The 72,089-nt window shown below is 31.8% G+C and overlaps 3 protein-coding genes across 9 annotated transcripts; 2 read left to right on the top strand and 1 right to left on the bottom strand.

Moving 5' to 3' along the window:
• Positions 1 to 13,521: 13,521 nt before the first annotated feature.
• On the top strand, positions 13,522 to 19,100 carry LOC111892041 (probable serine/threonine-protein kinase SIS8). 7 transcript variants are annotated; one of them, XM_023888104.3, is made up of 17 exons: positions 13,522 to 13,752; positions 14,204 to 14,501; positions 14,593 to 14,796; positions 14,980 to 15,168; positions 15,304 to 15,560; positions 15,845 to 15,919; positions 16,056 to 16,151; positions 16,229 to 16,318; positions 16,414 to 16,507; positions 16,593 to 16,851; positions 16,931 to 17,054; positions 17,146 to 17,165; positions 17,266 to 17,422; positions 18,064 to 18,352; positions 18,445 to 18,517; positions 18,636 to 18,726; positions 18,819 to 19,100. In XM_023888104.3, exons 2-16 carry the CDS (start codon positions 14,292 to 14,294, stop codon positions 18,713 to 18,715), a joined length of 2,217 nt encoding a protein of 738 aa, XP_023743872.1. In that variant the 5' UTR covers positions 13,522 to 13,752; positions 14,204 to 14,291; the 3' UTR covers positions 18,716 to 18,726; positions 18,819 to 19,100. The 7 variants fall into 7 exon arrangements, with proteins under 7 accessions (XP_023743872.1, XP_023743871.1, XP_023743870.1 ...); XM_023888103.3 differs by having other exon boundaries at positions 14,194 to 14,501; XM_023888102.3 differs by having other exon boundaries at positions 14,144 to 14,501.
• A 3,325-nt stretch (positions 19,101 to 22,425) lies between these two features.
• On the top strand, positions 22,426 to 23,672 carry LOC111892042 (peroxisome biogenesis protein 7). The gene has a single exon (XM_023888105.3). The coding sequence runs from the start codon at positions 22,512 to 22,514 to the stop codon at positions 23,460 to 23,462; it is 951 nt and encodes a 316-aa protein (XP_023743873.1). The 5' UTR covers positions 22,426 to 22,511; the 3' UTR covers positions 23,463 to 23,672.
• Positions 23,673 to 33,087: 9,415 nt separating this feature from the next.
• LOC111892022 (protein LIGHT-DEPENDENT SHORT HYPOCOTYLS 10) lies at positions 33,088 to 51,243 on the bottom strand. The gene is made up of 2 exons (XM_023888081.3): positions 50,483 to 51,243; positions 33,088 to 33,394 (listed from the first exon to the last, which is right to left on the bottom strand). Exon 1 carries the CDS (start codon positions 51,048 to 51,050, stop codon positions 50,517 to 50,519), a length of 534 nt encoding a protein of 177 aa, XP_023743849.1. The 5' UTR covers positions 51,051 to 51,243; the 3' UTR covers positions 33,088 to 33,394; positions 50,483 to 50,516.
• Between the last annotated feature and the right edge of the window lie 20,846 nt (positions 51,244 to 72,089).

The following is a 72,089-nucleotide window of genomic DNA, read 5'->3' as shown; positions in this document are numbered from 1 at the left end:
GGCACACATAGAATAATCCAAAGCACAATGTGAGTGTTATTTCCTTGAGAAGTGGGAAGAGTTATGAAGACCCAAGAACATCTAAACCAAAAAAAGAGGATGAAGAAGGATCTGAAGAAGTTTTGGGTGATAAAGAAGTTGACAAAGATAAAGGAATAGGAACTCCAAAACTAGTGAAGTCGAATCTAAAGGAGTACAAGCTCTTACCTCCATTCCCATCAAGACTGAAGAGTATGAAGCGCAAGCGAGAGGATGAGGATATAATGGAAATCTTTCGTAAGGTTGTGGTAAATATTCAACTTTTAGATATTATAAAACACATTCCTGTCATGCCAAATTTTTAAAGGAATTATGTGTTTCAAAGAAATTTTTTAAAACTAACAAAACATTAAAAGCTGGTGAAAACATTTCAGCTATTTTGCAAAGGGTTTACCTCTAAAGTGTAAGGATCCAGGAGTTTTCTCGATTCCTTGTAAATTGGGTGACCTTAATTTTCGAAAAGTCATGCTTGACTTAAGAGCTTCAGTCAATGTCCTTTCCTTTTCTGTTTTTGAAAAATTAAAATTGGGAACTTTAAAAAAGACCGGGAATCTAGTTGGTTGACCACTCGACTGTACACCCAAAAGGTGCACTGGAGGATGTTTTTGTCCAATTGAATGATTTGATCTTTCTCCCTGATTTTTATATTTTAGGCATGGGTAATTTAGACATATCAGATGCAAACTCTATTATTTTAGGTCGACCATTCATGAAAACTGTAAAAACGAAAATAGATGTTTTAATGGCACAATTTCAATGGAGTTTGACGAGGAAGTGATTAATTTTAAAATAAGTGTGATGATTTTCCAACTGATAATATTTTTGTTAATTTTTTGGATATCAGCAGTCCTTTGTCTAAGGACCGCTGGAGTTTTCTAATGTTTTTGTGCAAGAAAAATTTGTAGACAAAAAAATTATCTGACACATCAGAGAAGGATCTGGAACAAAATAATTGGGGAAGAAGAGGAGAAGCTGATGTTTCCTGAAGAGAAATTAGAGAAAAACACTAAAACGAAAAATGCTTTCGGAAAAAGAAAATGTAGGAAAGGTGATTTCTGATACGAATCTGAATAGAAGAAAACTCTTAAGAGAATGATGGGCTTGTGGGAAAAAGGAGGATTAGAAAAATAAAAAAAAAATTAAAAATTAGAAGACAAATTTATCTGATAAAAATCTAAAGTCTTTCCATCTTGTCGCATAAGTTCCAGATCCACCAATCTTGCCATATTTGAAGGGATCTAGAGTGACAAAGAAAAAGATTGAGTTGAAAGGAAGTCCCAACCAAATCAGTTAATATATCTAGTTAGCCAAAGTCGAGCCAACGAATTTTAAAAAAAGGGCGTCTTTCGCGAGGCAACCGATGAGTAGTTTTTAGTTTTTATGCTTTCAATAAAGATATGGTCGCAGTTCCAAGAAAGCTTGGGGAAAATTAGAGGATCTTAAAAGATGCTGAAATTCAAATTTTTAGCCATATCTTCGTCAAAATCAGAATTTCTGCAAACTTATTAGGTACATTCATTCCTAGCTGCACCCTTTTGTTTTTGTATGCCTTATTGAGTTGTTCATTCATCTCTGAACATTGAGGACAATGCATTATTTTAAACTTGGGGATGGAATTAGTGTAAAATTTTGTATTTTTATTTAATTTTTTAAAAAAAATTTTCAATTAAAATTTTTAAATTTTATTTTCTGCATTGCACCTGCATTTAAAAAATTTAAAAACCCAAAAAAAATATTTTGTGTTTTTATTTTTTTGCATCATTATAAAAGAAAAAAAACCCAAAACGATTTTTATTTTCAGCAATTATAAAAAATTGAAGAAAAAAAAGAAAAAAGTTATATGATATGATGATAATCTTTAATTCGATAGCTTTGTATAAATGGAAAATGAAAGTCTGACGCGATCAGATTGATAGTGGTAAGTTCAGTAATAGTTCCCATAACTAGGAGTCGCAAAACACCGTGATCTGAGATGCCGACTGTAAAAATAAACAAAATGTCGTACCGAAACACTCTTTGGGCAGTAATAACAGTTCAAAATGATTTGCTTATGAACGTCTAAAAAGAATCTTTATCAACAAGTCTGAGCCTACAGAACATGGTCCTATTTGTTGACACGTGTTACCCTTGCGGTAATAGAGAGCCTTATATCAGATCCACACAGTCAAAAAGAAAGAAGGGTACTAATTGTCATATCTGATACCCAAGTTAAAGTTCAAGCACTTATTCGAAGAAATCTCAAGAAATTCAAAAGTTGATTGAAGAACTCAAGCTAAAGTCAAAGATTCAAAAGTCAAGTTCAAACAAATTAGAAGCCATTTCAAAGTTAAATCTGGCACGAATGAAGAACTGTGTGATATGATATTTACTGCTCTCAAAAAAGTGAAAGCATAATAGTTGGGCCCCTACGGGTTGGCCTACTGCTTCCGCGAAGGCTGATTTGGCTGTGCCGGGTTCTTAAGGATACGCCGATTCTAGTTCTTAATTATGTAGTCTTGAGGACATGAAATTCTAAAATGTGTTATTTTCGCTTGCAAGGCTAATTAAGGTATAACATTTAAATAAAGTTGCAGTTGGTTATTGGTTCACACTGTTAAGCTTCTTCCTGACTTTGGGAATCTGTGAAAAATTGAAGGTATTGTGATGATTGTCTAGGTAGTGACTTCATTGGAGTTTTCCTCAATGTTAAGTCTGATCATGTGAAAAAAAAGAGTGAAGTATTTTTAGTTCAAGTTTTTAGTTTCCTTTATTTTATTCTAAGTTTTTTTTAGGTCATTTACATCTTTCCATTTGTTTATAATGTTTAATCTTTTTATTACTTGAGGACAAGTAAGGTTTAAACTTGGGGAGATTTGATAGATGTCATTTTATGCATATTTTAGGGTAGTTTTTATTAGCATTTAGCATCATAATTTGTACATTTGCATGTCATTAGTTTAAATAATGTTCAGCTCACGTTTTATATTAGAAATCCCGAACCGCTAGCATTTTTATGTCAGTGGAGCAGTATTTTGGGAGTAGCTTTGGATGAATTTGATGGAGCATTGGAGTTAAATGGAGCTTGGAACTTATGCAAGATTATAAGGAATGCTTAGAAGCTATTTTGGTCAAGAAACATTCGATCGAATTGATTTTACGAAGATAGATTGCAACATTCTAAAGCCTAAAGGATGTTGTTGGCAGCTTTGACTCCCTGTCATTATTTTGACCATATCTCATGACTTGTAACTCCGATTGACGAGATTCAAAATTTCCCAAAAAGAAGACAAAATTTCAGACAACTTTCGTGTTTACATAAACTGATGAATCGTGACCGAAACGTGCAAAAAAAGCCAAAAATGCTATCACATTTTGACTCCTACGATCACATTTGTTGGTTGAAGTTTTTCAAGGTCGAAAAAAGTCATCTAGAAGAAAAAATCAATTTCTACAATCGTATATTCACTTCTGTGATCGCATTTTTGTGACGTAGCTCCCGAAACTTCAGAAATAGCATCGTATATCATTTACTGACAAATCTAAAAAACATCCCCATACCTGCTATCACATATTTGATATCTGCGATCACATTTCTAAAAACTTGTTCCGGAAGTTTCTGTCTTGAGTATAAATATGACCCCCTCCTGATCAGATTCGAAGGAAATATGGTTTCGGACAACGGAAAATCCTTCTGAATGCGATTTCTGATACCGTTTAGCGACTTCGATCGTATATCATAGTTTAGAAGATTGATCAGTTCGTTTTTCTTTTTATTAGTTTAGATTCGTTTTTAGCCATGTCTGGCTAAAACTCTAGTTTTCAGTTCTACATAGACTAGTATTTTTCATGTGACCAGTTACCAAATTTGGTTTTCATTGTGTGTTTCTATTTAGTTGTTTTAGTTTTGAACTTAATGAATGTTTGATTTTAAATTCTTATTAGTCTGATCACCTAGCTAGGGTTTTATCAATCTAGTTAATTAGTTAGTATTATCCGTAATTGTTTTTGTCAACTTGTAATGAGTAACAAGTATCAGATTGGTTCCGTGTTAGGGATTTAACTATGATATAAACTGAAATTTCATACCTTTACGCTTTCTAGCTTGTGAGAAGTATTGGGTATTGTTAGGAAGTTTATGCGGATCTTAATACAACTTTTCTGATCTTAATTATGAGTTTTTTTAATTTAGACAATAAAAAGTTAGGGTTAACTGAAGAGCTTGTTTTGGTTAATTTAACTAGGTAAAAGAGATTATACTAGAGCTTATTAGTTTTTCTTAGTACCAGCTTAGATAGCACACATTCTGAATAACCAGATCTGGGCTAACTGCATGATTAGGAAAGTCGCACCATAGCTGAAATCATTTTTTTTACTAAGTTTAATTAAGTTTATTTTCACTGCAATTTTAGTTTTATTTAAAGATCAAATCCCCCTTTTTATATTTTCTATTTTGACTAGAATGTGCCTTACGCTAAAAGACATTGTATGTTAGGGTGTGTTCCTGAGGATTCGACTCTGCTTCCCTGTACTATCCATTGGTGTAACCAGTAGTGATAAATTTATTTGCTTAAATTGTGCCTGACAACGATTTAATATGATACATTGTATGTATGATGAAATATGTGATATACTAGAGAACTCACTAAATTTATTTACTTAAACTTTACACACGCATTGAAGACATTCGTTTCCACAGTTTTGTAAACTTAACTCCGATATTGTATGGTCTTAATCAAACGAATGTTACTTAATGGTTTTTGAAACAAAATTTTTAATTAGTTATTATATTTTAAAATTGAAAAATCTCTTTGTAATTTTCGAAACGTTACAAAAGCTTTTGGAAAATATTGTTACAACTCTCTGATAGCATGTGACATAGTAAGGCTGGCAATTCTCGACACGACACGCGACACGACACGAAATAAATGGGTTTGGGTTGAGTTTTTCAACCCGCTAACCCGCCAACCCGCCAACCCGTTTATTAAACGGGTTATATATAGGTTTCTCAAAAAATAAACGGGTTGACCCGCCAACCCGTTTATATTCTCAATAATAAAATTATTTTATTTTTAAATGTATTTATGTATCAAGTATTAATATTTAATAAGTATTATATAATATATACCATTGATTCATAGACCATTTGACTGTTTTGACATTTTAACTCGTGGTGGATGGTCTAAGGTCGTAAGTCGTGACCTATAAGACTAAGTCTGTAACATGTTTCTATGAATGTTTTTAATTTTCATTTGGATGTTTAAGACTTAAATGTCTAAAATTCGGACCCACGAACCCAAATCTAGCCCACAAACCCGCCAACCTGTAAACCCGTATAAATAAATGGGTTGGCGGGTCATATATGGGTTTATGCTCCAAACCCGCCGACCCGTGACCCGCCAACCTGTGACCTGTATATTTAAATGGATCGTGTTTGGGTTGACATATTTTGACCCGCCAACCCGCGACACGCCAACCCTAACACGACACGATTGCCAGACCTATGACATAGGGTATTTCTTATGAATCATCGGTCTCATTAATTGAACTATATATATATATATATATATATATATATATATATATATATATATATATATATATATAGAGAGAGAGAGAGAGAGAGAGAGAGCTAGGTTCAAATGTTTTTACTAAGTATTGTGTGCCTAAATGCACCAATGAGAATTCAAGAAATAATAAACAATTAAATAAATCATTTAAGGGTAAATTAGTAATATTGCTTGTATATTAAATAAATTCCAAAATTAAAATCAAATCAAATCCCTAAAAAATTGCAAATAAGTTTTTGAACCTTACAAAAACCACCATACCACAAAAATAATTGACGTGTTCTTTCCCCACAGCAGCCATCAAACACCAAATCACAACCATTGACGTCTCTTTCTTCATCGGAGACAATCGCATTCGGCAAGTGTATTATGATCAAGGGTATTTTTGGTACCTGATATGAAGCAAGAGACAATCTCGATCTACCACCGCCTTGCCTCCTCAAGATGACGCTTATTGCCGCCAGACCTACAGATGGTGTTGACTCAATGTTTTCACAGAGGGTGCCGACTCTATGTTTGCAACATGATGCGAAATTTTATAACAGGTTTATTATTTCATCCTTCTCTCAATATTGTTGGTTTCTTTAATCAATAAATTTATCTGTAAATCCAATTTATTATCTTGGGTTCAGTTTTATCTCGATCTGAATTTGATTAAATTCTTTAAGGAAGAAAAAAATCATTGATACTTCTACATAGTAAAACAATGTAATTGTGGTATGCATTCTAAATCAAATATGTTGCTGGAAATTATGTTTATAGGTAAACTATTGCAAGTAAATCAAATATGGTTTTTTTGCTTGTTTGATGATAATGCCTAACAAGTGTTTGTTGAAATGTCTGAAAGAGAATTTATAGAATTTAACGTTGTGGTATGCATTCTGTCATAATTACTAGCAACACATGTTTTATGTAATTGTTTAAAAAGATAATTAATTTGCCTGTGTATTATTTTGGTTTAATTTGTGATTTTGAATTCTAATTTCTATTGTCTCTCGTTATTGTATTTTTGAAATCTAAAATTATATTAGCAGTAAATACAATACTTTTGAATGTATTATATGTATTCTATCAAAATGTATTCAACCAGAATAAAATCAATGTATTCTGCCAGAATGTATTATATGTATTATGTCATATGCTATGTATTCTACCAAAATATATTAAGTGCTGTTAATTGCAAGTAACATGTTTTTAACAATTATTGGTTTTTGTTGTATTTGTGATAGGAATGGCTGGAAGAAGGCGTTGAAGACCTAATAGGAATAACTTAAAGAATAAATAAAGTTTGATAATACTCACATTTTAAGAATGTTGTTATTTTTTAAGAATTTTAATCATTTTGTTGATATTCTTTTAGAATATGTATAATTATATTAAAATGTATAAGGAGTTTAGTTTGTAAGAACATGTATGAATTTGTATTTTAAGTTCGGATGTATAAGAATATATTATAATGTTTGTTATTTTCCAACATTTGATTCAAGAATTTTGTTTTTCTTCAATAATATTCTATTAGAATAAAATTCTGAAAGAGCATCATTCTAACAAAAAATATTCTGACAGAATAAAATCAGTAAAAATTGAAATTGAATTAATTAAACAATTCAGATTTTTTTTTAAATTAGGAGAATTAATCATCCCTAAAAATCCGAAAATTTCCTTTTATAAATGTAGTTAATTGTCCAAAATACCCTTTTGCTAAAAATTGTATGATTATATGGTACATGTTACTCCATTGTAATATCATACACTCTCAAATCATGTCCATTGATTAATTTCATCCATTGGTCCAGATCTGTGCATTCTGTCACACAATACTTAGTAAAAACAAAATAACCTAGCCCTATATATATATATATATATATATATATATATATATATATATATATATATATATATATATATATATATATATATATATATATATATATATATATATATATATATATATATATATATATATATATATATATATATATAGGTTCAGGTTCATTTGAGACCATTCTAATTTTGTGAGACCGTGAGACCAAATCTAAAAATAATTTTAAAATGCAAAATAAATGGAAAAATCAAAAAATTCTTTTTTTAAATATTATTTTCGGAACTTGAATTAACTAAAAAAAATAGAAAAAATCTCGTTTTTTTTTTTTTGAAAAATACGTGAAATATTCTAAATAGAATATTACACTGACATATTCTAAAAAATAATTTTAAAATGAAAAATAAATGGAAAAATCTAAAAATTCTTTTTTTAAATATTATTTTTGGAACTTGAATTAATTAAAAAAATAAATAAAATAAAAAAAAATCTTATTTTTTTTAAAAAATACGTGAAATATTATAAATAGAATATTACACTGTGCATATTCTAAAAATAATTTTAAAATGCAAAATAAATGGAAAAATCAAAAAATTCTTTTTTTAAATATTATTTTCGGAATTTGAATTAACTAAAAAAAATAAAAATAAATAAAAAAATACGTCTCACGGTCTCACAAAATTAGGCCGTCTCACATGAACCTAACCATATATATATATATATATATATATATATATATATATATATATATATATATATATATATATATATACATTGAGTACAGTCGGTCCTTGTAGGACAAAGTCCGAATAAATACAATACATAGACCTAGTACATATAAAATACATACAATACACAATGATATAAGTTTCAAATTGTACATATAGTCACATAATATTAACTCACATTGTTATTAGGTGTGAATTTCATGGTATCTCTTTTAAATTCCTCTTAGTTAATTTTTTCAACGTGAATTCCATATTTTTATGTGGTTTGTTAATGACATTCGTATATGCGAGAAAAAGAATTCATAATGTGAATATCACGTTATATAATATGAATTTGATATTATCAGTTGAAATTAAATTGCTTTGATGTGTAAGTTCCAATATAGTATTTGTGATGTCAAGTTATGCATGTGGATTCCATACATTATGGGGGTGTTGAGTATAATGAAGCAATCAACAGAGGATCTATTAAATTTGCATATGGCATATAATGAACAAGTTGTCTACCAAGGCATGGTATCAATTAAGTCTGGTAACTACTTAGATAATACTAATTATTAAATGTGACATCACATGAATCTGATTTATAGAATTTGAATTCAAACTTTATCACTGTGAATTTAAAATTATTTTTATGAATATTATATTATATAATGTACTTTTCAAGTTTCAAATAGTATATCATGTTTTCATATGTACATTCGTCACTATTAATGTGATTTTTTTCTTTTTTAATGTGAATTTCGATATATGTGATTTTAGCTCCTCGGTTGCATGAGTAACATGTTTAAACCTGATATGAAAAAGACACCCTAATATATGTAAAAAGGGACAAATAAACTAAAAATTCTATAGCAAAGCCACCAAAAAAGTGAGATATTTTAATATCAATTTCTTCTTTTTTGCGGAATTCCAAATTACCACCACATATGAGTATATCGGTTCGAACCCAATTCATAAATATCCTATTGCATTGTTTTCTAACAAAATTACAAAAGTGGTTACGTGGTTATCAAAATTATATGATTTTGGTCTGAAAAAAGTCTGATGGTGTACGAACGGTCCAATCTTTGATACATTGTGTGATTTGGTTCTTATCAACTTGAAGAAGACTATTATACTATTTGCATTTGTTTTTTTCAATTTTATATTTATGTTAATGAGTTTACTTAATTAAAAATAAAAAAGGCCCCACTCTCTCTCACACACACACACTCTTCCCTCCAATATTTTAAAAACCGGTTTGAACCGACCGGTCGAACTGGGAATCAGGAGATGGAGCGGTTCAACTATCATCGGTCTTACATTGATTTTTGAACCAGATTGAACCGACCGGTTTTTAGAAAAACCCGGTTGAACCGGTCAAAATAAACCGGTTAAACCGAATAAAAACACATGAAAAAAAACCATTTACATAATAAACTTTGGTGAATTTTTTTCAAATCTATTTGATTTTCTCTAAATAAAAAGGGTTAATATTATAAAAAGCCCTAAATTTTTAACGCGTAATTGGAAAAAGCCCTGATATTTTTTTTATTATTGTTGTGGCCACAACTTTCTCGCAGAATTATCACTCTAGCCCACTTAACAAGTTTCATGGTTAAGTTGGTTAACTTTGTTACAAAATTAGTTCTAAAAAGTTCAAATTTAGTCCCTAAGGTTTGAAAAAAATTACACCACATGGTTTTTTAACTTTATTTTTCGTTTTTTGTATACTATATTCATTTTCGTTTTTTTTTTTTTTTTTTTTTTTTTTTTTTTTTTTTTTTTATAAATATATGTACATTTTTTATTTTCTTTTTATATATATACTTTATTTATTTTTATTTTTTAACTTTATTTTTCAACAATTTTTTTTTTTAACTTTTTTACCGTTTGTTTTCTATTTTTTAGTGTATATATAGAGTATATTAGAGTTTTTTTTTGGTTTTTTTTTCATATTTCTTTTCGTATTATATTTTATTTTTTTTCACCTTTTTTATTTTTTTTCTATTTTGCTCTATTTTGTAACATCTGGACCTGAAATGCAAAATATTTATTAGAGGAGGGGCTGTTGGGTAATAAGTGGATTTAAATTGAAAAGGAACTTTGGGGGAGGGACTGAAAGTGAATAATGGGATTAAGTTGAATATGGACGGGGGCATAACCTGTCACCCTTGTCTTGGCATTCATTTAAAAACTCAGCCTCAAACCTAACCCAAACCCTACAACCTTTGCAGCCGCCACCCATAACACCTCACCTCTAGTCGACGCCACCTCCATTGTTGAAGTCGGAAACCACCATCGAAAGACCGCCGCTACAACTCTGTCGACGGGATTGAAGGCCAACATCGTGGTTGTTGTTGTTGTTGTTGTTGTTGTTCTCAGTCGTTGTTCATTCCTTCCTCTTAATTATCATCTGTCACGTTGCTGGTATCACCATATGGTTGCGTCGTCGCCGCCATAGACGTCTGTTGGCATCACCGCTACTTCGTTCTACCATTCCTTTCATCGTCCCTCCGCCATCCTCCTCCTCCAAGATCGAAGTGCAACTGTGTAGTGGGTGTTTCCGCTCATGTGTGTGCGTGTTTCAGTATGTGTTGGTGTGTGTTGTTGGTCGGAAAATGTTTTGGTTGGTTGCCATGATGGTCCTCTTGTTTTCTGACCAACAACACACACCTACACATACTGAAACACGCACACACATGAGCGGAAACACCCACCACACAGTTGCACTTCGATCTTGGAGGAGGAGGATGGCGGAGGGACGATGAAAGGAATGGTAGAACGAAGTAGCGGTGATGCCAACAGACGGCGATAGCGGCGACGACGCAACCAGCAACGTGACGGATGATAATTAGGAGGAAGGAATGAACAACGACTGAGAACAACAACAACAACAACAACAACGATGTTGGCCTTCAATCCCGTCGACAGAGTTGTAGCGGCGATCTTTCGGTGGTGGTTTCCGACTTCAACAGTGGAGGTGGCGGCGACTAGAGGTGAGGTGTTATAAGGGTGGCGGCTGCAAAGTTTTTTTTTTTTTTTTTTTTTCCTAGCCCTGCGGTATCAGGTGGTACCCTCTCTCTTTGAGGTCGAGGGTTCAAGTCCCGTCGTGGACATAGATGAAATTAGGTGCTAGTTTAGGAATTGATTAATATATTTGTATTTGCCGGTTCAAAAAAAAATTCGATTTTATCCAAATAATGAATAATTACCAAAAAGAATCTTTTTTTTTTTTAATTTTTTTTTATTTTTTTATTTTTTTATTTTATTAGTATCGTTCCATTTCTTTTACGTGGTATGTATAGAAACACTAAACTTAAAGCACGTTGAGTCAGTCAACGTCAAAACCCAATGTTTTCTTTTTTTAATATTATCATTTTACAATGTTTATTTTTTCATAAAATATGGTTGGTTTAATATATTTAGCAGTTCAAAATAATAACAATAATAATATAACCCAACATAATTAAACCAGAAATATTAAAAACATCAATAATATATTATTTAACTATCAAAAGTTTAACCTAGAGATGCAAGCAAATCTTTTTAGATGATATATGTTCAAATCTCTATACTAATAAAAAAGTAGTCCTTTTGTCAAGTGTCATAATATTAGAACTCCTAATTAATATGATGACACTTGTCATTCTATTAATTCTCTATTTTAAATTTATTAAACCTCCTAATTAATGTGATGTTATTTGTCAATCTATTTATTCTTTGTTTTAAATTTTAAATTTTATATTATTGTTTTCATTAGTTCACAAATAAAAAGAGTCTAATATATATGATAAATTAATTCCACATATTTATTTGAATCAATAATTATAATTTTACATAACTAATAAAAAAATCTCTTAATTAATAATGTATTTAAAATTTTATATACAATATTTGATTAATAATTTTGAATTTTTTACTATGAATATTTAATTAATTTTGTAACTGTGGCTTCCACGGATTATAAACTAGTATAGAAATAAAATAGGGTATTACAGTAAATTGGTATAAATATGTTTTTTAATAGCTGGAAATCGGTTTAAATAAGTCATAAGTTGTTTAATGGCGTGTTTGGTAACGGTGTTTGAGAACTTATAGTTTTTAGTATTTAATAAAAAACTCTATTTAAATAAAAACATTCGTTTAGGAGCACTACGAAGATTTAGCTTTTAGTTTAAATAAAAAACTTAAAATCTAAAAGCTACTCCATATAGCTTTTAAAAAAAACTAATTCATGTAACTTTACAAAAAAGCTATTGAGCTTTTTTAATAAATTTTCCGAATTATGCTTAAAAATATATTTATATGTTTAAATTTTTAAACAATTATTTTTATATAATTTTGCAAATTTTAAAAGCTTTTAGCTACTTATCCTATACACTCATATAACAAATAAAGCTACAACTTTCAGCTTCCAGCTACCAACTATCAGCTATTAATTTCAAACTAGTTTTGCCAAACACATTCTAAGTAAATTAGAACCTAATCACTTATCAAAAACTTCATATTTAAGCCAATAAAGACTTTAGTGTCATTATATCCAAACACTTAAAAATACTTATTAGTAGTGCCAATCTGCACTAAACCAATAAGCAATTAAATAATCAATCCCAAACAGACCTTAAGTATGTAGATGCCATTGTAAAGGTTGTTCATTCTAATGTATAATTTCATTTTATAACGTTTAAAGGTTATGCGTAGCGGTGGAACTAGGAATTTTGATATGTGATACAAACATAATCAATATATTATATGTAGTTATCAAATATCGGACATTAAAAAACATGTTATAATCACTTTAGTTGGGGGTACAATAACATGAAACATGTTTATATATATATATATATATATATATATATATATATATATATATATATATATATATATATATATATATAACAATTTTTTAGGGTTACTGTAGTACCCCACGCCCCATCTAGCTCCGCCGCTGGTTAGGCAACTATAAATATAAAACTTCTTTAGCTTATTAATACATGAATCATATTATATCTACATGCCGTTCAAAAAATATACTATAAAACATATCATATAGAGGTTGAATTTACAAATTCTTGATCTCAAGTTGGCGACTAGGCCATGCTTAGCAGCGTATGTACCAAATTAGCACACATCAGTGTTTGAATGGTCAATGTTGAACTGTTTTTTCCTTTACAAGTTTAAAATATGTGAAATAATATAATCCAAAAAATGAACTTTTTCCTTGATTTTGATGAAGAAATGCCAAATACCATGAAAGTCGTGGTGAATTTTGAGACGATTGATAGGCCCAAACTGAGGCCTGATCTGATTCGCTTGTCGTGGACTCGTGGGTAACAATAAATTTGAGAGTATTTTAATATTATATTTACGATCGCAGTGTCTCATACTGTTTAATTTACACTCAATAATACAAGAGATAGTCTCCAAGTGACATAATCTTTATTATTATAATTTTGTCGACCGGGTCGTTAACGGCTGATTTACAAGATTAACAGAAAATTTACACTTCTCTCTCTCTCTAATAGAGTTGAAATCAAGCATATATCACGAACTACAAGGGAAAAGAACAGTGAGGAGTGATCAGATTTGAAGAAATATTGTTTGACGATTCAAAATGCCTAGAGATTTACTGGTACATTCGATCTTTTATCCTGTTTCTATTGCATATTCGCTTTGGGTTTCTCCGCCATTACTTTTCTTTTATCATCTAACAATCTTATGGGCGTTTTTGCTCGTTGATTTGCATCGCCATTGACGGGTATATATATGTAGAATACTTTCTTATGGATATTGGTAATGTTTGGTAATGGGTTTTTGGTTTTATTTCTGTGGGAAATGTAAAGGTGCGTAGTGCATACCAGGTGTTTGTAAAAATGCAATACCTATAAAGAATTGAAAAACTGAAGGCTTACATGATTTCTTTCTGTTCCTCTAGTTTTGTTCTTACATGTTATAATGGTTCAATGAAAATGGTTTTGGATTGAGATCAGTTTTTAGCTCTTTATCATGTTGTTCATTAACAGGCCAAATGATGTCTCCATCCATGAAAGACTAACTTTAGCACCCGTTGAAGAATTTTGTAGAAAGGAGTTGAACAAGTAGGACACCTGATTAATGTTTATGGGCTAAGAAGTGGGGCAAAATGATCTTATGTTTTGAATTGCCAAGGAGATGGAGGAAACACAAACAGACACTGTTCAAAACGAATCAAGGAATAAATCTGTTTCTTCTTCTTCTTCAGATGGGGCTCTTAAATTTAAAAGAATGCATAGTGATCGCCACCTGGCGGATTCAGGAGGAGCACAAAGAGTGTCACAAGCCCTTTGGTCAACTGGAAATCTTTATGAGCCAATTCCTAGTGGATTCTATTCTATTTTACCTGTAAGGTGTCCAAATTCTCATTAAAACATACACATAATACAGCTTCACTTCACATCTAACATTCTAAACATGTTTCCATATTCTTTTTTAGGAAAAAAGACTCAAAGAGAAATATGACATGATCCCTTCTCTTGAAGAGCTTCATGTGTTAGAATCAGAGGGGTTTAGGCTCAATGTTATTGTTGTTGATATGCATAAAGATAAGAAGGTGTCAATGTTACAGCAGCTGGCTTTGACTTTGGCAAAAGGGTTGACTTCTAATCCAGCTGCAGTAATTAAAAAGATAGGCGGATTGGTAAGTGATGCTACCTACCTCTTTCCAATATTTATCTAAGTAGTGTTTGTTATGATGATGGAATCATGAAAGAAATGGAGTGATTCATTCCATTCCTTTTCCTTTTCCTTTCTATTCCATTCAACCAAACATACCATAAGTTTTATTAGTTGATTGTAACATGATAATATGTCCTTTTTGTAGGTTTGTGACTTCTACAAACTCCCAAATGTGGAGTTAAATTATGCAAAAACTGCTTGGGAGGAAGTCTACAATGTACATAATCAAGGTATTCAGATGCTAGGTCAAATAAAGCATGGTTTTTGTCATCCACGTGCCATTCTTTTCAAAGTTCTTGCAGATACTGTTGGCCTTGACTGTAGGGTTATGGTGGTATGTTCTCCTTTTTTCATTTTTCTATCATCAAATAGTTATATCATGCCACTTAATCTAGTGTTAAATGCAAGAAATAGCCTTGTAGTTTCATTGTATATCATTATTTCTCTCTCTGTTTTTTTCTGATTGCAGGGTTTACCAAAGGAAGCAGAATCAGAGAGAACAGATTCACACAGGCACGTGTCTGTTATTGTGGAGCTGAATTCTACTGAATTACTGGTTGATATAGTGAGGTATCCAGGACATTTGGTACCCTTTTCAACAAAGGCAGTATACATGTCTCATGTGTATGTCATTGGTCAAGGTGATTCTGGAGAAAATGACTCATGTGATTCTCCTATTGAACCCAACAGTCCTGTACATGGTGCTGCAGAAAACACGGATGAAGGGTAATAAAGTAATTTTACAGTATCATACCATTTCTTACACAAAACAGAACAAGTTGTACTATGTTTGGTGTGCATTGGACTTGGATTGAGACTGATGTCAATAGTATAAAATTTGCCCTTGATATCTCATTTGTGCAAAAGACGTAAATGCCCTCTTCATCTTCACGATCAGAAATAGCCCTAGAAAGCTTGTCTAGTCCCATCTAGTTTAAATTTCCCTTATTTGTGTTTTGTGATATAAAATTACTTTTTGTAGTTAAACTTTTTTTTAAAATTTTTTACAGTGACCCTAATGCAGCAAATGCAACATGGGGGCGCAACAAAAATGCACTTGCTGAACAAAGCACACCCAGTTCAAGGTTCTCTCTTTCCCCTCTTTTATTCAAGGGTATTTCCGTCATTATGCTTAAACTATAAAACATTTAAATCAACAAATCATGTTTACTTTCAGGTTGTTATTTTATCATTTGTTTTTGTTTTATGTTTTACTTTCAGTCCAGAGCATTATTTATTTAGAGGGCATGGAAGATCTATGCTTGGTGGTCATAAAGATTCTCCCAAAGGATATGGACATGGCATGACAGTATCAAGGTTCTTTTTTTTGTTCTTTTTTTTAAATCTAATGCAAAATGTCAATTAAATTTTGTGTTTTTAATATTCTATTCCAGGTCAGCAGGGGCATCACCTACAGGAAGCCGAAGAAGACGAAGGAGAAGTAGTGCTACTATGATTCCAGAAATTGGTGATGACATTGTAAGGTTGATATTTCAGTAACCCTGAATCTAATCATCTATGAATAATTATTGGTTTTTAAATATCAACTTTTTGATAAATGGTGTAATTATGAAAATAGGGTTGTGAGAGCAATGAATGATACTTTGAAGAGAAATCATCCTCCAAGGGAACTTGTTGATGAACATGGCACTAGTCCAGATCATCAGGAAAATGTATGTGTTTCTTTTTTTGTTAGTAAAACTGATGCTTTAATGTTTAATCTTTTTGTTTGTTTATGGAATTTGATGATGATTTCAGGCATCTGGTTCACATAACCATAGGAGGCAAACGAGTTGTCCAAAAGCCATCTCTTTACCTTCATCTCCTCATAAGTATAGGACTCGTGTTCTTGGTTCTGATAAAAATGGAACTGAAAAATTAGAAGGAAATTTCGATATGATCACAGCATGGAATAAGTTGCTTGAATCTTCCTCCATTGGGAATGAACCATGGTTTCCATATCATGAATGGAATATTGACTTTTCTGAACTCACTGTTGGTTCACGTGTTGGCATAGGTACCATCCCTCATCATCATCATCATCATCACCATCATCATCATCATCATCATCATCATAAATGCATTTTATCTTGTAGGGTTTTTTGGGGAAGTTTTCCGAGGTACTTGGAATGGAATAGAGGTTGCTATTAAAGTGTTACTTGAACAGGAAGTAAGTGCGGAAAATATTGAAGATTTTTGCAATGAGATTTCCATATTAAGGTACCTTTCACACAACTTTCCTTCAACTTAAGTCTCAAAAACTCTATTGTCTACTCTGTAGCTGATTTTTTTTTTTTTACTTTTTTTGCAGTCGACTTCGCCACCCAAATGGTATTACATTCTTTTTAATTCAGATAAGATTTTAGCATATTATATTTGTTGTTTGCTGATGACCACACATTCATGTAAACTTTTTTGTTATGTAACGCAGTTATATTGTTCCTTGGTGCCTGTACAACGCCTCCTCACTTTTCATTGATCACTGAATACATGGACATGGGGTCACTATATTACCTGATTCATGTGAGTGGGTTAAAAAAAAGAATTAGCTGGCGAAGGAGACTCAAAATGCTGTGTGATATATGCAGGTATGATCCTAAACCTCCATTTTTTATCATTTTTATTCCCACCTTGTTATGCATGACAAGACATGACAAAACAAGTTGTACTGTGTTTGACGTGCATCAGACTGGGACCGAGACCGATGTCAATGAGACAAAATTGCATTTTTTGTCCCAATTAAGAAGCTGGTACAAGATGAGACATGGACTCGCTCTTGATCTCTTGTTTGTGAAAAAGACGTAAATGCCCTCCTCATCCTTATCATCGAAAATAGCCCTAGAAAGCTTGTCCAATTCCATCCAGTCCTATGAAACAAACGCAGCTGCGCTGCGTTTGTTACACTGGACATGACCGAACTAGACGGGACAAGCTTTTCTAGGGCTATTTAAGGATGAGGAGGGCATTTATGTCTTTTTCACAAACAAGAGATCAAGAGCGAGTCTCTGTCTCACCTTGTACCAGCTTCTTAATTGGGACAAAAAATGCAATTTTGTCTCATTGACATCGGTCTCGGTCCCAGTGCGATGCACGTCAAACACAGTACAACCTGTTCTGTCATATCTTGTCATGCATAAGCATAACAAACGGGGTCTATGTATTTTGTACTATAGAGGTATTTGCTAACAAATCGTAACAATGGTTTGTTTGTTTACTTGCATGTGTATAGGGGTCTAATGTGTATGCATCGAATGAAAATAGTGCACCGTGATCTGAAAAGTGCGAATTGCTTAGTGAATAAGCATTGGATAGTGAAGATTTGTGATTTTGGGCTGTCACGGGTACTAACAACCGCAAACATGAGAGATTGTTCGTCTGCAGGGACTCCAGAGTGGATGGCACCCGAACTCATTCGCAATCAACCCTTTACTGAAAAATGTGATATTTTCAGCCTCGGTGTCATAATTTGGGAACTATGTACTCTTCAGAGACCATGGGAAGGTGTCCCATCAGCCCAAGTATGTCCTTGCTTCTTCTTCTTATTATTTTTTTAATCTGTCTGTGTAAAATGTTGTCTGGATAAATGATGATTAAAACATATTTGTTACAGGTGGTTCGTGCAGTTGGTAATGATGGAACACGACTTGAAATTCCTGAAGGTCCTTTGGGAAACCTAATATCAGGTATGCAATAAAAAAAATTAAGAAACAAATCTACTCTATTAAGTCCTTCTTGACTTGTTTCTTTATTATGTAAAAAATAAACAACAGTAAGTTGAGTTTATATTGTATATTCTTTCAGATTGTTGGGCAGAACCAGATCAACGACCTAACTGTGAAGAAATTTTGTCACGCTTAATGAGCTGCGAGATGCTGATTTAATATTTTGGATTGTAAGTAAAATTGTTCAAAGTCTTTGCGTGAAAACTATTTTAATTTCTAGTAATTTGGTTGTATTATAGAGGATGTGATGTGTTGTTTTCAGGTGGGTTTCAAACATGAACACAATGATTGGATAAAGATCTGCAAGTAGAATACTTCAAATTTTGATCAACAACATTTAAACATTTTTGCATTAATAGCAACTGATTTGCTTTCTTACCATCCAAATGAATAAATGTAAGCTTAAAAGACATTCAAAAGCCTAAACTAGATAGAAAGTTTATGTAAATATTATCTTTATAGTTTAAAGAGTGACTTGTGTTTGAGTTACCAAATGTAGCTAGTCAATTAATTTGAATGATTTGGATATGGTTACTATGTCTAAGCAATCAATGTTTATTTGTAAATGGAGGTGGTAATTTAGGAGGTGTTAGATAATTGATAATTTGATATGCTTCTTATTTAGTAAGTTTAAAGGCACATGCAAAAAGAGCCTCATGGGTAGGTGCCCTTAACGACTTATAAATCCCTATTCTAATAAAAGAATAGCTTTTAACCTTCTTTTGATATGTGTCATCATATTAGGCCTTCTAATTAATACACATTTTATTCTTTTTTTTTGTCATGTGTCACCCTATTAAACCTCTTAATTAATGCATGACACTTGTCAACCTATTAATTCTTTATTTCAAATTTTAATATTTTCATTTTAATTACAATAAATTAATAACAATTGAATAAAAATTAAAATAAAATTAATACAAATTATAAGATGATATAATTTCACATATTTTTTTAAATTAACGATTATAATTAATTAATAATTTTGTGTTATAACTATTAAAGTTTAATTAATTTTGTAACCGTGGTTTTACGGGTTATAAACTAGTCTATTCTAATAAATAAAGGTTTTTTGCCACATGTTCTCTTCTCCTTCATTTGGACACATGGCATTTTCTAAAATTTTTAAATTTTATATTTTCCACTTGTCATTTCATTGTATTTTTCATTATATTAAATTAAAATTTCATATTTAATATGTAAGGTAATATATATGTAAGGTATTTATTAGAAATGGTTTATATATGTAATGTATTCAATACATTAAAGCCTCATTAATTTTAATAATTCAATTTTTTTTCCTATAAATTCAAAATTTTCAAATTGTTAAAATTTTATATTTATTTTTTTTAAATAAACTCATATAATTAATGAGTCTCACACCTAGTTTTTATAAAAGATAGGATGTAGATTGAACTTTAATGGATCATTTATGTCTCTCGGTTGTTCACGTTCATAGCCAGCCGAAACAAAAAAAAAGTAAATAAAAGAGTAAACTAAAAAATGAAACGTTTGACATTGCCCTTTTTTTTGGGGGTAATATATATATATATATATATATATATATATATATATATATATATATATATATATATATATATATATATATATATATATATATATATATATATTTGCTCCCAATCTATTTAAATCCTAGATCCGCTACCGGTTAGGTTTGATTCAGTCAAATTCAGATTGCAATTAAAAGTTTATTGATTCTGTCCTATAACCTCTAATACGTCTCTTATCAGATCTGATAAGAGGCTGAGTCTAACTCAATCAAACATTGACTCAATTAGATATGACTCAATCATATATGTTTTAATTAACAATTTATCATATAGCCCCTTACTCTCATTTGTTCATGAATAGACTAATTTGGCCAGTGTATTTTATTTCAAATAATTTTGTCAGAAACATTATGTATACTTGTAAGCATATTTACCATATACCAATATCTAATCCGATATCATCCATCTCATGTGCACAAAAATACATCCTTGATCTTGAATCTGTTTAGTCTCGTTTTCCGACCTAAAAAATGATTATATAAGATTTTAATGGAATAAAAAGAAACCAAGTTTAATGGAAAAAGATACAGTTTTTATGTGTTGTGGGTCGGAAAAGATGACAAATAGAGGAGAGAGAAAAACGTAAATGAAGCTGATGTGACATTGAGTTGAGTGAGTTGAGAGAGGATGACTCCCTCCACCCTAAGAACCGAAATAGATGCAAAGATAAGTGTAAGGATTGAAATAGTAAATTATATTAGTTATCAAATAGAGTAAATTATAGTTTTCGTCGGTGTGGTTTAGTAGTGTTAAAACTTTTCAATTTTTTGATGGCCCGTCCTTGTAGTTTTCAAAATTTTCATATGTGCTCCTTAAGGTTGTTATCGTTAATTCTCATCTGTTAAGTATGGTTAAAATAACCTTTATACCCCTATCTTTGTGTTTTATGATATTTTGAGATTTTACTAACTTATACCGCAAGGAGTGGCATCTGCCAAGCTTCTCACCAACTTCTTTAGCATTCGCCAACACTACCCCTTAGCATGTGCTAAGGGTTTGCGCTAAGAAATGCTCGTTGCCCGGATAGCGTGAGGAAATACAAGAGAGATATAAACGAGATGTTGTGATCGGTACTGATTATTATTATTATTATTATTATTATTATTATTATTATTATTATTATTATTTTCCAAAATCAAATAGCACACCACCACTTCATAGTATGATGTTATGCTAAGGTGGCATGCAAAAATATGACTTGACATGATAAGACACACACCACCACTACCTTTAGACTTAAGGGACTATTTTTGAATTATTTGAAAAAAGCCCTAAAATCCTTTTAGACTTAAGAGACTATTTTTGAATTATTTGAAAAAAGCCCTAAAATCCTTTTAGACTTAAGAGACTATTTTTGAATAATTTGAAAAAAGCCATAAAATCCTTGTCACACAATCGGGATAACCATTTCACATGTGTTTTGCTTTGATGTGGCCGACAACTCCAATGTTGTCTCTACTATGTGGCTGACAATTCCAATACCCCCATGCCTTTTTTCTCCTATAATTTTCGGTTGAACGAACACATCTCGCCTCTGATGCTGACACTAAAACCACCATTCTCTATCTTGCGTGTAATTTTTGGTAGGACCCAACACCTCTATCCCTATATCCCTTTGATTTTGATTTTAAGTTTTATCTTTTCCATTACTGTTATATTTTGTCTTTCTTATTTCTGAATTTGATTTGATTTATAAGTTAGGATTTTAATTTGGTTTAGTTTTAGGCTTTGGAACTCAATTTGGTTGTGGTGATAAATTAGGTTCTCCCGATTAATTCTCATAATGGTTATGGAACTCGGCTTTGGTTAGGGATTCACTGGGACTACTCATAATGGCGATGGTAATGATCGGTCATAATAAAATAAAATTGATAATTCTCATTTAAGTTAGTCAACCTAAGTTTTTCGACTTTTTGGAACTTATTATTTTCGTATTTAGCTTTACAAAAAATTATGAGCAATCTTAGATGGTGATGATGATAAGGTTGGAGGTGATCGGTGATTGTGGTGGTGGGGCTGAAGCTTAAAAGGGATAATGGTGAAGTCGATGGTGGTTGGTGGTGTGATGTCCATAATAACATGTCATGATAAAAAAACAAGAGATAACAGAGGTAATATGGTCATTTAGAAGCATTTAAAAACGGAGGATTAATGTCCTAATGGTAACAACCTCGGGCACCATTCGGTGCAAGTTTTAAAAATTATATGGACGATTTATGTTAAAAATTAAAAAATTAGATTAAAATTACATATAGATATAGATGTAGACCATGTGGACCCAAAATGTAATTTACTCTATCAAATATTCCGATGGTGTTAAACTGTTCCAGATAAAACACATATTCCAAGGGCACCATTGCCGTCACCGGAACCCCAACTCAACCATGCCGGCGTTCAAAACCCCGTTCAATGGCTACGCCGTAAAGTTCAGCCCCTTTTACGAGCAACGACTCGCGGTCGCCACCGCTCAAAACTTTGGCATCCTTGGCAATGGACGGATTCACGTAATCGACCTTTCTCCCGCCGGACCGATCGCCGAAATCGCCGCCTACGATACCGCGGATGGTGTTTACGACGTTTCATGGTCAGAATCTCACGATTCACTCTTAGTCGCAGCCGTCGCCGATGGTTCGGTCAAGCTATACGATCTCTCCCTCCCACCTACTTCCAATCCAGTCCGATCCCTCTCCGAACACACCCGCGAAACCCACTCGGTTGACTACAACGCCGTCCGTCGAGACTCTTTTCTATCATCCTCCTGGGACGACACCATCAAGCTCTGGACAATCGATCGACCTACCTCCGTCCGTACGTTTAAAGAACATGCGTATTGTGTTTACTCCGCCGCGTGGAACCCCCGTCACGCAGATGTTTTTGCGTCGGCGTCCGGCGATTGCACCGCCCGGATATGGGATGTGCGTGAGCCGGGATCAACAATGATCCTCCCCGCTCACGAATTTGAAATATTATCATGTGATTGGAACAAATACGATGATGCAGTGATCGCGACTTCATCGGTTGATAAATCAATTAAGGTATGGGATGTAAGAAATTACAGAGTTCCTGTAGCTGTTTTGAATGGACATGGATATGCAGTGAGAAAAGTTAAGTTTTCACCACATAGAGCAAGTGTAATCGCGTCATGTTCATATGATATGACTGTTTGTTTGTGGGATTATATGGTGGAGGATTCGTTGATTGGGCGTTATGATCATCATACAGAATTTGCAGTTGGGGTTGATATGAGTGTTCTTGTTGAAGGGTTATTAGCAAGCACTGGATGGGATGAATTTGCTTATGTTTGGCAACATGGGACTGATCCAAAAGCACCTTGAACTTGAAACGGGTGATCATTCATCTCATACTCCTTTTCCTTAATCACTGTAATTTGTGTTAGAATTCAAGATTTTCTTGATAATTAGCATATAATTCCATGGTTGTTTTTGGACACTTTGCCTGTTTGTGTGTTGTTGAATGATCAATGATATGCATTAAATGTTCAAAAGATCATTGGAAATCAAGAGGGTGATTGTTGATCTCTTACACATTTTCGTTTTAATTACTGTTGTTATGTTAGAACTTAGAGTTTTGGTGTCTCTTGATAATTATCAATAGCATAATTCTATGGTTGTTTTTAACACTTTGCCTGTTGTCTACTGTTGAATGATCATTGATATGCATTATATGTTCAAAAAAATTAATCTTGTAGAGAAATATCAAGACCCTTTATCATGCATCTGTATAGATATTTGTACTTCCACACTTTTGAATGCTTGTGATTTCATTGCATATAAAGTTTGGGGGTGTTTGGATGTGTGTTCTTAATGTGAACATTGCTTCTTAAAGAGTCATAATAAGATAATCAGAATATCAGATAATCAGTAGCTTAAACATAAGGTTAGTTAGGAAATTTTACATTATCTGAACAATCCTTTTGCTTCTTGTGATTTGTATTTAAATTCAAGTGTTTGTTGTTGGTTTAAGTTAAACTGATAATTAGCAATGATTCTTTACATGCTTCTTGTGATTTATATTTGATATGTATTAGACTTGTGAACTCGAATCCCAACAAGTGGTAAATGAAAATGCATTGTGTCTTATTGCATTAAGAGGTTATCTAATTTATGTTATCTAGATTTGGGATAACCATTTGATTTCGCACACCAGGTGCTCGACAAAATGCCTAATTTCTGTAGTGAATCTCTGAGACACTCGACAACCACATTCATATTGATACCCGTATAGCCTAAAAGGCGATTGAAATTGTTAATTTTTTTTTTATTCAAAGTGTTTACTGAATTTGTTATCCACCGGGCACAAATATCACTTTTTACAATTCAAATAAAATTTAACAAATGCGCACAAGCTCAATAATTTAGTGCCTAATTTCCACCAGTTTTTTTTCTTTGATTTTTTCATACATCGGAGATCACATTGATCCTCAGGGATCATATACTTTTAGCGTAAGGTTCATATACATTTAATGTGTATATTTAACTAAACAATATGTTTAACAGTTTAACAGAAATAATGTGTGATGAAAGTTCAATAAAAAACATGGTTCTAAAAGGTGTACCATGGCGCGAAGCATAGTGTAGCCGTTATGAAAACGTCCGAAATAGGTTTGATGGACACGACACCCAAAATAACGTGTCAAGGTGCATCTTAGCGTGTTTTTTTTTTTTGAAGTTTTTTTTTTTTTGATCGGGGTTAAAATAGTTGAGTTTTTGTTAACTTTTTCATATTAAGTGTTAATATAACATTTCTAAAACTTGAAATATTTGATATAATTCTATAATAATGTGATTTTTTTTAATATTTATAAAACTGTCACATCGTGAAAAACATTACGGCTCGTCAAAGTTCGTTATGACTTGAGGTTTGACTGTCACCAAACCATGTCTTACCCCATTTAAAACCTTGATAAAAAGGTGAAAGAGGGTGAAGAGTTAAATATTTTTGGGTTATTGCTATAAAGCCCTTAATTTTACACAAAATGTCCGGTTATATCTTAAGTATTTTTTTAGTTCATTAATGTCCTGACATACCGGAAAAATTGTTTATTTTTGTCCCTTACCCGGTTTTATCCCTACAGCCGGTCACCCCAATCTATGTGGCACGCTAAATGGGTATTCATGAGGACATGGCTGCAACATGAGTTTCATTTAAAAATTAATCACTTTGGAGGAAGAATGTAGCTTGGCGGATTCAAACCCACAACCTAGAGTTTCATAAGGCATTGACATTACCATCGAGTTGGACGCAATTTTGTGTTTTAATACTGAGCAATGATAAACTTGTTTTTTTATGTCGGTTCAAGTTAAGGTTTGGCTATGTTTTACCGTAATTTTTTTATGTTTTCATGCTTAATTTTATGTATGCTTCCTATATATAACTCTTGTCATATATAATAGCTTTCATTTATTAACTTAAAAAAAACGTATTATATTTAAATTCGTCTATGTTTCAACATATTTTTTTTTACGTTTTGTGTTTAATTTTATGTATGTTTCCTACTTATGAGTCGGGTCGCATATAATAACTTTCGTTCCTTAGTTCAAAATAAAATATTTTTTATGTGTTGTTATGTATGTGTTGACATAAATTGAAGATGGTTAACGTTTCGACATATTCGCCGTAAATTTAGAACTTTTGTTTAGTAATTTTAAAAGAACTTACTTGCTTTTGTTTATATACATGTCGGTATAAATTTGATTTCGTATACGTTCAATGTAGATAAGCACATAGATAAAATTAAGCACAATAACATGAAAAAAATTTATGTCGAAACGTAGAAAAAGTTAAGCACAAAAACGTAAAAAAAAAAATACGTCGAAACATAGATAAACTCGAATATAATACATTTTTTTTAAAGTTAACGAATGAAAATTATACGTGATTCGATTCATATGTAGGAAATGTACATAAAATTAAGCACACAAACGTAAAAAATTATGTCAAAGCATAGACAAACTTGAATATAATATATTTTTTTAGTTAACGAACGAAAATTATTAAATGTGATTTGATTCATACGTAGTAAATGCACATAAAATTAAGGGTATATTGCAAGAAAGTCATTATATTACCACATAATTTTGATTTTGATACTTCGCTGCAGTTTTTACTCATATTATCATAAAGATTAATTCCTGGAGATTTCTGAGAGCTTTTTCCATAATAATTGGAGCTATTTAGATGTTTTACCACACGAGACATGACACCCAAGGCATGGATAAGTGTTCCCATGTCTAAAGTCATTTGAAGATGAACCTACATTGAAGATGATTAGCCTCATCACTGCTATCCCATGGGAGTTTGTTCCAATTCCCTCTTTATTTTTGCATTTTTCTTTTCATGCATAACATGCAATGGGGACATTGCATGAATTAAGTGTGGGATAGGGGGTTGCTTATATTAGTAAATTTTATCAAAATTTTGATTTTAACACTGAGTTTCAAATTGCAAGAAAGTCACTATATTACCATACAATTTCGATTTTGACACCGAATATTTTTTATCAATTATTTCATTACATTTACAATTTTGTTACAATGTCAACTAATTGACCGATTCAGGAGATGTTATTGTGACTCAGAAGCTCGATTTATACAACAAATAAATAAGGACAATCTAATGGTTCAAACTCACTTACAAGTCAGCAAAAATGACATAGTCACCTTTTCGGGAGATAATATTGTGGTTTAAAAGCTCGATTTGTACAACAAATAAACGAAGACCACTACAAGGTCGATTTAATGGTTTAAACTCACTAAGCATCCATTGGATCGACATCATAGGGGTCTTCATTTACTTGTCGTAGAAATTGAGTTTTTAAACCACAATAACATCTTCTGAAAAAGTGAGTATGCCATTTTCACTAAATTAAGTGAGTTTGAACAACTATATTGGCCTTCACATGCCATTTGCAATATCAATCAAAATTGGTTGCAATGTCATCCAATTGACCATTTACCATCAATCTAGCAGGTTACAAAATAAATAACATAACAATATTGTGATGTGGAAGCCACACCAGATGTTATATGATAGGATTGAGTTTTAAATATATGGTTTGCATCGAACCTAATTTTACATGTCTTTTTAGGTCGATCCATTGGTTCAAAATCACTTAAAAGTCAACAAAAATTGTAGACTCATTCTTTTAGGTGACACTTTTTATTATAATGTTTAATGTTTAATTCTCGTTAGAGTATTTTCTTCACAAATCGCGTCTGAAGGTCAATCTAGTGGTTCAAACTTAGTTAAACGTCAATAAAAAGGGTGTACTCACCCTTTCATGAGATGTTATTTTAGAAGTTCTATTTGTTCAACAAGTAAATAAAGACCCTTACAAGGTCGATCCATAATAACATCGACCTTATAGGGGTCTTCATTTATTTGTTCTACAAATCGAGCTTCTAAACCACAATAATATCTCCTGAAAGGGTGATTATGCCCTTTTATGTGACTTGTAACTAAGTTTGAACCATTGGAATGTCTTTCAGTTATTTGTTGTACAAATCGAGTTTCTAAACCACAATAACATCTCTTGAGTCGGTCAATTGGTTGACATTCCAACAAAATTGTAAACTTAGTGACATAATTAAAAAAAACTTGGTGTTAAAATCAAAATTTTGTTGTAATATAGTGACTTTCTTTAAATTTGAAACTCAATGTCAAAATCGAAATTTTGGTAAACTAAGTGACTTTATTGTAGTTCGGGAAAAGTAATTACCAGGAGAACAGAAAGAACCTGTCATTTGGTTGATACTGCAACAAAAATGTAAATATAGTGACATAATTGAGAAAAAAAACTCGGTGTCAAAATCAAAATTTTATTGTAATATAGTGATCTTCTTGCAATTTGCCCTAAAATTAAGCACAAAATATAAAAAATTTACGTTGAAACATAGACGAACTTGAATATAATATGTTTTTTTTTTTTTTTTTTATTTAAGTTAACGAACAAAAGTTATTATATGTGATCAGACTCATACGTACGAAACATACATAAAATTGAACACGAAAACATAAGAAAAAAATTACGTTGAAACGTAGACAAACTCGAATTTAAACCAACACGTGAATTATATGTATAAAAATGTATATATAATTCATAAATAATAATGATGATGATGATGATGATGATAATAATAATAATAATAATATTATTATTATTATTATTATTATTATTATTATTATTATTATTATTATTATTATTATTATTATTATTATTATTTATTTCTTCCAGCATAATATACATTAAATATCTTAAGTAAGACATTAAAACACAAAAACTCCTCCGGGTGGTAGAAAGTCACGACATGTATTGTGGGAGACCCGGGTTTGAATCCCTCTGGGTGGTAGAAAGACACAACATGTATAGGAGGAAATGTAGGACCCGATATGCTGGGGCAAGGTTGGTTAGCGAGTTATGGGGAGTATCGAGGTAGTATTCAAGACGACCGAGTTGATTCAACAGGTTCGTAGCAGACTTCAGATAGCTCATAGTCGGCAGAAAAGATATGCCGACAAACGCCGATTAGACTTGGAGTTTTCAGGTTGGGGATATGGTTCTCCTGAAGGTGTCACATTGGAAAGGTGTCATTCGATTCAAGAAGCGGGGCAAGTTGGGCCCCAGGTATATTGGTCCCTTTGGTGTTATAGCCCATGTGGGTAGGGTGTCGTATTGAATAGACCTTCCGGAGGAACTTAGTTAGATTCACAGTACCTTTCATGTCTCGCAGCTGCGTAAATGTTTGACTGATGATTCTAGTGGTTTTGTTGGAGGACATTCAGGTGGATGGCCGCATGAACTAGTTGAGAGACCTGTAACGATCCTCGACAAGAAGAGGAAAAACTTGCAGAACAAGGTTATCAATCTGATTAAGGTGCAATGGCACGTGGGAGCTGAAGGACGAGATGGGGGAGCATTACCTTGAGTTATTTGGAGCAGCGGACTTCGAGGACGAAGTCTGATTCAAGTGGGGGAGAACTGTAACATCCATGTTTTTGGTAAGTTTCCTTTTGGCCCCTAGTGTAAAAATTCATTTCCTATTATTCCCTTGGTTAATACATGGGGCGTACTCATTGATTACGCTTAGCGTACTAGCCACAACTTGACAACAAATTATTAACCACGTATGTTAGGCGTACGTGGTGTACACATGGCGTACTCATGTCTGAAGCAAACCCTAGTTTTTAGGGTTTGCACCCTATTTAAGGACCTTAAGTCCCCCAAGTCCCTTACCTTTACAACCTCCATTTCCCTTGAAGTGCACATCTCGAACCCTAAGCCATCTTTAGTGCATTGTGAGTTTCCTTTAGGCAGTCTAGTGAATTACGTTCCTAGTTTCGGCTTATAACCCACATACGTAGATAAAATAGGATACCATATTTATCAAATACTTTGTACATTGGTGTTAGGTGCAATTTGTGCACATTTTTTCACATCTTTTAGTCCCCTTTCATACATCTATTTAGCCTAATTATTCTTCATTTGTCTTGCATTTCATCATATTCATGTTAGTCTCTAGAACAACCTTATTTACACACTTTTATGTCTTTTTCAGGTAAACCAGAGGTTGGAACGCGCTTTGGAAAGTGTCGGGAAGCATTGGTAAAGATTTCGGGATGATCGGGCGAAGAACGAAAAAGTTGGAAAAATCAAGTTTGGATTTGGAGTCAGAGGGGTACACGGGCCGTGTTGGATTTACACTGCAAAATCAACACGGGCCGTGTTGACCAAAATGGGAGCTGTTGACCCTGATGAACACGGGCCGTGTCGGTTTTACTCTATGTCCAACACGGGCCGTGTTCGACCCAGAAACCAACTTTTGGCAGTTTTTTCTATCTTTCATATTACGGATTTTTACAAAGACACACCATATCAGAACACATTTTGAGAGGGGATTTCGAAGGTTTTTGCAAGGGTTTGATTAGTAATCATTTGGAAATATTATTTCTAGTATTTGTAAGTTGTAACTGCACATTATTTCCATCTTTATTCTTGTTTGATTTGTTCTTAGCCATGTGTGGCTAAGAAACCCTAGTTTCTAGTTCTTGTTCAAAACATGTTGATTGCTTGACTTGAAGCATATGATTTGATGTTAGATTTGTGATTCTATTCTAGTGATTATGTTTTTGTTTAAGCTAGAACCCTTAAATTTGATTTGTGTTTGATTGGCCACTTTCATGAATTGAATTTTTGTGCAGTTAGTTAACTTTTAGGGCACCTAATTGTTCTATTAAGTTAATAATTAGTAACAAGAAATAAGTTTTCTTATTGTAAAACATATATCACATGTGTTCATACTCCCGAGCGTATGAGAAGAAATGAACATTGTTGGGAAGCTTGTACAAAACTTAATACAGTTTTTCAATACAATCTAAGAGCATTTTAGGTTGAATTAGTGAAACTAGGTCTAGTCAAAGAGCGTATTTTGGTTAGATAATTTGGCAAGAGAGAGGTATTAGAGCGTGTTAATATCTTTCAGTACCAACTTAGAATAGCAATCTTGAATTACATCAAGTCATAATCAAGTTGAACAACAACATTGAGAACTGGAACTGGAAGTACTTTTACAACTTGTTTACAAATTTGTTTCATTTTTTGGAATGTTCCCAAGTTAATTTTTATTTTATTATTTCACTTTTGCAAACAAACTCCCCTTCTTGTGATCAAAGTACCTTGCGCAAAGAAGTATAGACTTTTGTCCTGTGTCTCTATGATTTGACCCTGCTTGCCTTGTACTACTTTTTAGTGCATTAAAGCAGTGTATTTGGAGTCTATTGTACCCCTTTATTTGTTGGGTTTGACACGCCTAACAATTGGTTGCCTTAATATGACTTACACTGGCCAATGAATCCTCTAGCTTTGTAGTTAAACAGTTACTCAGATGATTCATTAGGTAAGGTGATTCTTTTAGATGACCGTCGAATTAGGGTTTGTGAGAGCCAATTGGGAAGGGTAGGTGGTTTTACACCAGATTATATACACCTATAATGTTTTTTGTAGGAATGTTTTTATTATTTATTATCACTAAAAAATTATGGGCTTCAAAACCCTATGCATCTCACCAGGTTTTCAAAATCGGACACAATCAATTTATATGCATCACAGGTAGTGTAACTATGGTTATTGCAATCTTGTTAGGATACTAAGTGAAATAAGAAATGAGCATGTATTAGTATTTTAGGACCTTTTTATTTTACGTTGTAACCTAAGTTTGGATATTAATGGTGACATCTATGATATTTTAATAAAATGAAATAACTTATATCACTTGTTTTATTTAAATTGGGATTTTCCACAACATAATAACTTAAAGCGTAAAGAAAAAGTTATAATTGGTTTTGAAAATATGGGGATGTCACATATAGTTTGTGGGAAATGATTGATTCAATAATATGAAGAGCGGTCGAGGCAAAGAAAAATCTAATGACAAGAGCATTTGTGTTTCAAACTTTACCCGAAGATATATTGCTTTAAGTGGATAAGCATACATATGCAAAAAAACGTGTGGGAAGTGCTACGTGTGCGGTATTTGGGAGTTGAAAGCGTTCAAAAGGCAAGACTTCAAACACTTAGAACCAAGCTAGAGATGTTGAAGAGGAAAGATGGTGACACGATTGATGAGTTTTCAAGGAAACCTAGTGAGATTGCTACAAAATTCAAGAGTCTCAGTTCTAGCTTGGAAGATGAGATTGTGGTAAGGAAATTACTAAATTCGGTTCCTAAGAAATTCTTGTAGAATTTTGCGTCTATCGAACAACACTCAGAGATAGAGAATATGTTACTTGAGGAAGTTGTGGGGAGGTTGAAGGCATATGGAGAGAGAAATAAAGCTCTTGATGAAGATTATAATGATCAAAATCAAAACAAGCTTTTACTGTCCAAAGAGGATTGAGAAGAGAGAACCAATCGTGGTAACTTCAATCAAGATCAATATGGACATGAAAGAGGCCAGGGTCAAGGAAGAGGTTCTGGTAGAGGTCGAGATGGCCGGTTCCAAGGCTATGAAAATTGAAGAGAGCAAGGTATGTATTAAGATAAGCGGCATATTAAATGCTAAAATTGTCAAGAATAGGGACATTGTGTAGCTGAGTGTCCTAAGAAAGAAACAAAGAAAGAATAAGCTAATTTGATCCAAGATGATGATGAGTCAACACTACTTTAAGCAAGCGGACTACTTTCAAGATTAAGGGGTGAGTGTCGGGTAATCTTGACATGGGTGGGTTGATTTGAATTATAGGTATGGGTTAAATAGTTAGTCTATGGTTTGTTTTATCTGATGTTTGAATAAAGGATATTTGACCAAGTTCAAAGCGGAGAAAAGGCTTTGGTATATTTGTTCCTTTTAGTGTCTTATGTTCTAGGGTTAGTAGTCACATTTTAGATTGTTTCCGTTGGATGTTTGTAGGCTATTTAAGGCCTTTAGCATTTGGATTAATGCAACAACTTTTGGATACACGAAAGTAAAGTTTCCATCTATTATATTTCTTCCTTATTTTCTCTCTTGTACAACATCAACTAGAGAATACCTGTTTGTTTGTTTGTTTTGTTTTGATTTTTTTTGCTTTTTTTTTTGTTTTGTTTTGTTTTGTTTTGTTTTGTTTTTTTTTTTTTGTTTTGTTTTTTTTTTTTTTTATGTCTAGTCACATTTGAGTTGCATAGATTGGAGGGAGGGCTAACATAAAACCCTCTCTCTTTAAATTTTCATTGACAATCTATTCTTATAGTTCAACCGCTGATATGTTTTAGTCATTTGAAACCCTAATAAGTTATTAAGCTAATCATGTCTTTTTTTTTTTTTTTTTTTTCTCTTATAAACTCCAACATAGACACACGAACACATGAACATCATGCATCAACAAACCTATATCCAATCATCTCTAATATGATTACATGGTTGTTCTTATCTAGCAAGTGTTGATAATTAAAATGCCCAAACCAAATGAATTTATGTTCTTTACTTATACGAAGAAAAAAGGGATATAAAGATGTCAAAAGATCGATCACCACTGCAATTTACACTTTCACCCCTTAATGAAATAAGGTCCTTGGTCTATGTAATTAAACTAACAATACATAATTTGCTACAACATATTTTTTTTATTATCTGAAACGTATACCCCGATTATAATGTCTCTTCTTATAATTTATACTTGGAGAGAAGCCTCTACTTGCATTCTAGATCTAAGCGAAGAGCTTCCACCTCTATAATCTTGATTATCATATCAATGTACCTTCCTGCATATATGACTACAAAAAAATGTTGTCAGGAGCATATTAATGCTTTATGAAATATTTTACTAAAACATGGTGCTAGATGGATGCATGATATCCCAAATAAAGAATTGTATTTATTGAAATTTTATATCAATACTATTTGTAGTTGGTAATAAGTCAGGACAATAACTATAACCAACATACTAAACTTACTAGGCTTTAGTCGTAACACCACCAAAACATACAACAGCTCAATAGAGAACATCAGAGCATAGATTTGACAAATACATGATTTAAGGAAACACAAAACATCTACAAATCGATGAAGTAGTTCATAGAAAACTATACTCGAATAATTTTCATAGAAAACATCTTCAAATATCCTTTATTCATTGTACACGAACCAGTTCATAGAAAACTTATACTTAATATACTAGTGACTTTGTAAAAATAATTTTTCAAAAACAAGTTTTTGAAGTATTTATTTTGTAATTTTAAGAAATATTAGTTTTTAAAAAAAATATTAAACATAATATAATCCAAAATGTAATGATTCAAAATATTTATGATTCAAAAAAACTTATGATTCAACTAGTTTATGATCCTTAATTTGTTATGATCTAAAAATATTTAGACTCAAATATTTTATAATCCTTAATTATATCTTAAATGATTCAAAATATATAATGATCCATAAATTTTTTTGAACAAAAACTATATTTAATTGAATATATTATTTATCCATAATCATATGATTAAAAATGATTTGATTCAAAATACTACAATTCAAAATAATTTGATTCAAAATTTTATGATCGAAAAATAATATGATTTAAAAAAAGTATGAACGAAAAATATTATAATCTTTAATATTCTTCTTATTTACAATTGTTGAACATTAATAACTCAAACCGATATTTAGTTTAAAAAATAAAAAAAAACATAAAAAAATCAAAATATAAAAACATAAAAACATAAAAATATAAATAAAGAAAAAAAAACACTAGTATCTTCAAGTATTATTTAGTATAGATATTTAAAAAAAAAGAACAAAAAATGTAAAAAAGAAAAAATAATACTTATTAAGAAAACGAAAAAAAATAAAAAAACGAAAAAAAAGACTGAAAAAAAATTAAAAACTTTAAAACCCAGCATATATTTACACGTCTATTTCACGAGATTAGTTTAAGAATGTTTAAAAATGGTATATTAATTTTAGTTTTATCTAGAATTTGCTTTTTTAAAAGAATAAAATTACATTTTTTGATTGGATGCATTCTTGAAAAAATATTTTTGACAATATCCATTCTTAAAAAATGTAACTATAATTTTAGGTATTTAAAAAAATACACATTTTTACAGAATATATATATATATATATATATATATATATATATATATATATATATATATATATATATATATATATATATATATATATATATATATATATGTTTAGGTTTTATGAAAAACAAAAAACCCAAAAAATCATAAAAATGCATAAAAAAATACTTAGAGATCACAAATCTTTTTATAAAAAATCGCAGCTTTTTATTAAAATTTGCTGAAAAAAAATAAAAAATCAGTTTTTCTTTTTATAATTTATTTTTTCAAAAAAATTTTCAGCAAATTTCTTTAAAAACCTGTGATTTTTTCATAAAAAATGTCAAAAAAAAGTTTTGTGATCTCTAGGTATTTTTTTATGTATTTTTATGATTTTTAGGGTTTTTTTGTTTTCTAAATAATCCTTCCCTATATATATATATATATATATATATATATATATATATATATTATATATATATATATATATATATATATATATGTATATATATATTTGTATAATTGTTATACAAAAATTCTTGAAGTAACCGGGAGAGATAGAAATGCAAATATTTAATTCTAATAAGAATTACAATAGTAACACAGTAACACAATAATTGTAGGTAACAAATGATTATATATATATATATATATATATATATATATATATATATATATATATATATATATATATATATATACACTAGCAGTAGACTCGCGCAAAGCGGCGGCGAAAAATAGTTTCTCATTCGGCAATAAATTCTAAACGGAAATATGTTAGATTTCAAGTAACACAAAACATATACATATTGTTATTGATCGGTTTTACGACAACAAATAAATGTAACCCTCGCAATACAAAAGAAAATAAATATTTTGGTGTGTAGTGTACGTTTATAGTTCTTTATTTTAGAAATCAGGACACATTCATACGAAGTGACTTGCTTATACCTTTATTGGTATTGATAAAGTTAATAAAAGGGAGAATCAAAGTTAATCTTAACAACCCGGTTTGCTTGATACAGATAAGTCTAAACGGATATATATATCCCATTATCCACTTTACTATCTAAAGTTTTAAACCGAAAATAATAAAATTAATACAACCATATTTCATGGAACATGAATAACAAATGGAATACTAATTTTCTATTAGTCATAAATCATACACATATATTTTTTTCTTAATATTAAACAAAGTATTTGATTTTACAACTGACTGGTCAATTTCGATTAGAGTGCAAAAATAATAAATAAAGCTTAAAAAAATTACAAATAAAAGGGCTTATATAATGGATTATTTGTTTTATTTTAATTAGATAAGAGATTGGGTCAAATTTTTGGAAGAGATAAGATTTCAAAGTTAATCAGATTAAATTTAATATTATTTTATTCATGATTAGTTGTACTTTACGCTTAGAGAGTTGAACGTCTTAAAAAAAATAATATTATTTTATTGGATCTATATATAGAAATAGTAGGATTTTTTTATAAGTTAGTAAAGATATATATATATATATATATATATATATATATATATATATATATATATATATATATATATATATATATAGAGAGAGAGAGAGAGAGAGAGAGAGAGAGAGATAGGTTCAAATGTTTTCACTATCTATTGTGTGCATGTATGACTGATTATGGACCAATCATTTTAGTTATTTTAAGAAAGTAATTAATGCATATTAAATGCTGAAGATGTAATTAATATTCATTATATCTTCAACATGTAATATGCATTAATTACTTTCTTAAAATAACTAAAATGATTGGTTCAGAATTAGTCATACATGCACATAATAGATACTAAAAACAAAATAACCTAACCCTATATATATATATATATATATATATATATATATATATATATATATATATATATATATATATATATATATATATATATATATTTGTTATACTATATATGTTTCTAACATATTATTTCAAATATCCTTTTTCATTTTGATAGATGTTTGCAGCAGGTAAAATCATATATGCATGTCATCTTTTGTGAAAGTGATTTGCGTATGTCTTCATCAAAAAATGATTTTCACCCTTTGGTTATATACCTTTAATGCCATGGAATATCAATTGTACTTTTTTCATGAATTACATGTATCCCAAAATGGCAAACCATTTGGTTTTTGCGTTCCAATGACTTGCTTTTGGTGTAAAATGTAAATACTGCTTTCTATTGTAAAAGGTAATTTGGCAACCATTTGATTCTATAAATATCAATAGCAGTTAATTATATAGTGAAAGAATCAAGTATCGAACAAATAATTTATTACTTGAAAATACATCAATTGCAACACGAATCAATATTTAAGGCTAAAAAATTTCCATCTAATTTTTAAACCAAAGCAAGGATTGGACTTGAATGTCGTTAAAAAGTTTCTGAATCGGCACTGTAAGTAGTTGGATTCCCATGCAAAAAGTAATATAACCTTTTTACTTTTTTATTTATATAACCTTTCGATTTTCTTGTCTATTTTTAAAAGTAGGGGGACAAGTTGATTATAAAACGAAAAGACTGGCGTACAATATAACCAATTTATTTTTAATTTCAAACGCACCGAGGAAAAGAATAATCATACAAAAATATACAGGAAATTAACAACTGTTTAAACCTGCCTTTCCTAGTTTTGTAATATTAGCTACTTTTAATTTTAATGTGTCTTCAAAATCACTGATTATAGCTTTGAGACTTGTCAATAACATGACATGTGTTCTCATCGTTTCAAAGAAAAGGCCGCTCAAGAGTCAACACGTACCATTGTCTCTTAAACCTAAAAGATAATTGTTGATGTTTCTAAACAACCGTTTATAGTTTTGAATTAATACTTAATTAACATATCATGCATAGTTGTCGTCTCTTAACGAAAAACACGATTAAAAGGCAGGTAATATGATAAAAATATAGACCTGATATATATATACCCATCTTTGAAAAACTAAATTTTAACTACAGACTATATATAGTTGGATGACATTGGCTAAAACATCGGAAATCTTGAAAGGGACTCAGACGAAACAGATCAGATACCAGAATTAATGTTACTCCTATTGACAACCTTTTGGTCGATGAAACACTCTGTTGTATGTGAACTATGAATTTCGCAAATAAACCCTGACGCATTTGATGTTATCATTCATGCATGTGTGCAAATGTGACTGAAAATAGAAGATGAACAAGGACAAATACATGATCTAAGGGGATTGCATTTCGGGTCACAGGGTTAAATTTCAGTCAACACAAACCCATATATAGAATACTGTAAAAAACATTTTAGTGTTGTGCCAAAAGTATCGAAGCAAATGGTAGAAGATATATAACTGAGGCAATATTGATGGAGACGATACATACTACTAAAAAGTAATAAAAATTAAACACCCGAAGCCAATGAACAAGACTCGTCGTATATATGCACAGGGAAGTTGGAGATGAAAATAAAAATTTATTGTTCCAAAATGCACTCAGCTTGGTGTAACTATGTCTCACCCTGAGGGATATTTGTGAATTATGTATAAGTGTATATGCCCCACTTGAACATGGTTTCTTGAATCAAGAAATGACAAATGATAAGTACTAATATATGATGCATTAATTCTAATAAAAGGATGTTAATTTTACTTGAGTAGTTAGGACAAAAATAGTGGCTTGGCTTCTCGTGGCAAAGTGCCGTACAAGAAAAGCAACTCAACTGGTAAAATTTGGAAACGCAAGGTGCAATGGGCTCTAGCCTCTAGAGTACACCCTCTTCTATGATGCTGTTATATCCTTCAAACAGTATGTAGTGTTCCCTTGACCATATCATATCATAATTGGCCCTAAATTATCATCCTGACACCATTCCATTTAATATTCCAACCATCCTCCCTTAATGATATTTTTCACATGTCCTATTGCACCTACACCCTTAACCCTTCCCTCCATCACTTTCCTCTTCTTGACAAAATTTCTCTCGCTATATACCAACCTCCTACTATAGTCTATACCTATGCAATTGTTAAAAATAAATAAATTAAACTCTTCTCATCCAGGAGGACATGATCTCCTATTCTTAGCATCCACACTTAAATGAGTGAAGCAACGGAGCACTTGTGCTTAGAAACAACGTCATTGAATCCTAGACTACGGAGGATAATCAGGTTCATCCTCCAAACGTCGTATTTACACTCAGTTTCCTAGATTATTTCAGTAAGGAGTACTACCACACTGCTTCGCGGACTTAATTTGTTGTGGATGCTTCTAGTAGTGGTGTTAAACATGTCTGCTGTACATAACTTAATTAATTCTTCTCCACAAAATGAGAAGTTTATAAATTAACCCAGGAAGTTATCGTGATTTCCTATGTCTGGGGTCCGCTGGTAGATATAGTCACGATAAAGAGAATGAAAATTAAAAATTCAGAAAACAAGCAAATTCATAAAAAGAAGTATATGTCCACCAAAAAGAAAGACCTTCAATAGTATTCAAGAATCAACACCCACCAAAGGGTTTTTGGTGTTGGGATGTGTGAGCCATCCTTTTAAAATTATTGTCAAATTTATTATTTTGTTATATAATTTGACCTTTTGAATAAGTTTAAATATTTTATTTTCATTTATTTAAACAATATTTTTTAAACGGTAATTATTATATATACTAAATTACTCTTAAATTATTTATATATATCTACTGTGAGACTTGAACCCTTCACCTCAAGAAAAAAGGACAATATCGGATACCACTGTGGTAGAAGTACTTTGTTTATTTAAAGTAATACATAAAAATATTTCATTTAACTAGCTATTTTTATTAAATACAAATCATTTTTAATATAAAAATATAAATTCAACTATTTTAGATATTTGTTTATATACATAAAATACGAAAAGTTATTGCGTTATAGTTATAAACATAAAATTAAAACTTTGAAAAAAATTATATAATTTTTATAAAATTGTATTTTATAAATGACAATCAAATATTTCATAGAAATACTTAATCGGTAAAGAAATAAAAAAATATTTAAACCAAAATATAGTTATAGGGGTAAATGAAATATAATTAAAATAAAAGTGTTTGGATTTACAAAAAATAAAAGTATATTGATTACTTAATTTATATCGATTAATTAATAAAAGAAATACAAACACTATGGGTCCAGTACTATTGAATACTCAATAAAAACATATGGTTTTAAAAGAAACCCTATTTGAGGGTTTTTATTATTTGATTTTGGAAACTTGTCTAATCAATTAGCTTATATAACTCTTTTTTTAATATCTCTATTATTATTTGTTACTATTATTATTTTTTAATACTTAATTACTTAATATCTATATTATTATATTATGGTTTCTATATTTTCTTTTCTTTAAAAAATAACTTTTTTTAAAAGTCAGAAAATTAAATCCTTTAACTTACTAAAAACTAGAAATCCGTTTAAAATACAAGAATTGAACGCGTGTTTTAAAATTTATAAAATTGTACATTGTCAAATTAAAAGATATTGTACATATATTACTGTTGGCAAATTATCGAAATCTAACTTGTTTTCCTATATTTTGTTTTGCATGTAGCAACTATTCAACTTTTATATTTTTCAAAACCGATAATAAAGAGAGTTTTTATAACTATTTCTTGTCCCATTTATATAGTAAAAAGGTAATATAAAAGTCACGTAAATTTACAAAATCAACACTTTGTACAAAAAAAAAAAAGATAATTTAAATCATACGTAAAAAATTAGATTTACATATAATTTATATTTACTATTTATTATACTTTCATTTTAATAAAAAAATATATACTGATTTTAAATTTTTATAATTCAATCCGAACCGTTTAGATAAGAAAAATGGAGAATAATTCAGATTTAAAAAAAAAATAGTTGATTAAATCTAAACCATTTTTACCGGATTTTTTTGTATAACATATGAATTTATAGTATAACTGTTAAACGATCAGCCTATAAAAAACACAATATAAATGAATAATATAGATTATATTCAAATAAAAAAAAACGTCAAAAGATATATTAAATTACAAAAATAAAATTGCAAAACGTTACAAAGAACATTGTATTCGAACAAAATGTAAAAATTAATTAAGTAAAAAGAAGAATAAATAATAATATTATGTGAAATAATTTAAATAAAAATATAAAATAACAATAATTATATATATTATTTATTTATTTTAAATAAAGAAATGAAAAAAAACATATACATTAATTAATTATTATAAATAAAATAACAATAAATAAATCAATGTTTGATATGAAAGATGTGACATGAGGGTTTTTTTTTTCTTTTTTTTTTTTTAAAATTTATGTTTTTAGGAATTTTTAAAAGACCCATAATAATAATAATAAGTTATAAAAGAAGCTTTCATCAAAGTTATTTTATTCTAACTTTTCATTAATAATTTCATTTGGATTTATTCAATATAACTAGTTCAAAGTCTATGAGTTTTATGATTCCTTACGATTAGCACTTGTTGAAGTGCGAGCTAAATTCTCATTTAGAGTTACTTAGTTGCTTTGTTTCTTTATGATTAAGAAACACTACTAGTTGTTTGGTAGTTAGAGACTTTGCATAATTTAGGATTTTAGTTTATTAGCTTGTAAATATAGGCTTAAAGGCATTGCTAAACATATATTGGAAGCCTTTAGAGTGTGGGAGTTCTTTTGACTTCTTGGATTAAATCTAATTGTTCATTTCTTTAAACGTGCCGTTCTTTATTACTAGGATGTGAGATTTCGAGCCATCTCTCTTGAATCCTAAGATCTCAAACATTTAGAGATCCTATATGAGTTCAATTTATTTTTAAGAAGTTTTAGTTGATGTTATACATGCAATATGTACTTTTCTTCATTAAATGATTATGAGCTAATTAGACTCATTACCTTAAACATACCCCCCTCCCTAAAAAAAGAAAAAAATAATAATTTGACCATCTTCGATAGATGTGTCTATCCAAACTTGGGAAATAAAAGTACCATATATGGTCTTTTATAGTGTAAGAAGGAAAAATATATAAAATGTAAGAACCGATCTCTCATATAGTTATTCAACACACCCAAATTTTCTTATTTTATCCTCTTTTTAAATAATCTACAAAGGAAACTAGATTATAATTTTAGAATACTAACATGCATCGTTAATAATGAAAGGGCCAACGAAATAAGATTTTATAGAAACTCGAGAGGTTGATCAGTTGTAGTGAATTTTGTCATGTTAGCATTGTAGGTCGATACTTGATCTCAAGTGAAACCTATGAAAGCTTAAAGCATGATAACACAAACTTATTTGTTAGAATATATGCTTGAACACACTAAAAAGTGTCAAAATGAGTAGAGCATTTAGAATTATCATAAACAATTTAGATATAGGTGGATTAGAGGATATCTAGGATTTAGTTCACATATTGAAGAATTGATTCCAAATATTAGAATGACTTGAAGGTTGATTTATAAAGTTTAGAAGAGTTTGTAGTAATCATAGTACTATAATCTCTTATATGTTTTATATCACACGTTATCAAGGTTATATCGTAAGTTCACAGGGTACTAAAGCTATCTAAATAACAACAAAGTGGTTTCATACTAAAGTTAATCCATGAGATGGGTTAGCTTAGGGAAAGCCTAAAACAACAAATATTTGTATGTACAGGTTAGGGAGTGGGAGGAATTATAATTGTATCAATTTAACTTTATTGGAAAGAACATTGAGCTCGGGTAAACTTCTCATTAGAATAGGTTTTGGCTCCTAAAGCATTAACTTTTAAAGGAAGTGCCAAATTACAAGGCAATTCTTACATTATGGTTGAGTCATATGTTAACGTGTTATAGCGTTATACCTCATTAGTATCAAGATTCAAATTCATAACATATTGTGCTAACATTTCTCCTCTTTTAAGATGTGTTGTTTCACCATCAGGTCCTTAGGAGAAAAAGGTGAGACATGATCTCCTTACTTTATTTTTCTAGGAATATTCGTAGTATATATAGTGATGGCTAAAGGGAAAGGGTTTCTTTTCTTCTAGTCATAGTTTTTTATGCCTTAGTTAGTCCCATATGATGAAAAAGTCGCCTATATGAAGTCACACACAATTATTAACTAAGACAACTGCTAATTTTCATAGAGATGATATCACCAAAATAGAATTAGTTACCCCTTATGAAAGATAATATTATATATATTTGGTATATGATAGTGGATTCCTCTATATATACTTTCTGTTATATGGATTTCCTTATGGATCATCATGGAATTGTGTTACGTTTACTAGATGTGAGCTGGCCTATACCAGCCCAAATGTACTCGTAGAGTGACTAAGAATGATTCATGTTAATTTCATATTAAAAAACTTCATCTCCTAATCTCATTATTTGAATATAAAGTAAATCTTGATCCAACCATTTTCTAGAACTTATTAAGCTAACTAATCCACTCAAACTGGCCGCTAACTCAAAATGGAAGAGATAGGTCATTCGAGTTGACTAGGTACACACCGACTAGCTATTGTTGATCGATGGTCCAAACTGACAAAAAGTCAATTTGTCACAACACATAAGGGCCAAGCTTAGTACAAAATCCGATTAACCAATTTCTAAACGCTGGAGTAGATCCGAAAGAAATACCACTTCCTCATGAATTTATCTTGAATCGGGATCTTTTGGCTCAACTTTATCCCAGTTTTGCCGAGGGAGCAACCCCATTTTTCACCTTGATAGTCATTTTAGTAATATATTTCATAATCACATATTTTATAATATTAATGGCTCTTTCAAATAAGAATCAAGATGAATTTGAGATATTGTTCATGATAACACTACTTGAAGAAGCTAGTGCGCCCAACATAGACCCAAAAAGTATGAACTCTAGTTCTATGCAACCTTAAGCTAGGATTGGATTGATTTTGAACAAAATAATTCACTTAAATTTAAAAATAAGTTACTTAAACCAAGATAAACATTGCAACAGAGAAATCATCAAATATTAGCACAACAATAAAAACAACAAATCTACTTGATGCCCTTTATCCCTATCCACAACCTAAATGAATACACTACATCAAAAGGGAATCTCAATGTGGTTTTTTATATCTTGTTATCATATAATATCCAAAAAACACGATTAAAAGTGCCAACCAAACTATGATGTTAACCCTAAGAAAAATAAGAACCTAATTAATATCTTTGATGGAAGAAAATTATGGATTTTGTAAGCTTCACTAGAAAAAGTATGTATTCTAAAGAGTCGAAGTCACCATAGAAACACCAAAAGTAATCATTTTTATGGTATTGAAACAAATAGAACATACAAATGTTTCAACATCTATACATCTCTTATATAAATTATCATAAGGCAATCAGGAATTTTTAATCGTTCACGATAAAATATGTATATTTTTTAATCTATTTATACTAATGTGTCTTTTTAAGAAATGAAAAATATAAAAGAAATATAGCTAAAGGTTAGAAAACAAAAATTACCAAGAGTATATCACCATATACGGGATAACTAACCACAACAACTAGTCAACATTACTAGTTTTACATATATCTTTGATCCAACAGTAAAAGTACAATCTATCATCTTTTCCCTACACACTTTCTTTCCTCTAAATACCACTTCAATACACAACCTTCTAAGCTCTAGGAGATAGGTCAAGAAGATAACATCCATGGCATCTTTGCACCCCTAGACAAATTTACTCTAAGAAAGTCTTTTAGTTCCCTAGTACTTCTAACATCATCCTAATTTTGGTACCATCATCTCCCTAATATTAACCAAATAGTCTTGATAATGAAAATGAAAATAATAAAAAAAATTTAATTCTACCACCTCTTCCATACAAAATAGGAATAAGACATTATATCAAGAACCCACTTCACTGCTTTACTAGGGACCCACTTCAACCATTTAGTCTTGGGCTTGTCATTTACCATTATCTTGCCATCGATGTGAACTCTTAGAGATGGAACCATAAATGCAACATTATTTTCCAAAATCACCGCCAACTATCTCTTTTACTACTTTCGATATGAGTTCCAACCAAAAAAATTAGGCAAACAGGACCACTCCTTCTTCTTGACTCTTTACCAAAAATCATTTCTCCAACACTACCTGTAGTCTCCATTTGAATAATGCTTAGCATCACTCTATTTATCTTACAAATATAAAGAAAAATTCCTAGGGAAATGGTATTTCAACAAATCGTCACTACACCAACGCTCAAACCAAAACAAGTTGTCTTCATCGTTAATCCATGGAATCTTGTGCTTGGTAGTATCATCTCCCTAAAAATTTCCTACCAATACCTTCTTATCTCTTAATAATGTCAACTGGAAGCATGAACAAAGAATACTAATAACAGCCAAGGCTTTCCAAAATAGATTTTATCATCATTAAACGACATTCACTCGAGATTTCTTTATCATTCCAAGTATTAAGGTGTTTTTGTTATATAATTACCACTACTTTGGTACTTTCTAGTTTTATGCTTAATGACATATTATTTAAAAGACATGAGCTATATGAGAGGTTCTAATAAGTTTGTGTACCAAATTGGGATTAGAGGAGAAGACAAAAGAAAAGAAAACTATGACTTGCAAAAGGATGAAATTTGGGCTATCTCTTGGATGAAATTGAAGTGGACTTGAAGATTTAATCACTTGGACTAATAAAAGGTAAGAAATGTGCCAAAATAATCGAATAAGGGTGGGTCAAAATTTAGGTTAAATGGTTGGTGCAAAGATACAAATGAGACAATAAGAAATCATATCTAATCTCAGTGAAAGGGACAAGAGGTTGAAACAAATATTAGAAGTCAGCATATGTATCAGGACTACTTGATCCGTGTAGGTAAATGCATTAGGCTATACGCGGTCTATATAAGTGTATCAGGATAATTTCATCATTTTGCATTTGGTAGTTATTTGTGGTATGTTGTATGATTTTTTTTCTCAGATCGAATAAGATAATTTTGAAGCAGATTTCTCTAGTGATTTTGAGTTTTTTTAAGATATTTTTATGGATACAAACTTAGCAATTTTTCGGTTGAATGTTTGGTATAATTTAGATCTTGCTTAAAACTATATGTGGCTAATTTTTCCATGATCAATATTGGGTGAAAATCCTTGAACAACTAGTTATGTTTGGATATGTTATGTGTTTCAGTTTAACTCCGTGAATGCAAAGTTCTTTTGAACTTCTACATTGTTCTTATGTTTTTACTAAGCTTTTGATTTCAAATGTTTAAATAAATGTTGTTATTTGTTTTTATGAATTATGTAATTCATTTTATAAACAAACAAGTGACAAACAATCTTACGTGGGTGTTTACAACCCTAACTTATCTTCATAAGATTGTGTTCTCTAAACTAGCTACATTTTTCAAGTTTTGGGGTTTCTTTTAGATGTGGTGATTATTAAATCATAATGTTTGTTTAAATATATGAACTAAATTCTTATTTAGCTTGTGAATTTAGTTAATACAGATTATTAATTAAGAGCTTCTTTAGCTAGTTTCAATACACTTTAGGATTTAGGGTTTAGGTGTGAATTGACATAGCGAGGTTGGAATGAATTAAAATCATTTAATCCTAAACCACAATTGTAAACGAACTAGTTCACCTTGTGATTGAAATCAAAATATTTATAATCTTTTTATTATGGAATCACTTCACCATATTGTCAATATTTACGCCTTCAATAACATTCTTTGCTAATTCATTCTTATTGAATTTGACACATATTAATTTTTGGGATTTTTAGAATTTTTTAAATTGACACACATCATTATTTTCATTAATGGCAATGCCAATGACAATTGTAAATCCGTTCATTCCTTCTTTATTCTGCTAAATGTAACGTGCTACTTACATGAGTTTACACTGTCTAATTACAATGATTTATATAAATTCTTATAATTAATTCGTATAATATAGAAATCTCATACCTAATGATATAAAGAAGAAATGAGAAAGGTCTCCTTGCCTTATATTCGTCGAAGGTCTAAGCTCTCCGTTTGGAAGAGCCATTGATGAGAACCGAAGTGTAACCGAACATAAACAATCTCTCATCCAAAATCCCAATTTTCTCTGAACACCATCAGTTTAAGCATCTTATCTAAGTAATCCCAATTCCTATAGATTAAAATTGTTGTTCCAAAACTCATTCTCTAACCCCTGAAACTCTTTATCTTCAATCCAAGAATTAAACAATTTGAATGACACTGGTCCAAAATCAACTCCTAATTCTTTGGCAATGGAAACTTATCCAAAAGTTATCTTATGAGAATGAAAGCAACAATACCCATCAACATATTAAGAAGCTTATGGTTTACAAAGAACCTGTCGAGATTGATTAATTTATTATCAGTCTTATTGGACCTTGTATACCGTCTCCTTCCTAATTATAGTTCATCAAGATGATTGTATAAAAAACATAGATGATTGTGTCATCTAAGGCTTGGGTATACCCACAACTTGACCACTAAAAAGGTGTTGTCATCTAAGCTTATAGTCATCACCGCTATCATACAACTTTGCATTTATTGGTATACCCACCACCATACATCATGAAAATAATTTATTTGTTGTTTTTTAATTAAGAAAATTATATTTTTTTATTTAACCGAATGAAATAGAACACTTGATTTTCATTAATATATAACATTACATAGATTAAACCAAAAATCAAACATAGAAAAAAGATACCTTAATTTAAGTTAAAAAAATATACTTATTACGAAAGTAATTTTAATCTTCAAAACTATCTTGGAGAATTGTGAATCTCAAACCAAGAATTGATATATGGAAATGGTTGATGGTTAAGTTGGGGCACTTAGTATTGTCTCAGCATCACATCAATCTCCTCGGAGCCATTACTCGTATATGGATTTGTGGTTTTGAGTGTCTTGTTAATGTAGTTGAACTCGGTTATTTTTGGCCTCATAAAACACCATTTTGACGAAAGTTCATTGTGATCCCGATAAACACCTTGTCCTATATCGTTGTAGAAGTGGTTTTCAAAAGATTGCAAAAAGGTTTTCCTTATATTTATGAATTCGTCGGACACCGAGATCCAAGCATGAGCTATACGTTTCTTCATTTTCCTCCGAATGTGGTTTGGTTTGGATATTGTCGTGGTAGGTAGTAAAAAATTATATGTGAATATATTTTAGTTTCTTTAGTAGAGAAAGAAAAAATACTGTGAAATAGTTTGTAGAATAATATGTATATTTTTAGTTGAAATGTAGGTAAATGTTTAAAATTATATGTGTTGCTACTTGGAATAAATACACATTAAAACTTTTGGTTTGTTGCTACTCTAGTGTATGGCACGCAACACCACAGTCGATGTGGCTGAGCTGGTGTGCACGACCGTGATAGTTGTGCCACCTAGCCCCGGATGGGGTTCGTGATAGGGATGAAAATTTCACCCGACCCGATGGAGAATCCGGTTGACCCGCCCCAATCGGGGACGGGTATTCTCCGCCAGAACGGGTATCCGGTATGGGGCTAGGGATCCTTATTATGCTAAAACCGGGGATGGGGTCAGGGCCGGGTATAACAATCCCCAACCCGCCCCGCCCTCGCTTTGATGACTATATATATATATATATATATATATATATATATATATATATATATATATATATATATATATATATATATATATATATATATATATATATATATATATATATATATATATATATATATATATATATATATCGATCAATTATTGAATTTGAATTAAGTCCACTAAAATGAATTGATCTATATTAGACCATCAGAGATAGAGTCCATATAGCAAATTATGTTCTTAATTCCAAGAGTTCATCAATCGTCACTTTGTTCGACGATCTGTATATCAAATTGTCACTTTTCGTTTTGATGTTTGTTAAACTTTATGATTTATGTAAACAAAATCTAATTATGACATATGGTTTTGATCATTTATTAAACTTGGTTTTTTTTAAGTTGAGTTTATTATGTTGATAGATTGGGGGTGAGTCGAGGATGGGTTGGGGAAAAACCCAAAGCACAAAGGGGAGGGGATTTGATTCTCTGCATCCGTCGGGGATGGGGATGAGGATGAGGACAATGTTAGACACTCAGAGATGGAGACATAGATGGTCAACCCTGCCGCAAACCCGCTCGATTTCCATCCCTAGTTTGTGAGAAGCATACCTCATGGCCTAAGGAAGATGAGAAGTTTATGGAGCCTCTAAATAACCTGTAATAAACTCCACATTTCTTCTGGTATAATAGGAAACGTTAATGTCCATCCCTTAGGGTTATATCATCAAACTATTGACATTGTGAAATAGAACAAAATATTAAAGCTACATGAGGTATCTCATTGTGTACTATTGTAAACGGTTTCAATCAAAAAATAAGTTTTAGATCCCTTGCGCCTAACATTTAAGATATCGAGCCTAACATAAAATAGTTTCAAGAGGAGCTCAACGAAACAACCCATAATGCTAGAAGAATGAGTGATGATAGGTCAGAATAATAGAATATATTGAGAGGGAGAGGGAGAGTGAGAGTGAGTGAGCGACTAATTATACCGTCATTCTACGAAGAGAAGTTCTGAGAACGCCCTTGCATTAATTGATCTGCTTTGCTTTTAGTTTCTTGCTAAATAGTGCATGCGTATTTATATATGTAGATGTTTAATGTTCTCAGGCACCTGAACTAAGCTACATGATAAGTCCACCATATTCCTATTAACCAAACATTACAATTTCTGAAGTAAAAACTAATGAATTTGGTTAATAGTTGGTAACTTTGTATGAAGTAAACCATCGATGAGAATGCAGATAAGAATAAAGTTCACACCACATCAAAATAAACAGACATTAATCAATTAGTAGTGTTATGAATGAGCTAGGAAAATATATAACGCATGCCAAGGTAAATTATTGTGGAATCTTCTAATTGATGTGCTTTTAAAAATATGATAAGCACAAAGACTACTCTTAAACCCGATAGGAGTCTCACTACAATCCAAAGTAGTGTTATGAACGAGTTAGGCATAAAATGACAGCATTGCCTAGTTGCATGGATGTGGACGAGTACTCTTTAGATAATATATATAGCATATTAATTATTAATATTTCATTTTTATAGGACTGAAATTCTGGCTTTCGTTTGTTTTTGTTTGTTTTCATAATTTTTTTATTTTAAATTTGTTTTCGAGTTGGAGGGATGCTGATTTTTCAAATTAATTAATATGTCAAACAATCAGACAGCTCTATGATTTAAGTCCGATTTAAGGATGGGTTATATTAACATGGTCATCCATAGGGGGCACAAAATCCTAGCGGATCCAAAAAGGGACAAAACAAAATATAAAGTAGACATTTGAACCAGAAATATTAATTTAAACACCATTCGTAAACAGTATTTTGCATGATGAGAGAGAGAGAGAGAGAGAGAGAGAGAGAGAGAGAGAGAGAGAGAGAGAGAGAGAGAGAGAGAGAGAGAGAGAGAGAGAGAGAGAGAGAGAGAGAGAGAGAGAGAGAGAGAGAGAGAGAGAGAGAGAGATGTCGAACTTGATCATGCCTTCGTCTATACTTTGGAGGGTTTACTATATAGAGTGTCCTTAAAAGTTTGAACATCAAAATTAGGGTTTTTGGTTCAAGTGTTTTTAGGGTTCTCACTGAAAATACTTCATATATGTAACTAATTTAGATAAAAGTTGGTTCCAAGTCACCATATAATTAACTAGAAAATATTTCATATATATATGTAATAAAACTATAAAGAGAGTTACCATTTGGCGTGGTGAAAACGAGAATGGAGAAAGTTCAAGTAGCCTGTAGCCTGGGAACCTTCACTTCTTCATCGGCCTTTATTTGACTTTTCCTCTTCTTCTTCTTCTTGTATGGGATTCCCCTAGCCTTAGCTTGACACTCCTTCACTTCTCTTAAATAAACCCGAATTGCTCCATTTCCAAATGGATTTTTCTCAGGAGCGCCGCCGTTCTCTTCATAGGCAGCTCTTAATCGCCCGATCAGCGCGTCTAGACTACCCCAAGCCTGCCTGAGAGGGCAAGTGCAAGGAGCAGGAGGTTCAGGCTGCCCAAAGAAAACACACCCATGTAAATGAACCTTAGTTTTTCCAAATTGATCAAGGTATCGAAGGAATTCCAGAACATGGCTAAAGTTGCACTGCGAAAGAGATACAGGAGGTCTTTGATTCTTTAGATACTGCCCAAAAGTGTTCCAGTCTCGTCGTTTTTGGGATTCATAACGGCTTAAGGGTGCAGGATGGTGGCTCTGATCAACGGTTGTAGATCGGGAGGACCCTTCTGATGGATCTTTTGGTATGTTACTTGACATGAAGATGCGTTTTGATGAGAAAATTCTTGTATGTTTTTGGGAAAAATGGATGATCCAATGTGAATAATAGTAAAATAAAAGTGGGTAGAGAAGGAAGAGAAAAAAAGATGAAGATCACATATTGAGTCTACGATTGAGGAGACATGTCATGGGTCCCTCTAGTGAAACTTTTTTCTCTCTATCTTTTTCATTTTAATTTCTTCCTCCAAGGCATTATAAGCACTAACCATTACTTTAATTTTAATTCTAGTCTACCTATTAAAATATATGAAAGTAGGGTATGCATATTGCATAGTTATCATGACATTTTATTTGCATCATAGATAACAGTGTGTATGATGTCTCCATGATCGATAGTCGGTGGGTAAATCCTGTAATGAAGAGGAAATTTTACAATAACATCATGATCATATATTATATATGAATTAACTATGAGACAAATTTCAACACGGACCCGTGTGACTCCGAAGTAATATTTAACGGTGCAACAGGAGTGTCGAAGAGGATCATTAGCGCCAGAACAGATCTTGGTGATCTTAACCTACAAGTACAGGAAACACCCCCCCTCCTCCCCTACTCCATAGACTTATTCTCAATTTGTAGACTTTCAACGGTTGTTTCCTCAAGGAGAGCAGAGTTACTGTACACAGTTATAAATATTGGGTTTGGCATTGGAACACTTAGAAATCTTGGTTTTTGTAACAAAACTTATTTTATGAGGATTGTTAGTTTCCTTCATTGGATACTACCATAGGATGGAGAACATAGCTAGATAGTTGAACCTTCCACAAGCAAGTGTGGTCAAACATAAGGACAAATTTATTTCCAACATTACCAATAATTCCACTTCCCTTAAAATACAAAGAACACATATTATGTTAAAATAAGATGATGATGTGAATAAATGAAATAAATAAAAGCATGTATACACCTCTTCATCCGATAAATATTCGTACTGTATTATAATGTTTTTGTTATACATCTTGATGAATAAGACTTGCATTTATCATAAGATTTATGGTCAAATGAATTTAAAATCTCATCCAAGTGTATATTTGATAATGCAATTATCATCTAAATGTCCAAGACGACGATTCAACAATAATACATCTCTTTCAAATATTTGAATCTACTTTAAACCATTGTTTCACAGATTTTATGACTTTCTTTTAACCATGTTAAAATTTCTTTTAACTATGTTAAAATGTTCTACATTTAAATAAGTCAGAACAATCTCATGAAACATTATATAAACAATTTGACTCATAAGACCATAGACTAAACATTTAGAGATAACGAGTTGTAATAACAACAAAGTGACAACTTAATCCCGGTGGAGTTTTCCCATTCTTTAATTTGGGGGGAGGGGGGGGTGTTTATAGTCCAAAGGAAAGTAGAAGAATGTGGCGAAGCGAGAAGGCATTACTCGCATTTGCTGAAAATCTAAAAATCTGGAATTTATCGAAGAGGGCACAAAGTGCCTCTTCAATTGTGTGACGTGTCTTCGGCCCGATGGGCTGCTGTTTTTAGGGTTTTAGGGCTATTTAAGGTGTGTTAACTCCAAGGATTTGTCATTTCTCAACCTCCATTAACCCTAGAACGCCCCTTGATAGAAACCATATCATCCTTTGAGTGTTGTGAGCTGATCATCTCTCCTTGAATCACTTGTGGTGCTCATTTGAGGTGTTTTGGTAAATGAATCAAGAAAGGTGCTACTTAGGAGTTTGAAACTTGAAGATCCTTGCTTTCTCCTTACTTCTGGACCTTTGTAAGTTGCAAACATCTTTGCTTTACTATATTTTACCTTTGGATCTTTGAGCAATTATAGTTTTAGTTAAGTATTTGGTGTTTTGGTCCCTTTGATGGTTTAATCTATGGAGTTTAAACAACTCCTTGATGATTGAGTAATATTTTACTTCATATATGATGTGTTGCTAGAGTAGAGAGTGCAAGCAAGGGCTCTCTTTACTCCATGTATAAAGAAAAACACAATCTTGGACATTTTTGAGATTAGGGTTTAACATCTTAGTTTGTTTAGGATGTCTTAATGAATAAACTTGGAAAATTTATCCATTTTGACATCAAGGAGATCCAGATCTGAAAGTTAGAGGCTTAGACTTAAATGTTTAATTCAAAATGTATGAGATAGACAGGGTAAGACGCAACACGTCTTTTTGTGGACGGGACACGCCTTTGGGGTTTTCTCGAAGCGTTTGATTTTGAGCTTGCAACATCCCTAAAATACCACCCGATATTTTTGAAAATTAGAATATAGATTTTATTAAACGATTTCATTCATATTATTATCAAATCATAAATTCTTTTCATATCACATTATGTCACACCCCCGGCGGTCGGCGGTAGTTTTGGTGTTTTTGAGTTGTGACGAGAGAGAGGAAAGGCATGAGAGATCTGATCGGAGGTTGGGGGACTTGTCGGCGGCAGTTAGGTGATTATGGGCAGTGGTAGCTGGTGATCGGAAAGTGATGGAGAAAAATAGAGACCTATCTCTAGTAATATTAAGATAGGAGATGTCGATAACTAGAATCTTAACATCTGGCTCCATCATAAATTTGACGAGTGTCACCATTTAAATGGTGACACGTGGTGTTGTCTCGATCCATGTACAAAAGTTCAACGAAAAACGACATCTCCTAAATTTTCCGAACACATTAATTAGATGTCCCAGAAATGGTGTTTCCAAATATGTAAACATATTTTCCTAACTAAATATGTAACTATGTTAAAAATGTGCTTGAAGTTTTTATTTAGTAATTTTTTGATTGTCGTGATTTGATAGTTTTTGCGAAAGTGTTATAACTTCGTGATAGAAAAATTTCGAAGGTGGAATCAAATATTGTATACTCTGAGTCCAAAAATGGTCTCAAATACTTAACGAAATGTGTAGCTATCTCAACGACTTGATTGAACGTTCATTTCCAGGAAAATCAATTATATTATTGATTTACTTTCTTTACATGTTCGTAACTTTTGTGTAAAATCTCAATTTTCGACGTTCTTTATATCAACGTAATCATATTTCCACGTTCTGTCTATTTAGAGTGTTATTTATACATAAAAAAAATTACTTAATACATAAATCATTTTTTAATGTATTACATTGTTACTTACGTATAGCGAACATTGTTCCTTTATCAATGATCTATATCGATCAAAGAGATGAGTGGTATTCTACATGAATTTTCAAGAATAAAATTCCAATTGCATTAAAAAAGTGGAATGTTATATATTAGGTCTATTATAATGAGTGTTCACGGTGACTTAGACTGATGAACGATAATCTAATTTTACCGATTGTCACATTCTTCCCTCGTTAAAAGAATTTTGTCCTGAAATTCAGCTTGTAGTTGGGCAATTGTTAAATAGTTGGATATTTTGTTTCATTTGATCTTCATGTGGTCCTTTTATAGCCGCCTTGTGTATTCCAGTTATAAGTAATCCAGGATTGGATAGTTGGTCGAATTACTGATTCTACCCTAATCTCACAACAAAACAAGGAACAATAAATAAACTTAAATAAGACATTATTTGGCTATCGAATCTTAATTATTTCCAACCCTTAAAGCATAACCTTAGCAAGTATATAACATGAACATACGTTTCTGATAGGTTTTAAAGGTTATAACAAAACATGTACACTGCGGAAATCGAAAACTTAATAATTACGATGCTATATGTAACCTATAAGGATCTATATCTTCTCAAAATAAGGAAACATACTTTGAAAATAATAAAACTTAAAAGAACTCAATTAAAAATGAAATTCAAGAGTAAGATTTTACACACCTTTGATTTGTTATAGCAAATAAATCTTTGATCCTTCCTTTGCACTTCAAAAAGCGTAGTACCAAAAATTTTGTGCTTCTAATGGTTTGTACCAAAAACCTAACAACTAGAAGACAAGAGGAGAGAGGATGAAAGTAAGAGAAAATTGGATATCCTTTCGGTGTATGTGATGAATATCCAACCACCTCCTTTATCTCATATTCAGGTTGGGTTGAACCATAAGGTACTTCAGTTACTGATTTAACTAATCAGTCCTTGTAAATTTAATCAGTCTCTTTTGATCACTAAATTAATTACAAATTAATTCTTGGTCAATACCAATTAAATAATATGATTTCTCAATTAATATATTATTCATATAATATATTAATAAATCACAAATAACCTCTTTCTCAAATATCCATCATATCAAATTGCTCCGGTGAAGGCAGCCCAAAATGATCATGCTACTATCGGGTCAAGTACATACCGATTATAGTTATGGGCTTAGACAACTAATCCAACATAAACTTCCACCAACCTTGCAGTACTTGCGTATGGAAATCATACATAACACTGGATCCTATAGACAGTCGAATACTTGATCCTACGTTAAACGCTTCATCAAACAAGAACACGAAATAAGGCCAAATAAAACATTCTCAGGCTATATGATTTTAGTTATGTATAATCGTGATGCATACACTAAGCAACTACACTAATGATGTCAGTTTCATACAAGAAATATCCCTAGGTTATCAACCATCATATATCAAGCAATTATATCATGCAATTCTTGAAGATCCCTAGCCTATCACTAGCATGCAATTCTACCATAACATCATATCAAATAACATGTAACTTAGGGCATACTTTCTAGCTTCGGTTAATCGTACACATCATATTCTTCCTTGGTTACTTTTAAAAACAATTTTGATTTTTTTTTCAACTTTTGCAGTTCCTTAGTTTGAGTTTGGATTCACACGGATGTTCCTCCAATTTGCTCAAACCAAAGCTCTGATACCAACTTGTAACACACCATAAAATCATAATAAATTTAAATGTTTTTAAAACCAACCATGAATCAATATTGTCTACAAAAAGAGTCATTGTTTCAAAACTATTATTTCAAATCAGAGTTTTCCCAAGACCCGAAGACATAAAAACTGGAAGTTGTTTACAATCACACATTTGCTTTCCCACGATCCTCTAAAGTACTTGAAACCATAAACTAAAATTGTAAGTTAAATCTTAATGAGTTTGCTTAAAGTACCACCACACAATACACATATCATATAAAAACCAGCATGTAGGGTCCACTCAGTCATCAGACTGGAATACCCACGAGTCCATAGCCATCGGGATTGATTACCCTCGGCCCAATCAGTCATAAGACTGGAACGCCAATATACCACATGTCCATTCTATCATCGGACTGGAATACCCACATGTCCATAGCCTTCGGGCTGGATTACCCCTCTGGCCCAATCAGTCATCAGACTGGAATGCCAATATACAACAAGTTCACTCAGTCATAAGACTGGAATACCAATATACAGTAGGCCCACTCTGTCATCGGATTGGAATACCCCCAGTCTTTTGACTCACACACATAGCAGTAAAGTCTCAAACCAACACAATACGTCGACATATAACAGATAACAAAACATCGGATATGATTGATGTTTATGAGTGCTAGAGATGACAAGAATGAATGGCTATGATTTGAAGCAAATATTGTGTGGTCGTAGGAAAGATTTTGGAGCAATAGATGACAAGAATGAATGGCTTTGATTTGAAGGTCTATGATATTACAATGGAATAATATGTACCATATAATAACACAAATTACATTGTAATGTTATTTTAGTTACTTAAACTAGATTTAAAAAATATGATTTTAGGTGATAAATGATTCTTTTAATTTTAAAAATCTAATTATAAGGGTAATAATTATTTTAATTCATACATTTTGACATAATATGTTTATAAGTATGATGTGCATTCTTAAAAATCATTTTTTTTCAAATTGATTCTTGACAGAATATAATACACAAAAACATTATTTAACTGAATAACATGTGAAATAGTTAGATTTTATGAACTACTCTACATCAAAAGACTAAAAAATCTTAGAAAGAATAAGAATTTATATGTTTCATTCTTGAAGAATGGGATACATAAAAAAATTATTGAAGTAAAATACTTGAACAAAAAATACAATATGATGATTTTACATGAAGTTTGAGAGCAACAAAATCCAACATCTTATTTTGGCGATCTCACATTTTCATTGAGAACAACCAAACATCATTGTTCTATGCTTATTGAATGCCGATCTAATGCTATGTATAAAACCATTCTTGGCTTACTGAATGTCAAAATATTTGGTATTTCGTAATGAACTTTGGATTCTTTAATCATTATTGGCTTTATGAGATTGTTAGAAAAATATGAAGAATATTAACATCAACTATAATCAACATTTTAAATTGCATCACAAATTTTATGAACATGCGAATTTTTTTTCACTATTTACTACCCAAATCTTCTGAAACATAAGGCATGACACATTGTTTTTGTTATAATATTCTAATATAATGATTTGATGCATATACTAACAGAATGATCTGGTGTTGATTTTGTGTTCATCATTAATAAACTGTTAACCTACAATACTATTCTAACATAACGATGTAAATTCTAACACAGTAGGTATATGATACGAGCATCCCTACTATAAGATCCAAGCATACAACTCGAAGACCCAAATGATATGAAGATTAACGACTAGAAATACCAACTCTAAACTAAAAGACCTTTTCTCCACATGAACTCCTTCCACGCATAATAATAGGACCCACTAGCTTAGTTTCATTTTTTTTAATTCCAGTAGTTGTTTCTTGGTCCTTAATTCAAGGATTTCCAGTTAATTTCTGAAGTATTTAATGAGGTAATTGTTTTGAAGAAAGTATGCAGAAAATTGCCCAACCTCTATTGTAATGTCCTAAAAATCATAATAAATTTCAACATTTCAAAAACAAACCATATCCATAAATGTTTACAAAATCATTGTTTCAAAAGTGTATTTTAATAATAAAAGTATCCCAAAATCCAAACAACATAAAAACCAAAGGATGCCGTGATCACGCCTTCTTCTTGCCACTATCATCGAAATACCTGAAACATTAAAGTAAAGCTATAAGCCAAAGCTTAGTAAGTTCACCCAAAGTACCAACCCACATAAACATATAACGGCCTATACTGGCTCCATAGCTAACAGACTAGATTACCCCTGAGCCTATAGTATAAGTCTGGCTTGCTCCCGAGCCCACAACATAAGTCTGGCTTGCCCTTCAGGCCCATAGCTTACGTATGGCTTGCTCCCGGGTTTGTTGGCTACTACACAAAATAGTACTACCTCAACCCATGCATACAATGTCGACATATACAAATCATATAACATATATCCAACAAATAAATGAACATATAATTAGTTAACATACAAATAGACAGATGTACAGAATACTACCGCATACTACATCCCATTTACCAAGATACAAATCTAATCATACACTATAACATATCGACATCCTCTATACATGGATACATAATCTAATGGGTCAGCATTGGTGCCTTCAACCCACAAGTATAATGAGGAAAACTCACATCTCATGTGACATCTGCCAAAACTCAGGATTGTACTCAACTCGAACCTCACCATCTTTATGTGTGAGCATAACTTGGTTCTAGATGCCACAAGATGGCCTAGGTCGTGGCTTAATAGATCCATTGGAACAATTAGTTGGAACTTATCTTACGCTGAACTTTCACATGGATTTGTGAATGCATCAACTAGGTTATAAAGTGCCGAAGTTTAACCTTAAAGCAAAAGACCAAACCACGTACGGTAGATCAAAGCTCAAGGGTAGGTTAAATACCCTAATTGTCCACTTGGGACGTTCCAAATGCTTAATAGGTTTAACTATTTAAAACAAATGTGAACTAATTAAATCATAATATGATTTAATTCTAAATTTGATACAATGTTCATGCAATTCATAATTTAATTTATGAATCAAAAATATAATTCAAGGATTGTCTAATCCTACGTTCTTATATTATGAACCCTTATTTCGTTTATATGAACTATACATTTGATTTTTTTTATAAAATTTAAATCTTAAAATAATTAATTCCTATAATTATAAATTAAAATGCAAGTCTATGAACTTATTTAAAAGAAATACTTGAATAAAAACCAAGAAATAAACTCTTGGAAGTTTATATAATATATCTAGAACTTTTATAAAAAATAAAGACAATTTTTATAAAATTTTAAATGGGGCCATATTTATGAAGTTAACCAATTTTCAAGAAGCCTTTAATCCCTTTTCTCCTCCAAAAATTTGTTCATAGGCTATTCCCTCTCCATTTAATCTCTCTCACTCATTATACCTTGCTTCTTTATGAAAAATATCGAGGTCAGATTTTGCATGCCCTTGGGAGAGAGTAAATCCGATCATAAAGACATATTCTGTGTGAGAGATTTCCTCATTTCATTTTTCATAGTTAACTCACATTACTAAATTTTTGTGGACAAATTTGGTGGAGTATAGCCCCAAAGAGACGACGGGAGAAATGATCTATCCAGAGAGACAAAATCTCACTTTCTATCTTCCTTCTCTCTAGAAACCTCACTTTTTCTCTCTAAATATAAGCCCATCAACCACGAATTTTCAGCCTTATTTTGGGTTTTCTTGAAGCTTCATATCAAAGGGTAAGTGTGATGGGTTTTGAGCATTCTAACACTCCTAAGGTGTTCATGCAACCCTAAAAACCTTGGATCTATGTTTTCTCTATTATACATGCAAACTTTCATTTTCCAAGGTATTACCCTAACTAGCATACAAAACTTTGATACTTGGGTAATCAAAAAAAAAGTTAGATAACAAACCTTTTGTTATAGCTTGTTGCTTAGTGCTTCAAAAGCCTAGCACCAATAATGTGAATGCCTCAAGTGGAATCACAAATCACCACTAACACTTGGAAACTTGGAAGACGACTCTTTAGCTCACAAAAATCGACCACACTCTTGCAAACAATCTAGGTACCAATTTCTTGAAACAAAGGGCTGCTTATATAGTGTGGTTACATTAGGGTTACACCATGTAAACCCTAATATGCATGACTTTCCACATTCCTCATGATCCATGGGTTTTAACCTCCATGGAGTATCCATGGGTCACCACATGGGTTAAGCCCAACATAAGGAATCATGGATCGTTAGCTCACATTATAAGAACGAATGATTTACACAATCCATCCCTATATATTTAATTAGTCTCCATTGACCACAAAATTAATTCCAAAATTAATTCTTGATCAATACTAATTAAATAATATGATTTCATATTAATATATTTTAACTTATAATATATTAATAAATCATACATATCCTCTTCTTAAAAGTCCAAATTGTTTTGGTGAAGTGAAAACCCAAATGGACAATGTTAAATCGGGGCAAGTACATACCAAATATAGTTATAGACTTAGACACCTTATCTACTCACTTTCTAATTCTGAAATTTGATTTCTAAGGCATGTTCTTGCAAAGAACCTTTGTTTGATCTTGATGTTGGTAGATCACCACCAATTATTTATTTATTTATTTTTTTTTTGCATTTTATGTAAATGGTGATGATCCATGATCAAACCAAAGTCAAGAGCAAAGGCGAGCACATGCAAGCCTTATCTAGCACCAAAATTAGATTTTTAAAAAGTTTAGTCTCTTCTAACTTGGTTGCATGTAAGGTAAAATGGTTAGAAACAAGTATTTCTGCAGAATATCTTTAATATAATATTTTTCTATCTCAATCTAAGCAAAATAAACCGACATCATTAGGTAAAATAGGAGTTTGAACTATATTTTCATGAGTTTTACTCTCCAATATTTTGTAAGATTTGTTTGGTCGAGTTTATAAGGTCATAACTTACTTATTTCTTGACTAAATCACGATATTCTTTTTCTGAAGACTAGCACCCTGAGTTAGCTTTCGAACCCAAGTGGTCTCACTATAAAAAATTAAGAATTCGATATTTGACGATTTTTACAAAACAGTTTCTCAAACAACACTTTTCTGTGACCACTAGTTTCACATTACATGATCAAGGCCCTTAAACCCCACAATAAATTTGGAGAAAATTATTTTAGGAACTTGGCACATCAATCTCGGAAGAACGAAATTTTGATGAACTAAAACACTATATAGGTTTCTACATAAATTATTGAACTTTCAACTGCATTTGGAACTTATGTATTTTCTAGTGCTACATTTCATAACTTGTTGCGGTTGAATACCCCCATTCAGCTCTATAAAACCCCTAGCGCTAGAACAAATTCTTTATTTTTCTACAAAAATAAGGATTTAATGGCTAAAAATTCAAAAATAAATACTTACAGATGAGATAAAAATTTGAAATATTATAGAACAAATTTATGTACGAAATAAAGATGCCACCTAAATTTTCATACATTTTGGTCACTGGTTGGTATTTTATTCAAAATTTTCATTGAATTAGAGCATGAATTTACAAAACTGGGTCTTATTACTCAAATACACAAACCAATATTTTTCCCAGTTATGGGATTATTATTAGAGCCTGTACAAATTAATTTGGGAATTTTACAATTGTTTAATGTTTATTTCTAACTTTTCATATTATTTAGGCTTAAATTACAAATAAATATCAAATTAATTTTAAAAGTTACTATAAAAATTATGAACAACCATACTCTCTGTTAGAACCAGAAAATATATTTTTGTAATTTTTGGTGTTCATCTTCATGTCTTTGTGGATGTTTGAACACATGGCACCACGATCCAATATTTACCGATAATGAACCGAACAAACTTTGTGAACTTTTTAACATCACTAGTTGGCTAGTGATCAATGACTTACTAGAAACTCATTGTTTTGTAGGACGCTAGTAGGGACCGAACCCGGCGACCTCAAACCGCGACACGTGAACCGCGAACTTTCCCTTACGTGTATTTACAGCCCTTTTTTTACTATTATCATGTTTTAGGGTTGAAAGAATGCTATTGTTTTACGAGCTATCCGTACTATTTTATTAACTCGTGGGACTTTGTTTTATGAACTTGTTGAACTCTATTTTGTGAACTTTCTGAGCCTTGTTTTATGAACTTAATGAACTAGGAACGATATTGTTTTATGAACTTGATGAACTTTGAACAATACTCTTTTATGAACTTTCTGTTATGAACTTGTGCTATGAACTTATGCTATGAACTCTTGATATGAACTTTGTATGTTAAGTCCTTGAGAACCGAACTACAACCTATTAAAGCGTATTTCGAGCCGATGGTCTTATGGATATCGTTATTTGGGGTACACAGTCCCCACTCACCCATAACTGTGAATGCATATTTCCATGATCTGGCATCATGGGAACCATGGACAGGATGGAATGGGGCAAGAACGGTCGTTAGGCTTGGTTGTGAATGGAGTGCTTTGGCATTCAACACTCATTTTGAGTTGGAACTTTTGTTGAACAAATCTATATTTTCTTACTGAAATGATGTACCTTTATAAACCAGTAAACTCACCAATTGTTTTATAGTTGACCCTCTGTTTTTCATGCTTTTCAGGAAATGGTCAGTGAGCCAGTTTAAGACGCCACAATGATTTATGTTTATTGATCTTGTTATTTACTGGAATATGCAGTATGGACTAAAATATAATATTGTTTCGAATATGATGTAAACATAAAATAAATAATAATTATGGTTGGTAATCCTATTTACCTTGTGTTGTGAGTCATTAGCCTGTCACCCTTCATGTTTTTGCTTTAGCGGGGTGTGACATCTCAGTCTGAAAAGATAGCTAAACAGGACACTGCTCCGAATATCAGCTCAACCAATTACCTATTCATGAAAAACGACCAACTGATCAATTAAAATTCAAAATACCTAGAATACCCCCAGATCAAACTAGGTCAAATCTGGTCAAAACCAAAAGTCAACAAAATCAGCCGAGTGACTCAGCTGAGCACGCCCAATGTACTCAGCTTGTACTCTCAACGTACGCAAGGTTTGACCAAATTCGGGATGTTGACCTCGTACGCGTTGCATACTACAATGGATGCACAACGTACACATCGTCTAACCACACCTTTGATTAAGAACTTAATCCTTAAGCCCTTTAGCCCAAAAATATGGATCTAATCCTCAAATGATGTCCTTAACCATAAAGTTTCCAACTTTATGGTCTTGCATTGCTATTAAATTCTCAATACCAAAAACCCTAACTTGTTAACCCATTAAGACATCCTAGTTTTTGCATGGAAGGAAACTAAAGACCAAGATCACGTTTTTATGCTTCTAAACACTCTAAAACGTCTAAAAGGATGACTTAAATGAACTAGAGTTACCCATAGTCATAATACCAAGCTTATGGGACCAAAAGAACACAAAACCATAGCTACACAAGATCTAATTAACACTTCATCAAGTTTAGAGCTTTTTACCTTCAAATGATGTCAAACGGTGATGATATTCTAGATCTAAAGTGCTCAACTCTCCTAGGATGGTTTCCTCTTCCTTCTTCCTCCTTCAAGAACACCAAAATGTACACTCAAGGCTCAAAAACACTCTCAAATGGATTAGGGTTTGCATAGGGGTCGAAATGCAGTTGGAGGCTGGTGGATGAAAGGAGCCTTGGGAGTTAAGGATGAATAAATATTGCACAAACCCCAAATATTAGGGTTTCAGGTCTAGGCCACATACGTCGTGCTTACGCTTGGGTACGCTCAGTGTACTCATGCAACTCCCAAAAATTACAAAAATGCCATTTAGGACCAATTTGCTAAATAATTCTCATACCGATGGTGAAAATGAAAATTCCTGGAAATCGTGATGTTGCAATTCTCCCCCACTTAGATCAGACTTCGTTCTCGAAGTCACTCCTTACTATTCTTTTGACATTCCTGATAATTTGGACAATTCTTCCATGATCCCGATCTGAACTGTGAATTCCTCTCCTACAAGTGAATGCCATCCCGTACAAAAATCAAAACCAAGTCTTAGAAGAACTACATACCCTGACTAATAACGAATCCTTGATTCACTATCTTTAACCCTTGAAGAATAATCATTACTACTCTGTCCGAAAGTCGGAAATCCAAAGCCTTGACTAACTATTCACTGCTGGTAAGCCCTCTACTTGATAAAGAAGCAACTCCGAACATGAGTATCTGCTAAAAGGCTATAGTGGAGAAACACACACACATCGACGATGTATTCCATAACTCTCTTTAACCACTTCGAAGTCAAGGCTTCATATAAAGAAAATTTGTGAAACCACTTGGAAACCCGTAGTTGCCAACAAACAACACAATAATTTGAAAATGCTCACTTGTAACCAGAACTGTAAGACCCAGCTTCCAGAGAGAACCACTCATACCGGGAACTCTCAAAACTACTACCACAAATAAACTCCATCAATATACTTCTATGAACCGGGAACCCATCATTCCAAACTTTAGAAACCGTACCCTACGACTAATGATCAAAGATATGTTGTACATACTCTTAGTCCCTAACCATGAACACCACCAACTCATGCAGATAGACTACTTAGATGACGTCGATCGATAATTTCCAAAAAAAATCCTCAAATCCAGAATTTTTACCCAAAAACCATAAATACACACTTGACTTCCTCACAAGTCATCACCAACCTACTATTCCCACGATCACAATGATGGTCCATCCAAGAATTTCACGTTGTATCCAAATCCCTTATCAGCTCAGGTGTACCCCCACCTAACATATCACTCAAGACATCTATAACATACTTCATGACTCGAGATTTCCGAACCAATACCTAATACTGGTAAACAAACTTCTAATAAACAACCTACAAGGAAACGAGGTCCACCATTGCAAACATTCATCAAGCGAATTCGGATGCACAACCAATACATCAACCAGACAAACCTTTACTGACCACATGATCCAAACCAACTTGTCCCTGAGTCTCCCGACTCTCAAAAATGCACTAACATCCAAAGTAATACATGCATAAATAAACAAACATAACCACTAAGCCCACAGCCTATGTCTGGAATACCCCTACAAGATCCTCAACATAAGTTTGGATTGCCTTCGAGCCCACAACATGAGTCTGGAATGCCCTTCCCAACACTCAGCCCATGTCTAGAATGCTCCTGCTATCTTGGCCTTCCAGACGACTACCGATCCTAAACATGCCAATATGACTAACCGATGGCTTTTGAGCAAAACAACATATTCTATGTGTGAATCCAACCCTAAACCGATTGGATCTAATTTTTCTCTAATTAAACAGACAAACTATGAACACAAAGTATAAAACCTAGATCTATGTATTTTAATCGAAATTCACATCATATGGATCATAATACATACCTATAATATTGTTATTGTAAATAATCTTGTATGCTTGCTTGAAAGACCTTTGGTAGCAAGCGCCATAGGTGTCGCGCCTATAATGGATCACAAACAAACTCAAGCAACCAAGGAATACAATAGAGAGAGAGAGAGAGAAAATGGAAGAAGAATTTCGGCTCTAAGCCTTTTGGAGGAGTGCATGGACGAAATCCAACCCTAAGGAGGGTTTATATAGGTGTTAGGAAGGATTGGATAAGGTAGGCGTATCCAAGATAACCTTAATCCCTTAACTTCCTCCCCACGGTATCCAAGATACTCTTAGAGCCCAAGGAAACCCTAGGAGCATCTAGGTTTCGTTCCCCCTACTATAGGGAGGTTCTAGAATTGCCCAATGCTCAACTATTAAACATTGTCACCTTTAGTCCCTGCAGTTTTAATTAATTCCTTTAATCCTAAAATTAATTCCAAATTAATTTTTGATTAAATATTAATTAAACAATATGATTTCTGATTAATTTATTAACCAAGTAATAAATTAATAAATCATTCTTTTCTCTATAAAAGTTATCCTATTCAATTGCCTGGTTTGAAGGCAACCTAAAAGGAATATGCTACTATCAATTCAAGATTATACCAGTTATAGTTATGGGATTAGACACATAATCCAAGAGTCTCCCACTTGGATAAGTCTAATAACTATAACTGCTAGTATAACTACAAAAATTGACTAGCAAATTGTAGCTACGAAAATCCGCTATCAAACTCTGACCCAGTCAGTGACGTCTCCTATGATAATTCATCAAATATTCCTTCATTCTACAAGATATCGTATGGACATGAGACATGGACTATAATCAATCTCTTTGTCCAAGATTTGTTTCTCGATTTCCTATTTATGACGACTGATATCAGACTACTAATTGAACACATCAATTCAGTCTAGGTTGGCCAAGCGCTTTAGATGTCATCATCAAATCATCGAGGGGCCCACACATATCGCTTTTTCCTGTTTATGGCAAAAGGAATGGATAAATTTCGACTTATATGCTTGTACTATTCACTCATCAAATAATGCACAACAATACGTTTTATAACATCAAGTTACTGATGCGTTTATGTATTATCAATGCACAACTGACTTGTAAACAACAACTCATATATCTCCATTTCAAGAATATAAGATATTATCGTCTCAAAATTATTCATGATAAAATCCATGAAGTAATTCTTTGAGCGTGGGTTAATCCAATACTTATATCCCCATTTCAGAAGTACTCATAAATATTGCAGCAAACCATTGCTATGTCTAACCCCTTAGACAATCTACAGTATAATTCATCATAGTCTTAATTCACTACTTATTTCCAAAAGTATGATCGACTATGGATGTTTGAATAATCCAATTATTCGGGAAGTGAAACATGCGAAATGAAACACCATAATAACCTAATTAACTATGGTTTCAAAACTATTGAATATAAATAAAACACTTATTATTTAATCACCATATTAATTAGACTTAATTGATTGTATAATGTTTCGATTAATCAAGTGAACACTTGAATTAAACATCAGTCATGCCATTTTATAAACATGCATACTATGTCTCTCTATGTCCTTCCTTTGTGAATAGATCAATTGAACATAACTACAATGATGCCCATAACATAATTCCAAATCCTTATTATAGGTGTAAGAATTCCAAATTCTTACTAAATGTGTTAAGATTCTAACCTTGCATGCAATATTCTTTTGTGATGATGTGGCGTCAAAGTCACCGAGACTTAGCCAACGATGTCACAAAATGCTCCATTGAAACTTTTTTACTTAAAACAATTTCACGGTGATGAAGTATCAAATTCAAGGTAACTCCTTGAACACCTTCATTGCGTTAAGGTTTCTAACTCACATGTAGATTCTAATCATCAACTCTCATTATGGAAAAATTTCCATATTCCCATATGACTATCAATTCTTATCAAGAATTATCCCAATCTGAAACTTGTCACTATAGTCCTTCCAAATTTATACTTCCAACTGTCCAAAACCAACCAATCTTAAGGTAAACCTTAGACTACTTTAGTTGAACCAAGTTCTAGTCCTTATTCCTCTCAATGCCCTAGGCATTTGGAAAAATCAAAATAAGTGAATATAATAACATATGTAATCAATCCTATATCTGAAGCATATGGGATTCGATACATAATGTCTTATATAAAGACATGATACTTGATTTGTCTCTTGCTATAATATTTCCATATATCAAATTTCCTATGTTGAATCACTTCAGCACAATATTCATATATGTTCATGACTAAGTGCCATTAAAATCCTCCAATCTAAACTTTTAGATTTGAAACGAAGTATAAGTTCCTTCTCCCTAAAATCCTTTTATAGCGAAACAATTCCCAAACTTTGTAATTTGCAAATTTTTGAAATCTTTGATTCCTATCACTAGTATTTCCAACTTGCAAAACTTAGCATAACAACTATGCTCCCACTAGCATTGACATGTATCCAAAAATCAACTAAACTTCTAGAAATCAATGTTATTGACATTCATACTAAAGTTCAGATTTCCTATACATGGTCCTTCGATAAGTCTTCATCTAGACTTCTCAACCTCATACACCTTCATTAGATAGTATTTTTGTGTGTTTAAACCCTTTCAAAACTTATAACTATAAGTCCTGAACGTTCAAACTATTTCTAGCCATTTATCACAATTCGAACTATGAAAAGGGATGTCGTAATCATATTGCAAATTAGAGAATGCAATTATCACAACCACTAATCATAATGATATTTATCAAATCTTTAAAATATACTAGTGTTTCCTCATAATCATTTTCACGAATTATAGCGAAACCTTTTGCCACCTGGATGTTATGGTGTATACGTTCCTATCCATGTGAATTTATCAATTACAACCTACAATCATAAGATAAAGTCAAGGACAAAAAACCCAAAATCAAATTTTGGTTTCCTTTCATGGACTGAACTTTGACTATTCTTAATTTATCGCCTTCTGGCAGCACAAGGGCTTAGCAATGCTTCAAAGTTGTCAAGCAGCTCATCCATATTGATCAATGTACCATCACTGACTAATGTGCTCTGCCTTTGCAATCAAATGAGAACCATAAAACTCATCAGCATTGCCAACTCAACGGGAAGACGCACAGAAACAAGAATGTGTCAACTTAACACGATAGGTTATCAACCTTAGGTCATGTGCTAGTGATAACTAAAAGGTTTATTGTCGATTGACTCTTGAAACCTTTCAAGATCAATATGAGTCCCACTAACTTCTTGACATATAAGTTTTCTGATAAGGAACATTCCTTGACAAGCAACAACAAATATTCAAAATTTAGTGTGAACTCTCAATAAGAAAACATTTCATGGAATTGATCTTACTCCATCTTTTGTTTTAACCAAAACATCAAAACACCAATTTCAAATGTGACCGAGTAAGAAAACATTTCTACTCCACATTTCATTTGGTTTTATAAACCTAATTAGTTTGGAAAAAGCTTCAACATACGATTCGAAGTTACTAGAGTGTAACTCTAAAAATTAATTTGGAAACGAAGTATGATTCATCTCTTGATTAAACTATTTCAACAATATTTGATTCCTCTTCTTAGTTGAGACAATTTCACTAAGATGTCCTTATAGGATGAATTGTGACATAGTTCCATAATCATTTAGATGATCACAAAACATAATACTAAAGTACTCTCCTTTCCTTTCAGATTGGAGAACCTTTATCTTTCTTCCTATTAGATTCTTCATATTCATTCTACCATTCTTTGAAACCTATCAAATAATCAGAATTACACTTAATCTTATAAGTACAACCATATTTACTGAACCATTAGTAAATCATGATGAATAAACTTATCGTCCTTTGTGGTGGATCTAAATAGTCCACATCAATGTATACTAGATCCATTAGTCCTTCACTTTGACTAACATAAACATGTGATCAAAAAATTACTCTTAATCCTCCAAAGATCAAAATTCTCATACATCATGCAATTCGAATTGTATGACTCCAAGTTTATATCCAACTGAAACTTGGGTGATGAGAATTCCATTTCACTTGGTTGATTATGATATTTCCACAAACAACATAATTAAGAATCAAATCCATATTTAATATTGCTAATAATAGAAACATAACCACCAATTTTCATAAATGCCATTGCAAGGAAATGCAAAGTAAATAAACTAAAAAATTTTATTTTATTGATAATGAGCTGGAAAATTTTGTTCTTACAATGCAAATATATGAAAACTATGTATCTAGACACTTCCCAAGCAATCTATTAATCTATCATAACTCTTAATCAGCAGCTCAAAAATCCGATCATCGAACAATGCGACAGAAATCCAATTTTCACGATCAAATTCAGCTTGCTCTTCTTAAGCTTCTTTCTTTCTCTTAGATCCTACAAAACATCAAAATTCGACTATCACATCATGTATTAAGAATCTATGAATAGGAACTTAATAAATTAAAGTTAGATAGTGGATGTACATGAAGTAGAGTCATACAACTTGACTTTACTATCTCTGCGATCTTTCAGGTAGACAGGACAACTTCGCATCTAATGTCCCTTTAATTGGCAATAGAAACATATGGACTCTATAGGAATGGCACTTGCAACTATCTCAGAATTAACCATTCTCTTTACCATATGGTCAAATGGTTTGACCTTGGCCGATCCCTTTCCATTGGGAGGAGACACCTTTTCTGGACTACTAATGTTACCATTGTCAATGTCCATGGAAACTTGGGAGACAGATCCTGCAAACACATTTGGTTGATTTGTGCTCTTAAGCATTTCTTCTTCAACATCAATTAACATATATGTCAGATCGATTAAGGTCATGTCGTGGTCCCTCTCATAAAAATCTTTAATAAACTGGCTATATGAGTCAGTAAGCGAAACTAGAACAAAGTCAATGGCCAGCTCCCTTGGGAAAACAACACCTAGCATTCCCAATCTGTCAATGTGAGATTTCATTTCCAGAACATGCACATAGACAGACTTTCCATCTTGATGTTTACATGCCAATAGGGCTTGAGTAACTTTGAATTATTCAAGTTGAAGAAATCGTGGGTCGGAGATATTCACTGGATGAGGTGGAGGAAGAGTTGGGGAAGCATGATTTCCAATTCCATCATTTGAAGAAGGGAATATCGTTTCACCTTGATCAACATGTGGAAGATCGTCTTCAAAAGGAAAACATTTCTAGGAGAACTATTGTTTTCTGAACTCGACATCTATAAAGGGAGAAAAGAATTCAAATTAGTTGATTTATTTAATCCTTAATTATTAACCCTAAATTTAAATTAAGGCTAGGATCCATATTTTTTTTATTCAAATTCTGAAGAGGGATGCCGTAATCAAATTCAAATCTATTTTATGTAGGTAAGCATTTACCAGTTTCAATCTAATGAAACTCTTGGATCTTTGTGATTCATTGAACTATTCAATGGCATGTTTAATCTCAATTATGCCATTTCCATTTATGACTGGGATACCGAGGACCACAAACAAGATGTTAATAACCATGCAAATTAGCTTGGTACTCTCGATGCCATTTATCATCTAATTAATGTGCCGGTTAACCACGCACACTCCATTAATCAATAATAATTTATGAGACACCCATTGCTAACAATATTAGTCCATATTAGTGTGCCGGTTAACCACACATACTCCACTAACGACCAATAAGGTGCAATGTGCAATTTCATGGGTAAGCATCAAATTCACACTTTTCCTAAAGTAACTAAGAATGAGATTTTAGAAAATGGTTTAGTTACTTAATCATTATTCTTTTTATGAGGATTAATTGTCCTATCGAACCGGTTCAGCTAACGACCATCCACCATACAAGAGAGCAATGGATAAGAATGGATACCCAATGACGATCATTTTATATGCTGCTTCCTTAAACCCCCCTTATAGTATGGCTTCGTGAATGAAGCGTACTAGCGATTCGACTGACTCGTCTTATACATATAGTAAATATTAAACTTTTAATCTTACATATATTATAAGGTGTATTTTAAACATTTTAGAATAGTAAGGGTTTAGTCTTTTAATAAATTAAACTTTTAATTTAATTAAATTTAAACCACATATGGATTTATAAAATCCATAAAGATATATTTTAGGGTTTCTCATTTTAAATTTCCAAAATTAAACCTTTTAATTTTAAATTTCAAACAAACTACAAATATTAATTATATCCAATTAATAATTATCTAGTAGCAAATCATGGATATATTAATTATCCTTTAATTAATCGATTAATTCAATCATTAACCATATCCATAAGGATAATAACAATCAAATAAATCATCATTATCTACTTCATAATTATCTCCTAACATTTAGGTTTTTATTGAATTATCTTATATTATCAAAAAAATAAGATTATGGCATAATTAATTAAAGATAATTACCAAATATTAACCTAGTAAATCAAGTTAGCTAAAAAAATCCGAGATAAGCATCAGACGCACCAACTCGACGAGTTGGAGGACCAAACTCGACGAGTTCTAAGAACAGCTCGACGAGTTCATTGAACATAATTTCGATTCTGTTCCCTTGTCCTCTGAACAATTAACAATAGCATCATATTCAATAGAAAACTAATCCTAGGATCTAATACCACTGATGGGTTTTGAGCGTAACAACATATCGTATGTGTGTATGCAACCCTAAGTTGATTGGATCTATGCTTTCTCTAGTTTAACATGCAAACTATGAACACAAAG

This window comes from Lactuca sativa, chromosome 7 (genome assembly GCF_002870075.4).
Source record: "Lactuca sativa cultivar Salinas chromosome 7, Lsat_Salinas_v11, whole genome shotgun sequence".
Taxonomy (NCBI): Eukaryota; Viridiplantae; Streptophyta; class Magnoliopsida; order Asterales; family Asteraceae; genus Lactuca; species Lactuca sativa.
Note: the sequence above shows the minus strand (reverse complement) of the source record. Positions and strands in the feature narration are given on the sequence as shown.

Coding starts and splice junctions, on each gene's coding strand:
- LOC111892041 (XM_023888104.3), top strand. CDS start 14,292: ATGGAGGAAACACAAACAGACACTGTTCAAAACGAATCAAGGAATAAA. Junction 15,920..16,055: donor CAAAGCACACCCAGTTCAAG/GTTCTCTCTTTC, acceptor TTTTACTTTCAG/TCCAGAGCATTATTTATTTA. Junction 17,423..18,063: donor ATGCTGTGTGATATATGCAG/GTATGATCCTAA, acceptor GCATGTGTATAG/GGGTCTAATGTGTATGCATC.
- LOC111892042 (XM_023888105.3), top strand. CDS start 22,512: ATGCCGGCGTTCAAAACCCCGTTCAATGGCTACGCCGTAAAGTTCAGC.
- LOC111892022 (XM_023888081.3), bottom strand. CDS start 51,050: ATGTCAAGTAACATACCAAAAGATCCATCAGAAGGGTCCTCCCGATCT.